Genomic DNA, 72,089 nt, shown 5'->3' with positions numbered 1-72,089 from the left:
GGAGAAGAGATCAATACAACCTCATATAGTAATATTTGACACCACACACACACACACGCATATACTGTACACACACATATACTGTATAATACATATGGGCATATGAGTTTTTTTCATTACCAGCCAAAATGGCTAGTAGGTGCTGATCTTACCAGTCAAAAATACACTGACTAATGGTTTAATGTGGCTTTTAAATTGGTCTTTTTTTAACCAGCCAAACTAAAAATGTACCACCATTTGGCCTGTTGGCTGGTGATAATTTAGAGCCCTGACTATACAAAAAATGGCAATGGCACTAAGCACACTCAGCTGAAAAATGAATACAATGGTAACCGATAATAACAAAGGTATTTTATGTTTTATATAAATATATAAATTATAGCTACTGTACAGTATATGCCACACAGCACTCTCAGCAGGGCCTAGAGCTGATACTCTGGCCGGGTGACCCATGAACAGATAGGTCTTAGAGTTCTGTATTATTACAATAATTATTATACAATAACAACCACTTGTAGCCTACTCTATAACAAGTGAGAATAGCACGCTCCACTGGGCCTAGATATGGCACTCTGAGAACACATTCAAATTCAGTTCGTTCTCTTTCGACGCAGTATGTAAGGGTGTTAATTACAATAAAAATAAATCGTGGTAATACATTATGTAATAAATGAATAATCTTAATCATATTTTTTGGGGGTCTTTTACGACTTTATTGATGATAGGACAGTTTGAGAGGTGGACAGGAAGCAAAGGACCCGGGCCGGGAATCAAACCCAGGTCGGCCGCATGGCAGACGAGCACCCTACTGGTTGGCCACAGCAGGGCGCACAATCATAGTTCAAATAAAACACCTACAAACAAAACACCTACCTGTTGGTCCACGCTGGATAGCTGAATGAAAACAAAAAAGAGAGAAAGCATTGCTTTAGAGAATTGCCTTTTGTTTATCCATCAAACACACTATTACACACACAATCAAATCTGGTCCCCAAAGAACAAAGTGTGATGTGTGAACATTCGGTCACATTCGGCCAGGTCAACACACAATATCCAATATCAGGAGAGGTCTACCTGCATTGTTTCAATACTTAAAGAGTGTAGAGTAGAGTAGAGTCGAGACACTTGATTGAGGACAAATGCAAGGTGTCCAGCAGCATACGCACTAGAGCTATTACTACTGTGTAGCAATATTACTGTATGTAGTAGAACAGCACGATTATGGAAAAAATTATAATCACGATTATTTGAGTCAAAATCACGATTATTAATCATGATTATTGATTTTTGCAGATTAAAAAATATATGTATATAACAAAGTGAAATATATAATGCTATGAGACATACCTATGTCCTCAGTAAGCCATGTGTGTAGGCGAGGGTAGTGACATACTTGTGTCCTGTGTAAGCCATGTGTGGAGGCGAGTGTAGTGACATACCTATGGCCTCAGTAAGCTGTGTGCGTAGTGGTATGAGACATACCTATGTCCTGAGTAAGCCATAGTATATGAGACATACCTATGTCCTCGAGCATAGGTGAGTGCATAGGTGAGGATAGTGGAATGAGACATACCTATGTCCTCTGTAAGCCATGTGCGTAGGCGAGGGTAGTGACATACCTATGTCCTCAATAATCCAGGTGCGTAGGCGAGGGTAGTGCTATGAGACATACCTATGTCCTAGAGCCAAGTGTGTAGGCGAGGGTAGTGACATACCTATGTCCTCAGTAAGCCATGTGCGTAGGCGAGGGTAGAGACATACCTATGTCCTCAGTAAGCCATGTGCGTAGGCGAGGGTAGTGACATACCTATGTCCTCAGCAAGCCATGTGCGTAGGCGAGGGTAGTGCTGCTTGCACCTCTTCAGACACTCCAGGAAGCAGCAGGCTCCGCCCTCGTCCATCTGGCCGTGCAGAACCTCCAATAGCCTGCGAGCTCTGTTGGGGGGCGTGGTCTCTGCCCGGACCTCCACATCACATCACATCACATTTGAGAGACGTTTTTACATTATATCTCATTACGTTACTCACTTCACATTACATTACATGGGCAGTCATGGGTGAGTGGTTAGGGCGTCAGACTTGCATCCCAGAGGTTGCCGGTTCGACTCCCGACCCGCCAGGTTGGTGGGAGGAGTAATCAACCAGTGCTCTCCCCCATCCTCCTCCATGACTGAGGTACCCTGAGCATGGTACCGTCCCACCGCACTGCTCCCCATGGGGCGCCACTGAGGGCTGCCCCTTTGCACGGGTGAGGCATAAATGCAATTTCGTTGTGTGCAGTGTGCAGTGTTCACTTGTGTGCTGTGGAGTGCTGTGTCACAATGACAATGGGAGTTAGAGTTTCCCAATGGGCTTTCACTTTTCACTTTCACTTTCATTACATTACATCACATTTAGTAGATGCTTTAGATCATATTTAGTACAATAATAATAATATGAATAACTTGGTCTTATAAAGCGCCTTTCATGGAACCCAAGTTCACTTTACAAGGGAAATGTGGGAGCTGGGGGGAAGGGGGGAAGGGGGAAGGGGTGGTTGGAGGCAATATGCCTCACTCAGTCTATAGGCTTCTTGAACGTAACCAGCGTGGGGGCTTGGCGTGAGTTGGGAGGTAGACAATTTCAGAGAGGATGGACGGAGCAACACAGAAACCTCTCTCACCAACAGTACCAAGTTTGCTGCGGGGATGACAAGTTGGTCCTTTGCAGAGATGCTTTATATTGCATCACATAACATTTACGGGTCAGTCATGGTTAAGTGGTTAGGGCATCAGACTTGTAGCTCAAAGGTTGCTGGTTCAACTCACGACTCGCCAGGTTGATGGGGGTAGAGTAATTAACCACTGCTCTCCCCCATCCTCTTCTATGACTGAGGTACCCTGAGCTTGGTACTGTCCCGACGCACTGCTCCCTTGGGGCGCTGCCTTGCACGGATGAGGCATAAATGCATTTTTTGTATGTGCAGTGTGTGAAGTGCTGTGCCACAATGACAATGGAGTGTTAAGAGTTTCCCAGGTGGGCATTCAATTTCCCTTTCATTTACGTAGTAGATGGTTTGATCCCAATTGACTAACAAAAGGAGGCATCGTCAGCATCCTACAATGTGTGGAGGAAAATACAGAGCACACAGGTGTAACTGAGGTATTCCTGCACGGTCCGCCTCGTGGGGCTGGAACCCGCCACCTCCCAGTCAATGCATCAGTTCAGGCATGGGAGCCGAGGCACAGCACGATAAAGAAGGTAGAGAATGTGTGCACATCAGTGGCACAGGTGCTGGACAAAATAAAGTAACTGAAATAAATGATAGAAGTCCGCAACACTGTTAATGCTCCCAGTGATTTATTTGCACAAATAGTGCAAACAGTGCCAATAAATCACTGGGAGCATTAACAGTGTTGCGGAATTCTATCATTTATTTCAGGCACAGCACGATACCAGAGAGACTGACATAATACTCCTGGAATCTCTGACGATACTGCTGAGCTAAAGGACCAGTCCTATAGCTCAACGCTTCTACCGATACTGTATGAAGCTTCGGGAGGGAGGTTTGCTAACGTGTCATGCCACACTCTGCTAGTTGGCCTTCGTTACATAGTACAGTAGGCATAATAACCATGTAAAAGCAGATGATGGGTAGGGTTGGCTTTGGTTTCTCCATTGTTGTACCCAAGTGGTGGAACGGTCTCCCAGAGGCAGCAAGACTAAGCACATCTCTTGCAGCCTTCAAGAAACAAGTAAAGAGTTTAGTTTAGTCTAGTTCAGTTTAGTTTGTGTGTTTGTGTGTGTGCTCTTAATTAATTAAAAAAAAAAACCTAACCCCTCTTTGCAACTGCACTTGTTGTTCTGTATATTTCCTGTGCACTTTGTATTAGCTTGTGATGTTGGCTTGATTATGTCCTCTTTTGAAAGTCTCTTTGATTATAAAGCGTCTGCCAAATGCAATGTAATGTAATGTAATGGTTTTTGAAGGCGGAAACACTGACCTCATAGTAGTTGTCATGGGACAGGATACGGCTGGCCAGTAGGCGGTCCAGGAGCGGAGACAAGTTATACAGGGACTCCACCAACAGCTCCTGCGACGCAAGCAGATGGGCCTTCACAGACCGCCTCATGCCTGAGGAGAGGAGATGAGAGGAGAGGGGAGGAGAGAAGAGGAGAGGAGAGGAGAGGGGAGGGGAGGGGAGGGGAGGGGAGGATAGGAGAGGCGAGGAGAGGAGAGGAGACAAGACAAGAGAAGAGGAGAGGAAAGGAGAGATGTGGAGTGGAGTGGAGAAAAGATGAGAGGGGATGTGAGGAGCAGAGAGGAGAGGAGAGGAGAGGAGAGGAGAGGAGAGGAGAGGAGAGGAGAGGAGAGGAGAGGAGAGGAGAGGAGAGGAAGGTTACACAGGGCCTCCACAAAGGAGGCAAACAAAAAACAATTCTAGTGAAAGTTTAAGTGTGATTCCCATTTGTCATTGTGGTGGCCTCACACTTGATAATGCAAGCAAAAAATGTATGGCTCAGCTGCGTCTTACTTCTGCCAGCATCAACAAGGAGTACCCAATTACCAACCTGAATTGCCATCCCTCCTAGAAGAATCCATCTGGGTCCATTTGCCAACATCAGCAGGCTTCACATCTTTGTTGCATAACAAGAAACATTCTATACAGCAGGTAAGCCCATATGATGAGGTGGGTGTGAAGACTGTAGAACTCAATTGGGGCAGAGAGCTGAAAGAAAATAAACGTCCAATTCAATTTATTATCTAACTTTAATTCCACCTCATCTTGTGTTGGTGACCTGACTATGTGCTTCGCTGATGCCGCGCCTCCATGCCCGTGAAGTTTCCCCGCTGTGTCGGCATAGACACAACAACTTTAGGGGGACTTTCACCCACTCCACACTCCGCTTGTAAAATAAAAAAATGACATGTGAATTCTGCTTTTACGAGATAGGCTGTGGATTAAAACGTTTGTCAATGTCGTCTTTCTTTCATCTCGAGACCACAAGCACAGTGCGCCAAAGGAGGTTTAATGAGAGACGCGCTCAAAGACGTAGCCTAGGCTATAATAATAGCAAAGACGCGAGTCGTAGCATTTTACGTTATTTAATTTGCCTACCACCAGGCTAAGCCTACTCATTCAGCTTGTTGATTGACAGCTTACTTTACAATGTTGCTACCTTTAGTTGCTGACTTAGGTCCACTCGAAAGAGGAAAAAGCGCAGAACAATTTAATTCCCGGAACAAACACCATAATGTGCGGACAGACCTACCGTTCACTTTAAATCTAGTTCGTGTTCCTGATGGACAACCACTCCACCACGAAATAGTAACTTTTAGCTGCATCGAAGTATTTCCGTGTAGGGGAGCTGTATCTGACTGTGCCGTGTGTCGGTAGGCTAGTGTACATTCCCAGGTTGCCGCTAAACTACAAGATCCAGCATGCAGTGCGCGAGCAGCCAAGCCAAAAAGCATCACATCCCCCTAATGTCAAGGATCGGTGATAGAAATGTCAATGATATTATTAACGAGTACAAAATTGTATAGTATGCCTACACTATTGCATCATTACAGTATATGGTATTCTAGATTTCTAGGCGATGTCTATAGGCCTAGCGTAGGCTACTTAAAGTTGACTGTAAAACTATGGTAGGCCAGATCTTTTTATGCGGCTTAATTGGACATACCCTTATTTTATGGACCTTTTACCTCTTCATAGGCCTATACCCTACTGTGGAAAATGTGTGCACCTACCTTTGTGTGAGTGTGTGTGTGTGTGTGTGTGTGTGTGTGTGTGTGTGTGTGTGTGTGTGTGTGTGTGTGTGTGTGTGTGTGTGTGTGTGTGTGTGTGTGTGTGTGCAGAACCAATGTGCAAAGGTTTTTGGCCACCCTCCATCACATGGCATGCCAGACAGATGAGAGAATTTCCCTCCTCCTCCTCCTCCTCCTCCTCTTCCTCCTCCTCGGCAGTACAGGACTTGGCACCTCTCCACACCAAACCTCTCCTCCTCTCCCTACTCCTCCTCTTACTCCTCCACAGGAGCATGCACCTCTCCGCTCCAACCCTCTCCCTCCTCCTCCTCTCCCTACTCCTCCTCTCCCTCTTCCTCCTACTCCTCCTCAGGAGCCTGCTCCTCTCTTTCCCTACTCCTCCTCTCCCTATTCCTTCTCTTGGCAGTGCAGGACCCTGCACCTCTCCGCTCCAACCCTCTCCCTCCTCCTCCTCCTCCTCCTCCTCCTCTCCCTCCTCCTCCTATTCCTCCTCCTCCTCCTCAGTACAGGACCCTGCTCCTCTCCGCTCCAACCCTCCTCCTCCTCCTCTCCCTCCTCCTCCTCCTCCTCCTCCTCAGTAGCCTATGGACTCTGCTCCGACCCTCTCCTATACTCCTCCTCCTCCTCCTCAGTAGCCTATGGACTCTGCTCCTCTCTTCTCCGACCCTCTCCTATACTCCTCCGCAGTAGCCTACAGCCAAAAATACTGGATAAGAGGAAGATAACGCAAAACACGCCCACTCAATGCAAAAGCGTGTGCTCAAGTTGGGTCTACTAAGGGGGCGTTGTCCCCTCCTTCTTCTTCTCTTTTTGAGGTGTTTGCACAAGACGTGCGCTACCGCCATCTACAGCGCTAAGGAGACTTCATTTATTCTCAACCTCAGGAGTCCGAAGGTCTCCTAACCGAAGGTCTCCTAAAGGGGCGTTCACCCGACATAAAGTGGATACCGGAAAAGAAACAAAATGACGCTTCTTGTTAGATCCACCTTCTTTGCTACAGCAGTGGTTCCCAACCTATGGGTCGCCAAAGATCCACAGTAGGTCGCGAAGCCCTCTTGATTTTAAGCGGCTTCATTTTAATACCATATATAGCCCATGTTGAATAAATGACAAAGCATTTAAACTTGTCTTAGAAGCAACAAAATGTGATACATTAAACATTTATTCTATATTTTACTGAAGATGAATTGAGGAATAAAATGATTTTTGCAGGAAACAGAGTATCATGTGGCCTCTCGTGCAGACGCTCGCGCGGTTGGGTCACCTAAGCTTACAGTGGTAAAAATATGGGTCCCTGAAGAAAAAGTTTGGGAACCACTGGCCTACAGGACTCTGTTCCTCTCTGCTCCAGCCCTCTCCCTCCTCCTGCTCCTCCTCCTCCTCCTCCTCAGTACAGGACCCTGCTCCTCTCCACTCCGTCCCTCTCCCTACTTCTCCTCCTCCTCCGCAGTAGCCTATGGACTCTGCTCCTCTCTGGTCCAAACCTCTCCCTACTCCTCCTCCTCCTCAGTAGGCCTACAGGAGCCTGCTCCTCTCTGCTCCGACGATCTCCCTACTCCTCCTACTCCTCCTCAGTACAGGAGCCTGCTCCTCTCTGCTCCGACCCTCTCATTACATTACATTAAATTACATTGCATTTGGCAGACGCTTTATAACCAAAGCGACTTTATAACCTCTCCCTCCTCCTCCTCCTCCTCCTCCGCCTCCTCCTCCGCAGTAGCCTACAGGACGCTGCTCCTCTCCGCTCCGAGCCTCTCCTATACTCCTCCTCTCCCTCCTCCTCCTTGGCAGTACAGGACCCTGCTCCTCTCCCTCCTCCTCTCCCTCCTCCTCCTCCTCCTCCTCCTCCGCAGTAGCCTTTGGACTCTGCTCCGACCCTCTCCCTCCTCCTCCTCCTCCTCCTCCTCCTCCTCCGCAGTAGCCTACAGGACGCTGCTCCTCTCCGCTCCGAGCCCCTCCTATACTCCTCCTCTCCCTCCTCCTCCTTGGCAGTACAGGACCCTGCTCCTCTCCCTCCTCCTCCTCCTCCTCCTCCGCAGTAGCCTTTGGACTCTGCTCCGACCCTCTCCCTCCTCCTCCTCCTCCTCCTCCTCCTCCTCCTCCTCCTCCTCCTCCGCAGTTGCCTACAGGACTCTGCTCCTCTCTTCTCCAACCCTCTCCTATACTAGTAACCTACAGGAGCCTGCTCCTCTCCGCTCCGACCCTCTCCCTACTCCTCCTCCTCCTCCTCCTCCTCGGCAGTACTGGAGCCTGCACCTCTCCCTCCTCCTCCTCTCCCTCCTCCTCAGTGTAGGAGCCTGCACCTCCAAGTTCCGACCCTCTCCCTACTCCTCCTATCAAATTTGATACAAATATGTTGTGTTTCTGGCTGCTTTTAATCCATTTATTCATTTCTTGGTCAGTTTCCTTTGAAATAATTTGCACAACATTTCAATGTCATTTAACCAAGTTAAGCTCTGTAATTTTCACCAAGTCTCTGCATTTGACTGTCGATGTTCAGACAGGTATGTCTATTACAGTGCATGCTCACTGTAGCTGGTGAATCAGGCACTTTCTTTTTTCTCTTCCTGAAAAAATGATTAGTTTTCTTCACTTGGATCTTTTTTTAAGGACGTGCGCAAGAGTTAGGCATACAATGTTACCATGTCCACCAAATGTATGGGAAACACTGATCTTTTTTCTATCCATGTGCCCTACGTGTGAACCTGACAGTGCTCATTGTGTGTGTGTGTGTGTGTGTGTGTGTGTGTGTGTGTGTGTGTGTGTGTGTGTGTGTGTGTGTGTGTGTGTGTGTGTGTGTGTGTGTGTGTGTGTGTGTGTGTGTGTGTGTGTGTGTGTGTGTGTGTGTTGCAGTGATCTGAAATATTCAGACAAAAAATAAGGTTAAGTCCTCTGTGTATTGCACAGATGTCCTTTTTTTTAAGCACATCAAGATGGTTATCGTGCATGGTAGCTTTTGTTTAAGATGTGAGGTTTAGTTTCCAGAGTGGGAGGCTATACAGCCGTGCAAAACAAGAACGCAGTAATTCAAAATGGTCGGAAAAATATATATATATATATCGGAAATGGCTTTAAACTACCTCATTTGTCTTGTGTCAAAAATGGTGGTCCAACACCGTCCCGTTTTAGAGAAAAATCATTTTGAAAGTGCAAAAATGACCAAAAAAAAGTTACTACGGTGTTACGTCGTGCAAAACAAAAACGCAGTAGAGCCTAATAGACAGGTCATCAGCTGGGAAAATTAGGCCTTTCGTCCTACCGCACTTTTCTCTGTGGAATACTGACCAGAAGGCCTATTGGCAGAAATTAAAACATGGGGCCACGTCAATTTTTGCTCAGAATTCAATATGGCCACCATTTTCCAAAATGACTTGTTTTCATGCATTATTACATTGTACTATAAGGTGATATTCATGAACGATTAACTACTTCCAGCACTATTCTGTCCTATTTCCTTACATACATGTTTACAGAGGTTAAATGAAAATAAAGTTGGCCACCTTGCAATATCCAAAGGAAAGTGCTTAAAATTATGAAATGTATAATTGAAATGCACATACAGAGTTTATGGCTGGGAAAATTAGGCCTATTGTCCTGTCAGGGTTTTCACAGTGGATTGCAGACCAGAAGGCCTATTGAAAAAGATTAAAACTTGGGGCCATTCAGAATGGCAGACTTTCATACTTTTTTCTCAATACTGTAAGACCATAATTTTCACGTATTTTTCAGTTAAATTGTCCTATCTTCTTACAGACGTGAGTATAAAGGTTGCCTAGAAAAAGGCATAAATATATATATCTTGAGTCGGATTGAATTAGGGTGTGGGTGGGCAGAATAGTTTGTGGGGGGATGAGTGAGGTGGTGGGGGGGATAGTGTGGGGGGTTCAGGGGGGCAGAATAGTGTGTGTGTTTGTGTGGGGGGATAAGTTCAGTTGGGGGGGTCGACCTGCCAAACTTTTCACATAGGATGGGGGGTGGGCGAGCATTTTGTGGGGGGGGGTGGGGGGAGAATGAGTCAGGGGGGGTGAGCGTGGGGGGCAGAATAGTGGGGGGTGAGTGAGGGATGGGGGGGGGCAGAGTAGCATGGGGGGGATGAGTGAGGGGGTTGAGGGGCAGAAACGTGGGTGGGGGGGCAGAATAGTGTGTGTGTGTGGGGGGGGGGGGGGGGGGGTGAGTGAGGGGGTGGGGGAGGCAGAATAGTGTGTGGGGGAAAGACACTGTAGAGCAGGGGAAGGATGAGCGGGGGATACGCGCGGGTGCACACACGCACGCACACTCATTCTTGCGTTATGCAAATAAATGTAGGCCTGAAAAACTTTTGGTCAGTAATCTAATGTGAAAAGTTTGCCAGGTCAATAGCCTTTTTTCAGGAGTCAACTGTGTATGTGTAATTCAAACAATCCTTAGGATATTTCAAAGGGGCAAGATATATATTTACATCATTCTGTTGCCAACCATTGTACTCATGTCTGTAGATAGGAGATAGGACAGCATTTCACTGAAAATAGGTTGTCTTTATTGATAATTATGGTCTTACAGTATTGAGAAAAATGTATGAAAGTCTGCCATTCTGAAAAACAGAGAACATTTTGAATTTTGGAGCACATTTGAGATGGCAACCAGCTGGGGAATGTTTTTCAATAGGCCTTATGGTCTGTAATCCACTGTGAAAACCCTGACAGGACAATAGGCCTAATTTTCCCAGCCATAGACTCTGTATGTGCATTTCAATCATAATTGTAAGCACTTTCCTTTGGATATTTCATTTGTTTTAGTTTAGTCAACCTTTGTAAACATGTATGTAAGGAAATAGGACAGAATAGTGCTGAAAGTAGTTAATGGTTCATGAATATCACCTTATAGTACAATGTAATAATGCATGAAAACAAGTCATTTTGGAAAATGGTGGCCATATTGAATTCTGAGCAAAATATTATGTGGCCCCATGTTTTAATTTCTTCCAATAGGCCTTCTGGTCAGTAATCCACAGAGAAAAGTGCGGTAGGAAGAAAGGCCTAATTTTCCCAGCTGATGACCTGTCTTTAAGTCGGTGAGTTACTGCTGCACTTTCCAATGGGAATGGTTTGGGAGTAGACAGTAGGCCTAATACTAGCCAAGAACGCAGTAACTCCTGCAGTAACTCCATTTTGTGGCAGTAGCCTAATACCAGCCAAGAACGCAGTAACTCTGTCTTTTTGTGGCAAAAAGACACATGAATGTTGTTTTTTTTTCCTGTTTTTTTGGTGTGCATTTAATTTCTATCCTAAAAAAGCATTACCAGGAAGTGTCACCACCACTTTACCGACAACACAGTTGTCGCGCCATATAGGAAACTTTGAAGCCTTTTTTCTCAGTTTGCAGTTTTCAGAGTTAGGGGGAGACCGGGGTAAGATGAGCCACGAGGTAAGATGAGCCACCCCCTTTTTCTCGAAAAGGGTGAATAAATTTGAACATGTCACCACATTCTAAGGTGGTGTAAATCTTTTTCTAACACATGTGAAAAAGTGAAGCATGTGCCAAATTTGGCAAGAGAGATATTTGTGAAAATGTGTTTTTTTGCTCTTAAAGTGAATTCCATGTATATTCAAAACATGGATGATTTAGAGAGAACAAAAATAGAACAATTTCTGGTCTCATCATGTCTGAAATGTTACTTAATAGGCTACTATATGAGTGATATTTTAAGTCTTATTGCACTTTTATGATAATTTTATGAGCATTTACATAATTTTGGCATCGGGGTAAGATGAGCCTTTCGAGACGGGGTAAGATGAGCCGCTTATCCTAATGGGATGCATAATGGTTGAACACCATGTTATGATATTTCAGCATAACCAGATAATTTATTTTATATCATACCCAGGTGACTTGAGATGAAAGACTTTATGCATGTTTCAGCCAGTTCAAACAATAATATTAACTTTTTTTCTCCATTGCACTCTGCATTGTTCGCCATTATATTCAAACAAAGCTGTAAGGGCCCACAATATGTTTTTTTTTTGGCATAGTTCTGTTACTTTAGTTGTTTTATTTCATAGATTCATTAGTTACATTTGTTATAATAAATAAAAGTTGTTTAGCTGAGATTTTTGCCTGGGCTCATTTTACCCCAAGCAGTGACTCATCTTACCGAGCCACCTGAAAAAAATATTTTTAAAAGGCAATATCATTTTAACCATGGCAGCTTATCAATTAGTTTTTGCTCTAACAGTAACAGGACACAGGACACTGAAATTTGGTATGATGTGAACATTTTAACCAAATACGCCTTCATCGCTTAGCTGTGACGAAAAATGTAAAAAGTGGCTCTTACCCCGGTCTCCCCACTGCGTTCTTGTTTTGTAGGGCCTAAAGTAGAAGTAGCCTAGTCTAGGCTATAGTCTACTCTGACAAATGTTATTACAACGTTACTGATATGATATTACGTGGTTACATCTTTGTAATATACTACTAGTGTTGTAATTACATCTGTAGCAGTACTTCTACTTCTACTTTATACAACTCTGGGGTGCGTTTCCGCAATGTTAGCTTTGAACTACAGATGTACTTTGTAGTTAACTACTTACTTCAAGGCGAAATCCGTGCATTTCTCGAAACCTTACTATTCCCACAGTAAGCCAAAAGTAGTGCGGCTACTTTCCTGAGTCCACACCGCTACTTACTTTCTTGGCATTGCAGTGCGTGACCAAAGAAGCAACAAGAGATAAGCATGATTGCTGAGTCATGATTCAGCTGTTTCCTCCTAAATTCAGTGCGTGAAGTAGAAAGCAATAGTGTACAACCACCACCAGCACATTTGATTGGATGTCACGACACTGTGACTCCGCTGTTTCCTCCACAACATATCTTGTAATTTCTTTGCGAAAAAACACGGCCGTGGCATTACAATCTGACACCGTCCGCACCAATAATGCAGTATTATCTGCATGCCGATTGGATTTCGTTTCATTCCGAGGTGTAATTTGTAAAATATTTGAACAATAAAGTTGTGGTTACTCCCAGGAAATCGTCTGTTGAAGTGTCATATGCCTAAGAAATTTTCGCGCAGATTTCATTCCATAGCCTAGTGGTATTCACGCTTGCATCCCAATGGGAAAACAGAAGCCACACCGGTTCGAATCCACAAGGTTGCAGTGCCACAATTTTGGAAATATCTGGCAGAAATAGATAATATATGTTGTGCATTACCAACACACACGTGCAGCCAAGGGAAAATGTGTTACACTGTAGGGTCCAAAACACGATTTCACGAGTTGTTGTCAACATGCTGCACACTGGTTTCGAACCCGCGTGGCTCGCGTCTTCCCATTGATATGCAAGCGTAAATACCCCTAGGCTATGAAATGAAATTCGCGCCAAAAAAATGTAAGTACTTGACACGTAAGCCAGTGCATTTCCGGGAGTAACCAATACTTTCTTATCTAAATATTTCACAAATTACACATCGAAATGAGACGCAATTAAATCGGTATACAGCTAAAAGTATATTATAAGTGTGGGATTCATCAGATTCCAAGGATATGACTTTTTTTTCCCACGAACAAATGACATGACGTGAATTTGTGTTCTGAACACTCTCGCAGCTGTATCATCACTTTGTGTGCATGTCGATTGATTTTCATCACTTTTGCACCACAGGATTAAAAGATATTGACATATTTGTGGACAAATATGTACTACAAGTTTAGCTAATGGGTGGAGTCACACTCTGAAGTAGACTAGCGCTGTGTGTTACTTGGGGTGGCTGAGGTGATGTCTGGACTCAATGGATCTACTCATAGTCCATGTAGTAGAGCGGCTACAGGAAAAATCGTGCAAATTATGATACAAGCGTGAAATTCGGCAAGTATGTGCTCAAGACCCATACGATCAAATCTACCCGATTGGCCACTTGAAATGGCGGCCATTTTCCAAGATGGCCGCCAAAAAAGACCCCAGAAATGGATTTATTGCATAGAATTGACCTAGAAAATTATGATACAAGCATGAAATTCAACATGTATGTGCTCAAGAACAATATGATCAGATCTACCTGATTGGCCACTTGAAATGGCGGCCATTTTCCAAGATGGCCGCCAAAAAAGACACCAGAAATTGATTTATTGCATGTAATTGACCTTGTAAATTACAGTATGATACAAGTATGAAATTCAACATATATGTGCTCAAGACCAATACAATCAAATCTACCTGATTGGCCACTTCAAATGACGGCCATTTTCCAAGATGGCTGCCAAAAAAGACCCCAGAAAGTGATTTATTGCATAAAATTGACCTACAAAAGTATGATACAAGCATGAAATTCAACATGTATGTGCTTAAGACCAATACGATCAAATCTATCTGATTTGCCATTTGCAATGGTGGCAATTTTCCAAAATGGCCACCATGAAAGAATCTAAAAATGGATTTGTTGCACAGAATTGAGAAAGGAAATTATGATACAAGCACAACCAAGAAATTTGGCAGTTATGTGCTTAAGACCAACTCAATACATTCCAAGTAATTTTCCAGTTTAAATGACGGCGATTTTCCAAGATGGCCACCAAAAAATACCATAGAAATGGATTTGTTGCACAGGATTGATCAAGCAAGTTATTATACAAGCATCAATTTTGGCATGAATGTGCAAAAAAAAAACCAATACAATCAAATCTTCCTGACTCGCCACTTAAAATGGAAGCCATTTTATAATATGGCCCCAAAAAGGCTGAATTTAGCCCAAAGGTGAGCAAAAAAATGATGATACAAGTATGTAATGTTGTGTGTTTGTGCTTAAGAGCAATAGGCCTATAATCAAATCCACTCATTTGCATTTTAAAGATGGCCATCAAAGAAGACACTAGAACTTCATTAATTGCAATTAATCTAGCAGATGTGGCCCAAATCAATGTTAACATTCACTGTTTGAATTTCCAATGATTTCATCATAGAAGGAAATACAATCAAGCAAAAAGGCACATAACTATAGGCTACCAAGGGTAACCCCGGCTCTCTGAGGCATATGAACCAGACATCTCACTATGGGTAACGCCCGCGACCATTTGCCAAAACTTGATTTCAATCTTGCCGTCATGCCAATGAGCTGCACAGCTGGGGATCCCGCCCCCTCGGGGACAAATCCGAGAACCTAGTAGCAACCACCACCACAGCAAGCTGGCCAAGCCAGCCCAGATAGATACCCGTTTGAGGGCACACACTATGGTTCCTGAAGTCCAAGGGGGACATCAAAGATACACTTCCCCTCGATCATGCATCCTGGTCGAGCAGGGGCCTGAGATACTTCATTGGAGAAGTATGGTCTAGCTAACCACGGTCGCCCTACCCAGGGACAGCAATCCAGGCAACACAATTGACACTCATGCTCCTGCTGAGCGAATGAGACACACACAGTAAGGGGTGACCGACCCAAGGGAGACACGTGTAATGCGTCCTATTAGGAGAGGCGAGGATCCAGGTGGTCTTGACACGATCAGCCTTCTCACCCTCGGGTAGAGGGCGCAACTGACTAGAGAAGTTGCGTTCCACAGAATGTTCCACAGCCTCTGGGAGGAGGCTCTTATCTTTGAATGTTCCAGGCTGACAAGCCAAAGCCATTATGTGATAGCTAAATCAAACATGTTAATGTCAAAATAAACTAAATTAATGCAAATAAACTAAATTCATGATAATGCTTGTTTTTGGTGTACCTTTTGTTTAACAGCAATATCGAGAGAACCACGAATTGCCGTTATTGACATATTATTACCGCAGTGTCATCGTATTATTAGCATCTCATAACCTTCGGGGTGTGGGGGGGGGGCACTGCCTCCATTGATATTGAATTAAGAACTGGCATTAGCATGTCATCACCATGCTATTTGTGTGTCATACTGTGAGTGGCTTATGTGTCATTGCAGAATATGTTTAATATCTGTATCAGTTCATCATCCATGCTAACATATTATGTTAGCAATTATTTCCACCAAATTTGCAATATGCACATATGACATTTGCAAATTTCTAGGGTCTTTTTGGCTGCCATCTTGGAAAATGGCCAGCATTTTAAGTAGCAAATAACGTAGACTTGATTGTAGGCCTATTGGTCTTAATCGCATACAAACCGAGTTTCATCATAAATTGCTTGGACAATTCTGTGCAATAAATTATTTTCTAGGGTCTTTTAGTTTTTTGGCAGCCATCTTAGAAAATGGCCGCCATTTCAAGTGAGTAATTGGGTAAATTTGATTGCACTGGTCTTAAGCACATACATGTTGAATTTCATGCTTGTATCATAATTTGCTAGGTCAATTCTATGCAATAAATCAATGTCTGGGGTCCTTTTGGCGGCCATCTTGGAAAATGGCCACCACTTCAAGTGGCCAATCTAGTAGATTTGATCGTATTGATCTTAAGCACATACATGCTGAATTTCATGCTTGTATCATCATTTTCTAGGTCAATTCTATGCAATAAATCAATTTCTGGTGTCTTTTTGGCAGCCATCTTGGAAAATGGCCGCCATTTCAAGCGGCCAATCAGGTAGATTTGATCATATTGGTCTTGAGCACATACATGTTGAATTTCATGCTTGTATCATAATTTTCTAGGTCAATTCTATGCAATAAATACATTTCTGGGGTCTTTTTTGGCAGCCATCTTGGAAAATGGCCGCCATTTCAAGTGGCCAATCAGGTAGATTTGATCGTATATGTCTTAAACACATACATGTTGATTTTCATGCTTTCATCATAAATTTCTAGGTCAATTCTATGCAATAAATCCATTTCTGGAGCCCTTTTTGGCGGCCATCTTGGAAAATGGCCGCCATTTCAAGTGGCCAATCAGGTAGATTTGATTGTATTGGTCTTAAGCACATACCTGCCAAGTTTCATGCTTGTATCATAATTTGCACGATTCAAGCCAAATTGGCCTTGTAGCCGCTCTACTAATGAGCCAGACCGCCGATCGCAATCGAAAGGGTGGGCAAAGTCTTGTTGGTATTTTAATATTGATATATATGTCTAGTTTATGAATTGGTATGATAACCTTTGCAGAACAGTAGCTTTATCATATTTATCATGCATTTCTTATTTGAACCATTTTACACTAAAAACGCCTAGGCTAATTTGCTAATATCTTGATAAATTGAAAGTAAAAATGACTGTGAGGTAAATATATTTATAGGAAAAGTTGTTCTACAAAATTCTTAGATAGTTTAAAGGGCACGTTACACAGATTTCCCACTTAATTTAGTTCAGGCCCCCATTTTCACTGACTTTTCATTAAAAAATTAGTGTTTATTACCCAAGCGAGAAAATACTGGTAGATTGGGTACAAAAATACAACAATTTTCCTAGTTTATCATCTACATTACAATACAGGTGGGTTTTGTATTACAAGTTTTCTTGAAAGTTGTGTTTCATTATCCACACAAAGTGTAATGTACTTAAATGTGAGCTATTTTACATACACACCCAAATTTGATATGTAGACAAAGACCTATTGGATGAAGCAGAGACTGCACTCTTTACATAGACTAAGGATAAAGTCACTTTTTTACCATGCTGTTGTTGAGAGTGTACTACACTATACAATCCAGTGGCATGCAAAGACATTTTGGGGGGCAGGTGCTCAAGGTGGGGCGGGGGGCATGTGGAACTTCCAGTTGCCTTGCCAGAGCAGGAGTGGGGAGCCGTTTTCATTCGAGGGCCACTTCAATTTTTATAAAGGGCTGTACTATGAACACAAACCAGGATTTCCCCCTGCAGTTAGGCCTATATTGAAGGTGGACACCTTCACAACAGACCTCACCTTCACTAGGTCCCCTGAAAACATAACTTAATTGTATTGCAAATTAAATTTCTAACAGTTCTTTACAAAACATGTCATATTCCATGTGAAACTGCATAAGATTAAAATTACATCAGGGGCCGTAAACGGCCCTTGAGACATAAGTTAGAGTCCCCACCCTTCTATTATGCTATGTTAGATCAAGGTGAATTGTCACATGCTTTTGATCTCAAGAATCGTTACCATAGATGATCATGCCAATATGGACCACATTGTGACAAAAAAAGAAAAAAAGGAACTTAAAAAAAGGCCTTTTTTCGTCCAGTACGGCAAAGGGGCTGTTGCTTTAGAACCACCAAGTCCGTTCCTAGATCTGTGCATGCCAATGATGCAATCACTTGTGTTTGGAAATAGTAAAAATAAAGTCCCAAATCAACAGACTGACCCGCTCTGCACTTAAAGTAGGAGGGGTGAGGGATCACCTCACCTTCAAAGCCTTCCGAGTCCAGAGAGCAGGCCAGTAATGGGGAATAACAGATTACATGTTTCACGATGACATTATTAAGAATAAATAAATGAAGAGTTGCATTCCCTTACAGTTGCTGCTTCAGTGTCTGGTAATGAAAGTAGGCCTACATTTACTATGTGAAAATAAGTGATGGTTTCTAGATTCACATGTTATGCTATTCTAAATTTTTTTATCATTCCACACATTACCTAGCCTGGGAGTACCCATGCTGCCTTGCACGTTCTTTTCGAACTGCTAGACGATATAGTCTGGCGTTTGCCGCCAGACAACACATTACCAGAAACCCAGAGAAAACACATAATGTGCATGTGTGTTGGTGTGGCATTGGCTGTGTGTCTGTGCCTGACAGATGCAGTGGACAGCATGAGTCTGCTTGCATTTGTCTCCTTCTGCTCAGTTATCTACCTTCATCTGGCTGTCCCTGCTGGTAACTCTTATAATATTGTCTTCGGCTGAGTTTCCCAAAAACACTTAAGTAGTAATAAGTAGTACTTACAGTATACTGACAAGGCGCCACCTCATACAAAAGTTCCATAGCCTCCAGGGATGGAAAGTAACTAATTACATTTACTCAAATTATTGTAATTGAGTACTTTGATGAGTAACTGAGTCCAAAGTAGTTATTAAAATAGGTGATATTACTTCTACCCAAATTACAGTTTGGCCAAAGTATTTTACTTACATTTGAATCTACCTTGAGGTCTGAGTAAATTCTGAGGTAGGCAAAATTGAAATAAAGGGGAAAATCTGTCAGACATGAAGGGAAATTGTGTGTTTTTACCATTTAACATAAATTATATATTTTGGACTAATCTATTGGATGACTATCTAGGGCCCGCCGGCCCCATACCATTAGTCCGACAGCCCACAGACGGTACACAATAGAGTTGCAAGTAACTGGCTGGGAATAGTAGAGCACACACCAAGGACTCAAGCTGAGGGAGTACCAGCGCAGCCTGAAAACAGTTGTTTTAAAATATATACAAGAATTATTGTTTATTAACAAAATTATTCATGAATTTAATCTCACAACTGGCAATTAAATGAAATCCACAAGACTATTTCCTTTGGTAGGCTTCCCAGTCTTTGCAATTTAAGGCCCACGACCCAAACGCAATGAAATCCAGACCCTTAAGTTCAGAGTAATGGGCTGTTGTATGAATGGGCTGACCCTAGCCCTGCAACTTTGCCACACCAGCACACACAGAATTTTGTTGTCACGATCGCCAGGTTATTGGAAGATGACTTGTGCAGAGATAGCTAGAGGTCACGAAGGGTGCTATTGAAGGAAAGCGATATAAAAGCAAACTGAAGGTAACTTTTACTCAAATCACATTTTTATTAAGTATTTTTTTTTTACTTTTACTTAAGTAGATTTTTAAAGATGTAATTTTACTTTTACTTAATTACATGTTTTAGTATTCTTTCCACCCCTGATAGCCTCTTACTGGAAATGGGCCTGGCGACAGGCCAATTCACTCTTGGCTGAAAACGCTGAACTACATTATAAGAACATTGCTAACATTGCCCAGCGCATGTAATGACTGAGATTGGAAGATAATTACTCTCTACCATGTTGTTAGATGGTCAGCTTAGGTCCCGTGAAATGCGGAACTAAGGGGCGGGACTTACCAAGCTCTATTACCATTTTGGTGACAATAATGACACCAAATAATGACAATATCTGTTATAATAGAGGGACTACGTTATGGCGCTTAAGGCGGCCGGGGTACACCACATGACAGTCGGAGTACACCACATGATGGTTTTCTTGAACTACTTTGTACCCAGTGTGAGTACCACCAAGCCATGAGGTTATGTGATAGGGTATACAGTATCTTTACTTGAAATACTAATTTCCTAATGTAAGGGGGAAGAGGCTAGGGCTACAATAGAAAAGTAAATACAAAAATAATCATAAAAACACAAAAGGATGTGCAGGTCGTGGAAAGCTCAGCCTTAAAGCTCACGATGAGTTCAGAGCTCTTTCAAACAGTTTTTTCATGAGCTGGGACGGGACTGGGAACTGTCCATGGACCTATTCGTGAAGCATTTAGGTGCCAACTCTACATAGCATCGACAAATACGTAGAACATAAATACAGCCCGCTACCAGCTTTTCTGAACACAGCATAGAGTGTGTGAATAAAGCCAACTTTCACCATGTGAGGACTAGTAGTAGTAGTAGTAGTAGTAGTGTGAGGACTACCTCCTCATGCAAACTATGTGTGCCAACTATCAGTCTGGCATCTGGAAAGCAAGTCTTCAGCAGCATCCACAAATCCCAAGCCCACTTGACCATGTCTGGGCCAACGATGAAAATGTCCATCTCACTATACAGTGGATGTGGGGATATTCAGCCCCTGAGGCAGTGTTACAACTGATGTCTTGCAAGTACAGCCATCAATGTAAACTGCTGGATTGCCAATGTCTGAGAAGTAGCTGGAAATGCTGCACAACCCTCTGAAAACTTCAAACATGTGTATATCAGCATGAAGAGGATAATCATGGTGACATATTTACAGATATTTACTAGACTGAGTCAGATCCTGAGGACTGAAATAATGCTCTTTATTTATTCTTGCTGTTGCAGGAAAAGTTAAGAAAAAAAAGATTTCATATGTTGTCATTTTTATCACATTTTGTCAATCACATATTGCTTTGGTGATTATATTAGGTCAATTGGTATGGTCTAACAACCTCTTTAGGGTCTTGATTGAATGGAAAGCATCCCTGAGGAAATGTAGGCACCCTGTGTGGTCAACAAACTGCATAATAACAAAAAACAATACAGTTTTCACATTTCCGTTTTACTGGTCCACCATTTCAATGCATGATCATTCACTAACTACCTGTTTGCAATGGTTATCATGCCATGTTAATGTACAGTATGGTTATCACATGTTAGTATGTGTTTGTTCATTATGTTTTTTGTTTTTGTTTTACTGTTGGGGGAAATGTAATAATAATAAGCTTAATAAAAACAAAAACGGATTTCATATTTTATCACATTTTGTCATTCACATATTGCTGAGGTGATTCTATTAGCCTATTAGTGTGGTCTAACAACTCCTGTAGGGTCCTGATAGAAGGGAAAGCATCCCTGGGGTCATTTAAGCACCCTGTGTGGTCAACAAACTACATAATAACAAAGAACCACAATACCGATTTTTCACATTTCCATTTTACTGGTCCACCATTTCAACACATGATAACTACCAAAAAGCTACCTGTTTGCAATGGTTATCATGCCAAACTGTTAACTTGAGATGTCCAAGAAGTCAAAAAAACAGATTAGAACTTGCCCACCCGTTCGATTGCGAGAGGTCAATTTTTGGCTTCTGGCTCAAGGCCTATCAAGCTGTACTTCAACTTCACTGTCGAGATACGGATAGGAGGCGCCTCACTTTCAAAGTCACCACTACTTCAGAGTGCACATTACTCCAAGCAGTAGTTACTTCGTGTGCTAACGTTCGAGACACAGGAGTTAGCAACTTTTATAGTATTTACTATGCAACATTGCTAACAGACTAGCTACTTCGCACTTTGAGAATCGCACCCCTGGTTTCTAGAATTAGGCTAGGTCTGTTCCAATGACGCGACTTTTATTTTGAAAAGTCGCCGCTATCTGTACATTCGCAGTTGTCGTCGTCTGCTTCACACCCGCCCAGTGGCTGTGTTTGTTTGTAAGCGTGGGCTGGCTGTCATAGCCTACTGTAGACAACTCACTTTTAAAACAACCCACGGTTAAAATTAACTTTAAAAGAAGACGTCTCTTATTTACCAACCATGGAGGACACGCTACGGATCATTAAAGTGGAGGAGGACTGTGACAATTGTCTGCTCTGTGAGGACGGGGTAGTTGTGTTTTCTGCAGGTGCTTTGGATTGCAAGGTTGAGACCGACTCAATCGGTTGGTCATCATCATTTGCCTCCTCTAATGGGACATTGTCAACAACAGAAGCAAAGGTCTTCAAAGAAGAGAACTGTGAATCGTTACTTTTCCCGATGCCCATCAAATGCGACATTGAAGAGACAACCTTGAAGGCCGAAGACTACCTGGAAGAAAGTGGTGATGGTGCTCTGAAAAGTAAGAGATGTGTTCTGATTAGGCTATTGGGGATTCGGGCGTTAAAACGACAATTTTAACGGTGGGCTTTTGAGCCCGACACACCATTACCCACCATTGCAGAGGGGTTTGTGATGAACGACACCTTTCAAATGTTGACTCATTTTCACTACCCTGCTGTACTTGTTTTTACCAGTAGATGGAGCTGACCCCCTTTGCACAGAGCAGACCTCCTCATCTGCAGGCATCAAAGCTGAACTGCAGCAGGTAGGCTACAGTGGCGCTTCATTCATTCAGGGTTGCCCTTCTCCTATTACCACCATGGCTCTGATTACCACACACACACGTACACACAGCCAATTCCCTCATTATCAGGCTAAAAAACCTGAACCCAGTCAAATTTCACGCACACCCACTTTCTTAAAGCCGGGTGAAAACAAAGTTCAATTTAAGGAATTAAATTAAATTACAAGGAAGAGCTGCACACAGATGAGCTCCCTTTTAATCCATTTTTATTGACGTTATCTTCATGACGTTTTGGGCCACCACAGTCCTTTACGAAACTGACATCAAAACATCACAACTGACTTGAAAACTGCCATACCAGTTCAATATTTTAAACCTCAATTAGCTGCTGTGGTGCGTATGATGGAATCATATGGTGATGGCCTACCATAGGGAACTTATGGTGGTAGGCTACCACAAGCGAATTGAGAACGTTTGCAGATAGGCCCTACAAAGTTGACAGGAAATATACAATTAGCGCAGATGCCAAACTATGTCCTTTGGTTGTAACCATTTGTGGGTTTTAGGGTCAAGATGGATCAGCCGTGGCTCCTGTCCTGAGCTCTGAGATGAATTATCCTCATCCAGATCTAGTGTCACGGTACCAGCTAAAGAGGTTATCAGTGCGACTGGTAGACTGCTGTACAAAACGAGGTCAAGAAGGAACAAATGGCAAGAAAAACGAAGATGGGGAGAAACTTGAACCTGGTAAGTTATCTTACGCACATACACGCCTCCCCAGAGGCAATCCTCAATTTCCCAAACCCTACAGAAGATCACAACAATCACACAGTATGAGAGACACAATCTCAATTATTCCTGTTATTTAAGTGCCTCTGTGGCTTTGTCCTGAGAAGTTGCATTGTTGAGTTATATCATCATACCAAAACATTCCTGGCAGCTGAATTTCTATACTGTTGAATTCTATTCTGCTAAAAAAAAAAAAAAAACAACGAAATTTTAATTTGAATTTATTTTGCAACCATATGAAAATAGGGCAGTGCTCAGATGCTGCATTAAAGGACAAGACGTTTTTTTCCCCCTTCAATCTGCCCAATATGTGTTGTGTCATCATCCAGGCTTTTTGGGGTAAATTATCTTTTTGCGAGGCTAAGCCAGTGAGCTGAATGAATTAATGATGGCAGCATTGTCTCACAAAGACAATTCTCCACATAGTCTGGATGTTTCAAACCAAAAAAACATTCACTACACTTTATTAGCAAAAGCTTTATCATAATATCATATCATACCATATCATAATAATACATTGAAATTAAAATGTAGTTAAGTGCCTGCATTTACTTGCCCGTACAAATGGTGCTCATGGATTGTCCAATATCACCAGACCCAATGTCTTTGGGAGTGCTCCAAATGACACAATACTTGTGAGTAGAGCATGTTGTTTAACACTAAAATCAAGGTCCCAATTGCAAAAAATAAAACTTGCTTTTTAATGCTTCAATAATAATGATTATGATTTCATTTTTTTGAAAATAAGAATACTGAGAACATTTTCTTTGGTCATACTCCAAACACCAAACATTATGTCCATTCATTTTGCAAACTTTTTATTTAAAATTCACTGCTGGAAATGTATAAATTCATGTATATAAGTCAATATTTTCACAGGGTTATCATAGACATGTGTTTATGTGTACAGTTGTGTTCAAAATTAGTCAACCATCATTGTAATTATGTCTTGTAGCAAGTTTGACTTTCATCTGCAAACAATATTTCTGCTGACATATCATCAAAAGTTCTTTCTGTGTTTACATTATTTTCAACATACATTACACACACATAGAGTGACGTCTCTAGCCGACAGCAAAAGCCAGGGAAGTCCATCTTCCCAGTCACGATTCAATTCCACAAAGTAGGCGCGTAACAAGGACTTCAAACTGGAATGGAACCGCTCTAACTGCTGCTGGATATTGAGTGCTTTGACACATAACCGCATCATCCGCATCATTTTCTGGACACAATACAGACACCCATCAGGTCCTCTATTCCAGTCTGCAAATATCCTAAAGCTTGAGGACCTTAATATATTTCTCAATGCCTGCACCATTTTCAAGTCGTCAAACCATCAAAAACCTGATACCTATCTGCAATCCCCACCACAGACATAACACAAGAGACAGAAATCTTTTCTGGGGTAAAAAAAAAAGAAAACTAAAAAGTACTAGCCTTAGCATATCATGTAGGGGCTTCCAAATATGGAACCAGCTCGATCAAGAGCTTAAAAAATGAAAGTTTTTAAAAAGACATTCAAACGGAAATTATTGCTCACATATGTCCAATAGATTCATTATAGATATTTAAAATGCCACAATGATTCCACAAAACACCGTGTACATGATTTCTCGTGCGGTCTCATGGATTGGGGTTGGGTGGGGGTTGGAAGGGATTTCTTGTTTTATGTGTATTGTCTTGTTTTATTTTGTGGTTATACCTGTGTTTTCCTTTTCTTTGGGTTTCCCTGCGGTTAAGTCATTTCATTTATTTAAACTCGAAGAATCATTGAGGGCCTAGCCCTCATTTACAATGATGTCGAGTAAAACAAACAATTACACATATAAAATCATATATAAACAACATACACAATACACCATAAATCATATAAGAGGTAAGAATTAAGACAAACTATGAATTAAAAACTTATGAGTTAAAACAAGTACAAGTATGTGATAAAAAACTTCCCAGTGTAACTTTAAAATGTTCTAATGGCACAAAGGCTTGAAGACCCATCCTTTGTTGCAAGGTATTCCAAACTGAAGGTCCACAGACACTAAAAGCCGTTTTACCCAGTTCAGTGCGGGCATAAGGGACCTCCAGTAAAAAATTGCTGCTGCGGGTTTGGTATGGGTTGGAGTGCCAAGCTAAAAGAGATGAAATATAAAATGGGAGTTTGCCAGTGAGGGCCTTATAAATAAAAATAAAATAATGCATGTTCCTTCTGTGAGAAAGTGGAGCCCACCCAACTTTATCATATAACAGGCAATGATGAGTACTATATGGATCCCCAGTAATAAAACGAAGAGCTGAATGATAGACAGTGTCAAGTGCCTTCAGATTAGAGAGTGGTGCATGTCTGTAAATAACATCACCATAGTCAAGGGAAGACAGAAAAGTAGCTTCAATTAACCTTTTTCTGCAGAAAACAGGAAAGTGATATTTATTTCTGTGCAGGAAAGATAGCTTTTGTCTGAGCGAAGTGACAAGACAGTCAGTATGTTTCTTGAATGTGAACTTGTCAATTAGCCAGATTCCCAGGTACTTATAATGTGATACTCTCTCAATAACAGACCCATCTAAAGTAGATATATTAAAATCATTTTTCATGCCATGCTTAGATCGAGTAAAGACCATACATTTAGTCTTGCTTACATTAAGTAGAAGCTTAAGACCAATGAAGGCATTTTGTAGGATATTAAAAGACTGCTGCAATTTCTCCAAGGCTAGCTGTACAGAATCTGCAACACAATACAAAATTGTATCATCTGCATATAGATGAATAGAGCAGTATATAAGTAGCTTCGTTCAGCTTCCTCCCTTTCAATATCAATATCAATGTCAATCAATCAATCGCTGTATGTCTCTTTCACCTGCGAAGATATTGAATAAAAACGTACTGTATCATCTCATCTCATCATCTCATAACCGTTTAGCGATGCGCTGCACCACTTTTCGATGGGGGTTAATGGGCCAACGCAATCCACTATTAAGTTACATGATCAAACGGACGGCCCACCGCGGGGATCGGATGGAGAGGGGCTGACTTAATGCTCTGATTTGGTTTACCAGTGATTTGACACACATGGCAAGTCTTCATGAACGCGGCAACATCTTTCTTCATGCAGTGCCAGTAGAACTGCTGCAACAAGCGTTTATAAGAATGCGTACCCCAAAATGCCCAGCTATAGTCATAGGAAAAAGTTTGTACGTCACCTCTTTGAAATTTCTTACATTTCTGTCAAAATTGGTCATAAAACATGGTCTGATCTTCCCGGAAATCACATGAAAGAACAATCAGTCTTTTTTAACTAATTCCACCCTAACATTTACATGTTTAAAAATGTTATTACACAGACGCGTTTCTGCGTTCTGCCTTCCTCAGTGTGCAATATATACAAGTGACAACAGGTCTTAAAAACTCACACCCATCCCATTCCATTTCCCCACCACCCAATGGGGGCTCAATGAAATTTACATCAATTATTTCATTACATCAAGGACATAGGAGATCAGTGAATCACAGTCACAGTTTTCTCATTTTTCAGTTTTAGAATATTTTGGTCAGCACCTTTAAAAGAAGAGAAAATTGTTGGGTGAAGCCTGCTCCAACCTTTATGAACTTAAAAATGTTATTGGCCATAAGATGTACAAATTCACAGGACAGCAAGGCATAAGTAAGTACACCCTTATATTCAAAAGGTTTTAACTCTCAGTTAGTCGCAATAATCTTAAACAGACGTGTACTGTAGTTGCAGATCAGATTGTAATGTAAGAAATTCCAAAGGTGCGTAGAAACTTTTTCTGACTGTATTTCCCTGTGCACCGTTTTAACACTACAGTTTTGAGACTGTCGGGTATCACAAACCGTTAGCCCCGTCTGCGTGTGGGATCGTTTTAGGTTTCACCTTCTGAGCCAGGGGTAGTAACATAATTGGGATCTCGTCCAGGGATTTGGTGAGTCTTTGTAAGATTTAATTATGAACATAGTTACAAATGTACAATGAATTCCCCGAAACTGTGGGGTTGAAAGAATTTGAGCACAACTGTATATGAAGGTTTTATGCAAGCATCCCCTGCTGTCTGTTACCCCTCTACAGTACCGCCTCGACCGGCCTAGGGGTCCTGACCCCCACTTTGGGAACCACTGGTCTAAATCATGAACTCAATACTAAGGTTTAGTCTTTAAATGGGTTCATTAAAGGCTCACTGGACAATCACACGTTGTCTTATGATGTAATAATTCATTAGTAAGGATATTTCGTCTTATTTTTTTTTTGTCTTGTGTGGTGGGCCAGAAACGGAATCAATTTCATTTGTTATCCCCAAATCCATGACTGTCCCAGCAATAATGACACATCCACTAACAAAGGAACACTGCCATTCTCTTTTAGGTCAGTACGTCAATGCCAGAAGCAGTTTGACAGCATACCAGCTCATCCACAGAGGAGAGAGGCCCCATGTCTGCGAACACTGTGGCAAAAGCTTTTCACTGCCAGGAAAGCTCAAACGACACCAACGCATTCACACGGGAGAGAGGCCTTATGCCTGCGAGATTTGTGGTAAACATTTTTCACAGTCAGGGAATCTCATAGCACACCAGCTCATCCACAGAGGAGAGAGACCCTATGTCTGTCAACAATGTGGCAAAAGCTTTTCACTGGCAGGAAGGCTCATACGACACCAACGCATTCACACAGGAGAGAAGCCCTATGCCTGCCAGCATTGTGACAAAAGTTTTTTAGAGGCATCAAAACTCAAATTACACAACCGCATTCACACTGGAGAGAGGCCCTATGTCTGCCAGCATTGTGATAAAAGTTTTTCAGTGGCGGGAAATCTCAAAACACACCAAGGCATTCACACAGGAGAGAAGTCCTATGTCTGCCACCAGTGTAGTAAACGGTTTTCACGGGCAGACCATGTCAGGCGACACCAACTCATTCACACGGGAGAGAGGCCCTATGTCTGCCAGCACTGTGGCAAAAGTTTTTCAGACGCAAGAAATCTCAAAGTGCACAACCGCATTCACACAGGAGAGAGGCCCTATGTCTGCCAACATTGTGGCAAAAGTTTTTCAGAAGCAACAAAGCTCACAGTGCACAGCCACATTCACACGGTACAGAGGCCCTATGCCTGTCAGCATTGTGATAAAAGTTTTTCACGGGCACGGACTCTCAAACGACACCAAAGCATTCACACAGGAGAGAAGTCCCATGTTTGCCAGCATTGTGGTAAATGTTTTACACGGGCAGAAAATCTCAAATCACACCAGCTCATCCACAGGGGACAGAGGCCCTATGCCTGCCAGTAGAGTAGAGGAGAGTAGAGGAGAGTAGAGTAACTTTATTGATCCCCGAGGGGAAATTCAGGTGTCAAGTAGCTTACATAAATACACATAATGCCCACATAATGTGAGGTAATCAGTGATCCAGGTTACCAGGCCAGGCTCCACTCCCAGTATTGTGGCAAAAGTTTCGGTCGTGTCGAAATGAAATATGATATATTCATAACATCAATTCTGTTGTGAAATCTGATGTCCTGTGGGAAAAAATAAAATCCTAAAAAAAAGAAAATGGAGGAGTGTTTGATTACCGCTGTCGAGGGCTACCCAATACTTAACGACATGTCCCTGACCTCATGCAGGAAGAGCACGCTAGAAAATGAGCCCTGGAAGAAAGTGTTAGAGATTATTGATGTCCCTTGAGGGTGTCTTTTATCTGTGTTAACTGTACAGTATGATCATACATATCTTGGTAGTTTAGCCCCTGATACTTTCAGGTGTAGCCTATTTGTAGCCTAAGTATGGAAAGCAAGACACTATAAATGCAGTAATAAATACAGCAATAAAAGTTCTGTAAATACAATAAACAGTTCCACCAAGAATTTAAAAGTTGCTGAGTTGTTACAGTGTTGTTGAGATTTTGTTGCATCAGGAAGTGAAAAGTTAGATTTTTGTTGCGATTTTTACTTTACTCTTAACTGTATTAAGAGTTTTTTTAAATGTCGCTTAGGATTGAACAAAAGTTTGTTGGTGATTGAAAAAAAAAAAAAACAGTAAGAGTGGTAATCTTTGAGAGGGTGAATAATTGTCAATGAAGAAATTCTGAAGAAGTCTTTGTAAGATTTCATTATGAACACAGTTACAAATGTACAATGAATTCCCTTAAACAGGGGTTGAATTAATTTTTACACAACTGTATATAAAGGTTTAATGCAAGCATTCCCTTCTGACTGTTACCCCTCTACAGTACCGCCGCGACCGGCCTAGGGCCGTCCTGACCCCCAGTTTGGGAACCACTGGTCTAAATCATGTACTCAATGCTAAGGTTTAGTCTTTAAGTGGGTTCATTAAAGGCTTACTGGACAATCAGAAATTGTTTCATTATCATATCATAATTAATAAGCAATGATATTTGTCTTATTTTCTAGTCTTGTGTGGTGAGCGCTTCCATGCCAGGACAAGTCTGACAGCACACCAGCTCACCTGCAGAGGAAAGAAGTCCTACATCTGCCAACACTGTGACAAAAGCTTTTCAGACGCAACAAAGCTCAGAGTGCACAACCGCATCCATACAGGAGAGAGGCCCTATGCCTGCCAGCAATGTGGTAAATGTTTTTCAGATGCAACAAAACTCAAATTACCCAACCACATCAACACTGGACAGAAGCCCCATGCCTGCCAACATTGTGACAAAAGTTTTTCACAGGCAGCGGAACTCAAACAACACAAATGCGTTCACACAGGAAAGAGGCCCTATGTCTGCGAGCATTGTGGCAAAAAAATTTCACGGGCAGAACATCTCAAAATACACCAACACATTCACACAGGACAGAGGCCCTATGCCTGCCAACACTGTGGTAACCGTTTTTTACAGACAGCGGATCTCAAACGACACCAACGCATTCACACAGGAGAGAGGCCCTATTCCTGCCAACAGTGTGACAAAAGTTTTTTACAGACAGCGGATCTCAAACGACACCAACACATCCACACAGGAGAGAGACCCTATGCCTGCCAGCATTGTGATAAACGTTTTTCATGTGCAATGAATCTCAAACGACACCAACGTATTCACACTGGAGAGAGGCCCTATGCCTGCCAGCATTGTGGTAAAAGTTTTTCACAGGCAGGACATCTCAAAGTACACCAGTTAACCCACTCAGGAGAGAGGCCCTATGCTTGCCCACAGTGTGAGAAAAGTTTTACAAGGGCAGCGAACCTCAAACGACACCAACATATTCACACAGGAGAGAGGCCCTATGTCTGCCAGCATTGTGACAAAAGTTTTTCACAGGCAATTTATCTCCAAGTACATAACCGCATTCACACGGGAGAGAAGCCCTATGCCTGCCCACAGTGTGACAAAAGTTTTAGAAAGGCAGAACATCTCAAACGACACCAACGTATTCACACAGGAGAGAGGCCCTATGTCTGCCAGAATTGTGGTAAACGTTTTTCAGATGTATGGAATTTCCAACGGCACCAACTCATTCACACAGGGGACAAGCCTTAGGGCCTGTTGTCATCTTTCTGGCGACTGCGTTGACGTGCTCATTCAATTCATTTTCAATGGGATGTGACAACGTCCTCGCAAAGGCTCCTGGGATTGTGGCACGGTAACTTTGACAGTTGACGCACGTCAAAAAGTAGAGCTGCCTCGAAGTTTATGCGAAGTGCTCACGCCAGACGCAGTGTGTCGTCCAATGAATGTACAGAAGGTCGGTCATCATGATGAAATAAAATATGATATGAAAATATAATATGAATTCTGTAATGAAATCTGATACGCTGTGGGAAAAAATTAAATCCTTCAAAAAGGAAAATTGAGGAGCGTTTGATTGTCGGGGGGTACCCAATACTTTTCCTCGACCTCTAGGAAGACCACGCTAGAAAACGAGGCCTGGAAGAAAGTGGTAGAGATTGTTGATGTCCCTGGAGGGTGTCTCTTATCTGTGTTAACTGTACAGTATGATCGTACATATCTTGGTAGTTTAGCCCCTGATACTTCCAGGTGTAGCTTATGTGTAGCCTAAGTATGTGAAACAAAATGTAATAAATACAGTAATAACTGGAAGCACTCATAGAGCGCAGACCTCCGCAATGGAAGCTGCTTGATAAAACATTTGACTATGTTACACCCTGTCTGTCTGTCTTGCTTTTGTAGAGTTAGAAACTGGAATGTTGCAATTCAATTTGCGGTCACTAGGGGCGTCTAGATGTATAGGCCGGTAATGGTGAAGAATCTTAAAAAAACGTCCTGGTTCCGGTTTGTGTTCCCGATCACCACCAGAATTTAATCACTTGTTCCTTGGGTCATTACCAACACCCCCACAAAGTTCCGTCCACATCCGTTCAATAGTTTTTGAGTTATGCTACTGACAAACAAACAAACAGACAGACGGACAAACAGACAAACCAACGTGACCGAAAACATTACCTCCTTGGCGCAGGAAAAAATACAGTAAATACAATAAGGGTCAGAATGTATAACTAGTAATCAGGAGCGCCACCAGAAATTTTGGGCCACCTACCCCCCACCCTTAGCACACCTGATTTCTTGTTGCCTATGGAACATATGAGTTTGTGTGGCTTAAATTATGTTTGTATTTATACATTTATTTAATTTAATGAAATAATGTAGGAAGACATCCACTGAGGCTGTGTGCTTTCTAGCAGCAGTCATTCACAGGTTTTTCAAAAGTGGTTTATACATAATTTGAATGAACTCTTATGCTCAAATCTGCACGCATCTTTCTATGCAACACACAAATACCTTGAAATACTATGGATTTGCGTGTGTTGGGTAGAAAGTGGATGAGTGTGTTTGGATTTTATAGCCATGGCGGAATCCAGGTGGCCAAGCTAAATGCTGTGTGTTATGATGCAGTAATAAGTATGACAGTCTTCCCTTTGGTTTTTGACGGTCGTCTCCGGTGGTGGACAACATGTACGATTCCTGCAGAATCCAGAAGAGAACAGAGTTATGCTTGCTGGTTAAAAAAAGATAAAAAATTAGCACCTCTGTGCTAGCTAATGTTATTTACACACTAGACTCAGTGCTAAATACACATAGTGGGCATTCCACTCAAAACATTTTGATTGGCTGAAAAGAATTAAGAGGTTAAAAAGGTGCTCCGTATCATCTGCTACAGTATGGCGAGAAACGACGCATGAGCCACATTTGGTGCATATGAACATTTCTTGCGATTTTCCATACTGTCAACATTATTGGCTTCAAACAGACATGATATATTTGTTAATTCTCATTTAAATTTTTTTTCAATGGCTAACGAGCGCTTACCCATACTTAAGATACCTTTTCTAAACTCATAACACAGAGTGCCACCTACTTAAGACAATTTGCCAAATGGTTAATTTTCTTTTTCAAAAACACATATGGTTAAATATACACTAAGTATACTACATCTCAAAATAGAGCACATATTTCTCTGTACACACTTACTTTACCAAAACACCAGAAATATGGCTCAAAATGAAGAAATTCTGAAGAGGTCTTTGTATGATTGATGTACAATGAATTCCCTAAAACCGTGGGGTTTAATGAATTTGAACACAACTGTAATGTAGAGGTTTTATGCAAGCATTCCCTTCTGTCTGTTACCCCTCTACAGTCCTGCCTCGACCGGCCTAGTTTGGGAACCGTTGGTCTAAATCATGAGGCTAGGGTTTAGTCTTGAAGTGGGTTCAATAAAGGCTTACTGAACAATCAGATGTTGTTCTATGATAATATAACAAGTAATTAGTAATGATATTTTGTCTCCATTTTTAGGTGCTGTTTCCACGTAGCAGGATATTTTTTTCTCCTGTTTAGGTGTAAAAGCAACATGTGGATAAAAATATTGTAATGAATGCGTTTCAGCCCCCTAAACAGGATATTTTTTTCTCCTGCTTTTTATACCTAGATTTTGAATATCAGCTATGTGTAAACGGAAGGCGAAAACCAATGCAAAACCATTGCAACCATTGCTACGTGGAAACGGCACCTTAGTCTTGTGTGGTGGGCCAGAAACGGAATCAATTTCATCTGTAATTCCCCAATCCACGGCTGTCCCAGAAATAACGACGCATGCACTGACAAAGAAACACTGCCGTTCTCTTTTAGGCGACTGCTTCAATGCCGGGACAAGTCTGACAGCGCACCAGCTCATCCACACAGGAAAGAAGTCCTACGTCTGCCAACACTGTGGCAAAAACCTTTCAAGTGCAACAAAGCTCAGAGCGCACCAACGCGTTCACACAGGAGAGAGGGCCTATGCTTGCCAACATTGTGACAAAAGCTTTTCAAGCGCAACAAAACTCAAAGTGCACAACCGCGTTCACACAGGAGAGAGACCCTATGCCTGCTACCAGTGTGGGAAATGTTTTACAGAGGCAGGAACTCTCAAAAAACACCAACACATCCACACAGGAGAGAGGCCCTATGCCTGCCAGCATTGTGACAAATGTTTTTCATGGGCAATGAATCTCAAACGACACCAACGTATTCACACTGGAGATAAGTCCTTTGTTTGCCATCAGTGTAGCAAGCGTTTTTCACGGGCAGAACATCTCAAAGTACACCAACACGTTCACACAGGAGAGAGGCCCCATGTCTGCCAGCATTGTGGTAAACGTTTTTCACAGACAGGGGATCTCAAAAAACATCAACGCATTCACACTAGAGAGAGGCCCTATGTCTGCCACCAGTGTGGTAAAAGTTTTTCAGACGTGGGTAGGCTCAAAGTTCACAACCGCATTCACACAGGCGAGAGGCCCTATGTCTGCCAGCAGTGTGACAAAAGTTTTTCACAGGCAGCGGACCTCAAACGACACCAACGCATTCACACAGGAGAGAGGCCCTATGTCTGCCACCAGTGTGGTAAGCGTTGTTCACAGGCGGGGGATCTCAAAAAGCACCAACGCATTCACACTGGAGAGAGGCCCTATGTCTGAAAGAGATCTGAAAGTACCCCCGACACATTCACACAGGAGAGGGAAACTACGTTTGCCAACAGTTTGGCAAATGTTTTTCACAGCCACCAAGTCTCAGACAACACCAATGCGTTCACACCGGAGAACAGCCCTACCACTGCCAACAGTTAACGTTCTTCAGTGCCAGGAGACCTCAAATTACACCAATGCATGTATGTAAACATGTTTGATACCCTTGATACTGGGTTGGCTTTACAGGCAAAGTGATCAACTGGTTAAAATCATACTTCCAACAAATAAGTTTTTTTGTCGCCATTGGAAGACATACCTCATCACTGATGTCTCTGAATTGTGGGGTCCCCCAGGGCTCCATTCTGGGACCACTACTGTTCAGTCTGTATATGTTGCCACTGGGTCCAGTCTTTCCTAATCCAACAAGGCCAGTGGTTTATAGCTTTTGATGAGCCGGTATGGTGAGAGCTTTGCGACCCCATAGCCTGTCAGTGTGTAGGCGCTTTGTGGGCGCGGAATATGTATATCTTGAAAAATGGCCGCCCTATTGAATTTTTGCGTGGCCAGCGCTTTTTTTCTAAAAAGTGACCCTTAGAGAGTATCTGTTCCAAATTTCATGCTTTTATACCAAAGGGAACGATTATGTTACTAATCTGCTCTACTAATTAGTATATATTACTGTTACTGTAGGCCTACTGTTTTCTATATTACTAGTGTTTTGCTTATTTTATATGCAGCACCCAATCCCATCTTATGTTTCTAAAACCTACTTAGTGGTGTGCAGGGGTGGATTAATGCACGGGCCTACCGGGCAAAGGCCCAGGGGGCCAGAGGCCCCAAGGGGCCAGGCCAACTTGGCCCTTTGGCCACGACCCAAACCAGCCTTCAAAACCACCTTTGTAATAATAATCTTTCCAAGGTGCTTCATGTGCCAGACAATATTCAATGAACTGGTATAGTCCCATATGCCAAGCCAGGTCCGGGGCCCAAGGGGGCCAGAGGCTCCAAGGGGCCAGGCCAACTTGGCCCCGCAGCCACGACCCAAACCGCCCTTCAAAACCACCTTCGCAATTATAATCTTTGCAAGTTGTGTCTTCCAGTACGCCGTCCCTGTCGTCTTTATTTGGTGAGATGAATATATCCCTGCTGTCAACGTTATGGACAGCAACGGTTTAAACGGTTAAAATGAGCCAGTCATATTTCAAGAGCAAGAGAAAACGCTTGCACTGCTCAGGTTGTTTGAGACAGCAGACTATTTTATTCCGGGTGTAACATATGCAGTCTTGTCTTTGTGGACACTCAAAAACATTCTTGTGCTAATTATAAATGTACGGTACATTATACAAATATTAAGGCATATATTACTATAAATAATTTAAATATTTGCATCTACTTCTCTCTTCTTTTCCTCAAGACCTCCTCTCTCTTTACAGGATCAATTTCTCCCTGTATTTCCTTTCCTTTCTTTACTTGTCACCTCTATCCACCTGCTACAATTTTAATAAAGTTGAAAAGTAAACAAATAAACAAATAAAAGAAAGCTGAAGCATTTAAATTATAAAAAGAAGCATGTTATCGTGGATTCATATTCATGTATGGATATTGTGGATATATTGGTGTCTGAATAATACATATAGACCACTAACATGTTTTAAAACATGAATACTGGTATACCAAACAAATCTGAATATTAGCCATGAAAAATGAAATGTATGTGGTATTTATGTATTAAAATGAAGCTCATCTCATGGTGTGACAAAATTGTAATATGGTGTGACAAGAAAACCATCACACCTTATGATATCTTGTCACACCATATGATGTTTCAGTGCCTTATGTCACGAGATTAAGCAATGTGTATTCATGTTAGCCATGTAAAACCATGCTAAATGCCAAGATAGTTTTCAAGGTTATATTGACTAAAACATAATCTATTGTCTTTATTTTTGTGTAAAATGTGTCACACCAAAAGACATGCAACATGGAACTGGAGCAGCGGTGTCGGATAACATTAGGACATTATGAAGAGCTAAAATTCATCTTATAGCTGTCAATGTCATTCTGAGGTGAAAGAATGAGGAACCCCCACTTGGCAAAGGTGTCCAGACAATTAACCGTTCAAAATTTGAAATCAATTTTGGAACCAACATGTTCCAGTTAAAGGTGCCTTCAAATTTATAATGCCTGAAATCGTCTCTAAATAGGCTCAACAATGTATGTCTTGGGTATGATTTCATAACTGAATTTAGAGAAAAGGAGTACATTTTCCAGTTTTTATTCAAAATCAAACTTTGGGACATGCATTGGAACCGTCACACCATAAGAGCTTTTTCTACTTTGGCTCTAAATTATGAATAAATTGAAGATTAATGTTGAAAGTGATTTATATGAGCTTATACAACTGCACCTTCTGAACAACATAAATACAGTCTTTTGCACCTTTATATAAAAATTGCATAACTTTGACATAGGGGACCAAAAAAAGGCCACGTCATGTCAACCACCCTGTTGCATTGTTGTTTCATTATTATTATAATCTGCCTATGTTTTTGTAAGGAATGCTTGAATTGCTAGCTATTGTTTTATTTTCATTGTTTTTCATCTCAACTTTGAAAAAGTATGGCCACTAGGGCCTAAAATATGCATACTGGTAGGTAGTGTGTGTGTCACTGATCCACCTGCAGAGGGCAGTGTTGTATAAAAGTATATTACACCCAATCCCATCTTTCATTGACACGGGTTAGCACTTGCATAAGCTTTCATATCCCAGGACATAGGTAATGGGGTCCTATTTTTGAAGACATACTGCTCCTCATATCCCCATCCCCATAGGGCAGTCTTGGGTAAGTGGTTAGGGCGTCAGACTTGTTGCCCAAAAGTTTCGACTCCTGACCTGCAAGGTTGGCGCTCTCCCCCATCCTCCTCCATGACAGGTACCCTGAGCACTGCACTGCCCACTGCACTGCTCCCTTAGGGCGCCATTGAGGGCTGCCCCCTTGCACGGGTGGGGCATAAATGCGAATTTGTTGTGTCTGGAGTGCTTTCGCCTTTCACTAAAAAAAAAAAACTAAAACAAAACATCCTTAATCCAAGAAATCCTTCCTGCCTGCCTGCCTGCAAAGTATCTTTACATTCACCTAATGTTTTCACAAAGCCTGTTGTGTTCATTTACATGTTGATGTAGATCAGTGTTTCTCAAAGTGGGTCGCAAGCCCCCCTGGGGGGGCACGGAGGCATCTCAGGGGGGGCGTGTGACATCTGATTTTGGGGGTTTTCCCCCCAAGGAAATTATTTCCTGTCTCGCCAAAAAGTCAATAAGTTTAAAGCCCTCACCAACATTATATTGTTAATTGTCATGACAACAGTCACCTTTCCTTTGATTCTGCACAGCGATCGCAAAATCAGTCTGCACGAGTACGGGGGGGGGGCTTGGAAGCATTCAGACCCTCTGAAGGGGGGAATGATGGAAAAAGTTTGAGAACCACTGATGTAGATTGTGTTTCGCATCCCATATTGCAAGTTGCAACCTGTTATGCACTTTGTAAACAATGAAAACAAGTGAGTAGGCCTACATTCACAAATGCACACTAATATGTAGGCGGACTCGCATGCATTCATGCAAGTACTCTCCCACACGCACACACAGACGCAGGCATGCATGCGCACACACACACACACACACACACACACACACACACACACACACACACACACACACACACACACACACACACACACACACACACACACACACACACACACACACACACACACACACACTGCAGCAAGTCCGTCCAAGAAAGAGCAGTGCTTTCCCACAGTCAGGAGACGTGAGCATGACTGTGTTACTAAAGACACAGCCGGAGTATGTACGGATATGAGGAGGGCAGGACTGGCCATCTGGCATCGGGGGCATTTCCCGTTGGGCCCTGCACCCTCGTGTGCCCTTATTTTATATTTGTTTCCTTTTTTTTACATTTCTGAAAATAGGGGCCCACGAGGGTGCGGGGCCCACCGGTGAGTCGATTCTACGCCACTAATTATGAGGGGCCCCTTTAAAGTGACACTGTCCCATTTTTGGAAAAAAAAGCTGAATTTACACCTCTCCTTGAGTTAAATGATTGTGTTTTCACCTTTCTCCTGTACTTTCAACCGTTCTCTGGGTATGGCAGTACAAATTTTACCTCCATGCTAGCAGTTAACATGGAGTCCTATGAGACCAGCTGGCGGCTAACTGGTCTCATTGCGCTCAATGTTAACTTTTAGCTTGGAGATAAACTTTGTACTACCGCACTCAGAGAACGGTTAAAAGTACAGGACAGAGGTAAAACCCAGTCATTTAACCCAAGGAGAGGTGTAAAATAAGCTTATTTCCAAAAATGGGACAGTATCACTTTAAGCCCCGGGCCCAATTTCTCCCCCAGTTCAGCCCTGCGGATATGGTGCCAGGATGCCAGGGGTGCCAGCCAGCTGACCTTCCAACAACATCCCCACAAAGAGCAGCCATGAGTAAGCAGTCAGGGTGTCAGGCTTGCTTGCAGTTAGGGCAGGGGTTTCAAACTCCCACCTAAGCAGGTCATTCCAAATGTGTATTGCAGTTGGCCCACATACACCATTAATATGAGTGAACCCTGGTCAGTAACATCACACACAGTCCTATACAACAGAATATTTGCAGGGCAGGCACTTTTGATATACCTTTCATTATCCCTCTGCTCTGGTTGTGTTATGGTCAAAAATGACCGTTTTAAAACTTCATTCTTAAATAAGTTCTCTATTTTTCATCATACACAAATGACAGTTCATGATATCCTCCAGCTAACCTATTTAAATGGTCAAAATGAAACATAATGAAATTCCTAAAGAATTGTGGAAGATGCACCAGCTTGTTACATTCATGGTGTTTCGGTCAAAAATGACCGGACCATTACTTTACATCTCCCAAAGTTACGTATATACAGTTGTATTACATTCACTTTACTCTCATATTTTTTCTTGTTAGGCTTTTCAGAATACAGCCATATATGCCACATTAGTATAGATGTTTACAGTTAGTTGAAATACTTGAAAAAAGTAAAGGTGTTCCAAACTGCCTCTGAGAGACCCTAGACTCCAGAGGGTTAGTAAAACGAATTGGTGCAAGATAAGAAAAAAAGCCTACAAATCACTAAAACAAAGCAGAATAACATTTAAATCACCTTGGAAATGTTTCAAAAGGATGTCGAAATTGTATTAATCACAAAATATGCAAATCAGATTTTTAATCAATGCATAAGTACCTTTTTTGTGCAGGCCAGGCGGTCAATTTTGACCGTTAACATCATGAACGTAACCATGTTTCTAACACAACCAGAGGGATAAGGGAATGAGACTTGTGAATTTGCCCTTGAGTATTATGCTCATGAATACACAATTTTAGTCATTTTTTTAAAATTGAGGAAATTGAGGTCAACCCCGCGACTTTGTTCCAGATTTTGATTTTGGCCCTCAGTCAATTTGAGTTTGACACCCCTGAGTTAGGGTGTCAGGCTTGCTTGTAGTTGTAGCCAGAGGGTTGTAGGGTCGATTCCCGACCTGGGGTCCGTATCTCGAAAGCGTCTTTGCTAACGACGGTAGCAACGTCCTTCGTAAGAGCGACTCAACTCTCTCTCGACAGCGACGCTCACCACTAAATCCAAGGGAATGGTGAGACGGTCTTAAGACTGTCTTAAGACGGTTAGCAACGACAAGAATCGAGAAACGGACCCCTGGCAGGTTGGTGGGGGTGAGTAATTAAGCAGCGCTGACCGAGGTACTCGAAGCACGGTACCGCCCTGACTCACTGCTCCCTCTGGGTGTCATTTGGGCTTCAACTTGCATGGGTGAGACATAAAACCAATCTGTACCTGGCCTTTCACACCCGCAGTGCAGATCAGAAGTAGCCTATCCCAGTGTTTCTCAACCTTTTTTTAGGCGAGGCACCCTTTCAACTCATGAAAAATTTCAAGGCACCCCAAACCAACAAGCCGTAACATGACATTGCATCCGATACCACAAAAGCTTAGAAAAGTAACACATTTGGAGACGTCACACGACCTACGTTCGAAGTTACAGCTGACTGGGGCAACCTATATTTACTTTATTGTGCGTAAATGACAGATGAAAGATTCCACTGACTAGCATTAACTTATCAATTTAAACGAATATGTATTATATTACATAATTTATTTATCAGCCACGTTTCCGCGGCACCCCTGAGGGGGGCCCGCGGCACCCCTGAGGGGGGCCCGCGGCACCCCTGTTGAGAAACACTGGCCTATCCAACCATTGACAGTAAATAGAATGGACGCCAAATCAACGCTATTTGCCATTCAACGCTTTGAAGCCAGATTTGGGAACATTCCAACTTACATTCCACCTTAGCAACGCCAAACGCAGGTGCTGATTGGACAACAACAAGACTTCTAACGGTCAATCAAACCATGTTCTGATGCTCATTGGTCAATTTAACTTTTAATATCTCTCTAAAATAAAACATCACCACAAAAAATAACCACCCTGGTAAGTTGGAGAGCAAGGGGACCTACTAGTTGAGCGAAAAATGATCCCCCTGGAGTGGCATTTAAGGGAGATACAGGGTTTTATGTCTCTCATAGGAATGAATGGGATTTGGCCATTTTTTGGTCTTTTTGGGTCCAACCTTGGCTCCAACTTGGCTTCAACAATGAAATAGAATTTTGGCCTCCATTCTATTTACTCTCAATGTATCCAACACATATTTCGGCTGACTTTTGTACTGTGTACATTGTGCTGAGAATATGTGAAGAATGCAGAATGGCAAATATCTTCTTCAGGCAGCAGCAGAAGTTTGTGAATGTTCCAGCAGGAAAAAGTATGTAAGTATGATAATGAAATAAATTCACTTTTTATTCACAGAGTGAATACATTTGATAGCCTATATAGCGTAGGCCTATACCATCATGTGAGTGTGTTATTTGATGAAACAATCACATTCTGGCATAGCAGTAGTATTTCTGGTCACAAACACTGCATTTGTGCATCTGACTCAGTAAATCGTTCGAAAGAGACACACAAATGTCCTCACAATTATACACAAATACAAATTTTAATCAATATTTGAACGCATAGCCACTCCAGTTTGAACCTTATCCTACATTGTACTTTATCACTGACAACTTTACCCCATTTGAAGTAACACTGTAACATGCTTTGCATTATTTGAGACATAGTTCACCAACAATTAAAAAATAAAATTGGGACCATCACCAAATTTGTAAGCCAATCATAACCATAAGTAGTCATGTGATAGGTCCATTGACATATGAAGAGCTTCGCTACACATTCCATTGTATTGCACTGCAAAATGCATTTGATACAGGTTTAAAGGGACACTGTGCAGGAAATGGTCAAAAAAGGTACTGCAACTATGCTGCTCATTGAAACTGGCAAACATGTATGAAAAGTGCAATTTTTCCAGTCATAGTGAATACTTAGATTTTGATGGTGGTGGTAAGTATTCATGAAAAAGGTAACATTAGTGAATGGGAAGCATGACTTCTGGAAATAAACAGCTACAAATCTCACACAGTGTCCCTTTAAAATATTTGAATGGCAAAAAATGTTGAGGGCCCCATGTTTATGTTTCGCCTAGGGCCCCAAAATGGCTAGAACCGCTCCTGTGAGGAACACTGGATCCTAAACGAGAAGACCAAGCTGAACAACTCTTTTCAACATGGCCTGCAATCAAGCCCACATGATCATCTTCCGTTGTCCACAAAACACTTGAAATTCTTTGGAAAGTTTTCCCTCTTTGGTGTAAAAAATGTGTGGACCAACGGCTAATCCCTCCATAGAGTTGCTTTATAAGGAAATGCGTGCCAATCCACATCAACCCTCTTCTGTCCTGTCTGAATGGAATGGGGAGTTAGCTTAATCATAGGCATTAGAAAAAGAAAGAAAAAAACAGCACAATCCAGCAAAACCACAGGGACAGTTTCAATTCTCCCACAAAAACACATTTCATTTTTGCCAACAGACACTCCATCCGGCATTAGACATTCATTGCCCAAAATAAATATCTATTTCATTGCTACAACAGTTAAAAATGCAAACAGGGCAGTTTAAGGCAGGCATGTATGTTAATTCATAATAGGTCACTTGTGTTGTTAGTCCATAACTGTTCATAAAAGACCAAACAAATCCAGCCCTTGGATATCTGAGATTGATTAAAGAATACAATAAAGAAGGATACCCAATAATCTCTCATCATAGCAGCTACTGTATGAGTTGAGATGTTCTTTTGTTTTTTGGGGTTTTTTTTGTGATCGATCACAAAATGTCCTCTTCCCTCCATACTTGAGAATGTTGACTTGATCAGTGCCTCTTCTCCCATTTAACCCTTAAAGTGATCCAGTCCCATTTTTGGAAATAAGCTCATTTTTCACCTTCTTTTGAGTTAAATGATTGGGTTTTACCTTTCTCCTGTACTTTCAACCGTTCTCTGGGTATGGCAGCCCAAATTTTACCTCCAAGCTAGCAGTTAACATTGAGTCCTATGAGACCAGCTAGCCGCCAGCTGGTCTCCAAGAACTCAATGTTAACTGGAGGTAAACTTTGTACTGCCGTACTCAGAGAACGGCAGGAAGTACAGGAGAAAGGTAAAACCCAGTCATTTAACTCAGGGAGAGGTATAAAATAAGCTTATGTCCAAAAATGGGACATGATCACTTTAAACACCACTCCACAGCAACAAGGATAACTCAACTGAGGTTCGAGATGTTCTTATGACCTTTCCTTTGCTCAATTGCATCATGCCAAAGGGAAGACGAGAAGCACCCAGGGTTTGCCTTGTCAATCCAACCTTCCAGGTGAAGATGGAAAAGTCAGATTCAACTAGGTCTGAAGAAGGGGGATCACCCAAAATGTTCCGCAAAGATTTAAAAAAAAAAGTGGGAGCAAAAAGATCCTTTATTATCTTGATCTAGTCATTTGGTTGTCCTTCTCCAAGGTCAGACGTTTTATGAATATGTGGGCTTTGAACTACTCCTAATCCATACCTTCCAGTCCAACTCAAAATCAGAAATTCCAGCTATCAGAGGGGGGTGCTTGCTTTACTTTGCTTTGCTTTGCTACAAACATCTGGCCCATTTCTTCCAGTCTAAGTTTATGCAGTGGTGACCATCCAACTCCAGGCTGGAGAGGACAGGTGGGTCAGTCCATTATATCTCTCCCAAAAGGCACCAATGGTCACTCCAGTGTGTCTCTCTCAAAAGGGACCAATTGTCACTTTAGAATGCCAGTCTCGAATACCTCTTTTCCACTAAGGCAGTTCCAGTGCTAGTTCTGGGTCTCAGGACCAGTTGACAGCTGGTCCAGAAACAAGAACCGATGACGTTTCATAAAAGGGGCGGGGTTACCAGGCGGTACTACTGTAGTTGCTCAATCCAATATGACGGTCTCAAAAGGAAACAATAGCCCGATTCGCACGGGATAAATATTACCTATGGAGACCCCTGGTAATTCGGAATTACCCCCGGACCTCCGTGATTTTTCGGGGCGCATTCGGACGGGATAAATAAACATCTGTTATTTACTCAATTCACAGACATTACAAGGGGGTGCAGACGCCGCGCCTATGTGAAATTACCCCAGGACGTCTGTAAGTAATTCGTGGCGGAATTATTACCTCACCAGTCGCGGAAATGGCACATTCGCGGAGGACTAAGAACTCAGACATTCTCCGTAATTATTCCGAATTACCGGGGGTCCATAGGTCCGAATCGGGCTAATGTGGTGTAGGACAGTTTGGTCACCCCAGAATGTCTGTCTCAAAGACCACCAGGTGATTTTAGTTGGTCAGTCCAGAATGTCTCTCTCAAAAGGCACCATTCAGTCACTCCAGAATGTCGGTCTCGAAGGGCAGCAGGTGGGTCAAAGACGTCTTTGTCATTCAGTGTTACAGACACCTTCCACCGACTGTAACTGCAAAAAAACATGATCTTTAAATTGTTTCAAGTGAATGGATGACAGCCGAGGCTTTTATGAATTCCCTGTAACAATAAATAAATAAAAAGAGTCATGTTTTTTACAGTTACAGTCAGCAGAAGGCATCCGTTACACTGAATGACAATGCCATTTTGCACGTCTTTGACCCAGGTGATTTTAGTTGGTCACACAGAATGTCTGTCTCGAAGGGCACCAGGTGATAGTAGTTGTTGGTCACTCCAGAATGTCTCTCTCAAAAGGCACCATTGGTCACTCCAGAATGTCTGTCTCAAAAGGCACCATTGGTCACTCCAGAATGTCTGTCTCAAAAGGCACCATTGGTCACCCCAGAATGTCGGTCTCGAGGGGCACCATTTGGTCACTCCAGAATGTCTGTCTCGAAAGGCACCATTTGGTCACTCCAGAATGTCGGTCTCGAAGGGCACCAGGTGATAGTAGGACAGGTTGGTGACGTACACCTCGGGGTCGTCATCGCTGAGCAGCTCCTCCGGCTCCTCTGCAGGAAGACTCTCCACCTCCCTCATGTCCTCATCACACCTGCACACACAGCAGAGGAGAGGACATAAATTACATTACATTACATTACATTACATTGCATTTGGCAGACGCTTTATAACCAAAGCGACTTTCAAAAGAGGACATAATCAAGCCAACATCACAAGCAAATACAAAGTGCACAGGAAATATACAGAACAACAAGTGCAGTTGCAAAGAGGGGTTATTTTTATTATTATTATTATTTTTTTAAATGAATAAAGAGTACACACACAGCACACACACACACACACACACACACACACACACACACACACACACACACACACACACACACACACACACACACACACACACACACACACACACACACACACTAAACTAAACTTAACTTAACTAAACATCATGTAAACAACATACACACTGTCACAGAGCTGCTATACACTGGGGATGTACACACTGTCACATACAGGAGAGACATACACACAGTCATACCAGAGATTCTTTAAGTATATAGAGATATGCCAACATGATAGGTTTCTATGGGCACCTAACGTGACCAGGTTCCGGTCTGCCTAAAGGGGCGTGTTATAATGCTCCTAGAATGAATAGAACAGTCCTTAGGTCTGCCTAAAGGGGGATTCCCCCCCCCTCCCCCTTGCGACAATAGAACCCGGAAAAAATGGGCCAATGGAACCTCTCTCTTATCTACTCTCTCTGGTCATACAGACGCAGGATATGGTTTAAAAAAAAGCTAAATAGACTGCATTTGTATAGTGCTTTTCCATTCACAGATAATGGGTATTAGGTTATAGTGTATATCTGTATTTGTGTATTTATGTAAGCCAGACACCTTAATTTCCCGCAGGACTAATAAAAATAGTCTACTCTACTGTACTCTACTCAAAAGATAGCAGATGAGCATTCTTCACTGTTACACAACCGCTGTCAGGTCAAAAAATTAGCTCACATGGTTGGCTGCCAGTGTCTGGCCCCTCCTCACAACACTGTGTTTACAAAAAAAAAACACATGTATAGTACATGGAGGGGGATTCCTGATAATGGCCACGTTTACACAGTGTTTTTAGTTCCGAATTAATAATTCAGAGTTAAATAGTTCCCTTGAGTGCACATTGCACTTTCATTTAATTTCAAATTGTGAGGCGTTTACATGATGTTTTCAAAATGGAATAGAGTTTCATTCAAAATTAAATTCAGTTCTCAATTAATTCAATTCTGAATTAAATATCTCATGTGAACAAGGCCAACGAGTCCATTCCTTACTATAACTATGTACTATGTAGGTAAACTCACAGCAGGGGATGTAGCACACACTGTCACCTCCTGATAAATTATTTGTGTCCACTGTTACCGAGATCTAACTCCTTAGGTATGTGTACGCTAAAACGCAATCGACACTGGACTATCATACAGCATTTTAGTGTTCCTACTAATTTCCATAGGTTCATTGAGTTCAAGACACCCGTGGTATTTGATGTGATCTAGGGGGATACACTACAATATTTATAGCCAATAGGTGGATCTAACGATGTCTCAAACTGAGAAATATTAACAAGGAAAATGGGGCAAAAAATGTCCAACCTTTGGACCTCACAATCTCGTGTTCTATAAAATCAACAGCAAGCAGACTAAAGATGACCTTTGGTGTTTGCTTGAAGGTGTTGGCCAGGCCAAGACAAAAACATGCGCTTTCATAAAAAACATTTGGAGCTAAAGTGGGGTAACGGTCATGGGTCCAGGCAGGGTACTTATGAATATGGCAGGCTCTGGGCTGACTTCCCTCACTTCCTACTCACACCCAGGACAGGAAATGCCTCTGAGGTTCTTCCTGCCCTGAAGGAAAACCATTCACATTCAAGGAACAGAACTGTACAGAAGCATGTACACAAGTATTGTACACACGCATTGTACACACGTATGGTGACGCAATCCTTTGACATTATCACTTACATTGTAAAAACTGAAAACTATAGAGCCAACTTAAGCATTAGTGGCTTACAATATATATTGATACTCAGTTGAACAGTTGGAACAGCAATGATTTCAATACAATAATACCATACACCTGTACGGAAAATATACAACTTAAAAAAAATGGTTAAAATACGTACCATGCAATTCTTATATGGCATACTATATTCCCAATTCTGATTCTAATTCTAATTCCCAATTCTAATATTCCATGCTTCATCCCTAATATTCCTCATGTACAAGTAAGGCATGCACACAAGTTCCATAAACTGCAACATATAAACATTTTACATGGAATGTGTGCTTACTTACGTTACGGTATATGGCCCATACTATTAACGTGGCCCATCTCCTCTATTAAGATTTTATAAAACTTTTCTGTTTCTGTAAGGTCTTATTTTCATGTGGGCATATAGCCTGAAATACGGAGAATACTCACGAATGCTCAGCTGAGTCTGTGGAGGACGGCCTCTCCTTCTCCTGTGCGACGCGTTCGTCAAACACAATGGTCTCTGTATTGGCCAGACAGAAGCCGTTGGATCTCATGATCTCTGTGGGAAAGGAAGTGGAGTTTGAAGTCAAGTCAATGGATGGCTGACACTGCAAGGTATGACCAGAGGTGTATTAAAGGAAAAGTAGACGGGCAGTGCTCTTACAGTGTACAGCAGGGGTGGGGGACCTATGTCTCGAGGGCCATTTGCGGCCCTTGAGGCCATTTTATCCGGCCCCCGATATAATTTCAATGTTATGCATCTGAGATGCATAACATTGAAGCATCTCATGCAGCATGCAGCATCTCACATCATGCAGCATCTCACATGAAATATGACATATTTTGTAAAGGAATCTTAGAAATTACATTTACATTACAATTATGTTATATTCAGGGGACATACACAAGTTTGTGCAAATAAATCACTGGGAGCATTAACAGTGTTGCAGAATTCTATCATTTATTTCAGTTACTTTATTTTGTGCAGCACCTGTACCACTGATGTGCGCGTGTTGGAACTGTATTTTATTCCATATGAGAGCAAACATGTTGCCTTGGCACAAATGTGCCCTTTCGCATTCAAGAATTCATGTTCAAGGCTAAGCAGAAGATAACTGGACTGTGCGAGGACTTTATCTGTACCAGAACAATGGAATGCCCAAACACAACAGAGTTGCATCTCCACATGGCAGGCCAAGGCCTATGTGTTCGTTGCCTGATTATCATAGACTTGCAATCGAGATTCGATCTGCAGCGCCGCCGAAGGTGTTGCGTCACTAGGAGGGCGCAGCCTGGCTAGTGTGTTCGTGTGTCTGTGTGTGTGTGTGTGTGTGTGAATGAATTAATCTCTATCCGGGTACGCCCCCTTTTCCCTTTAGCGGATAGAGATAATTGTTATCAGGGACAATCCTACAATAAATATGGCTTGGAGATATTACAGCGGTTAGGACGAGTGGGGAAAATGGTGACTGACGGTTCTCCCCATCCGCTCTCCAAGCCGGCTTGAAACTTAATTAAGGATTCTCTGTGTCTTTCATTTCAGGTGTTTCATATTTACAAATGTTAAGGGTTTGAACCTAACAGCGCGCATTCTCTACCTTCTTATTTTTTAACTCACCAGAGATCTTGACTTGGCTTTGACAGCAGGGCTGGATCCTGTGTACGTTGTCGTTCCTCAGTATTTGGTCGAGTGGGGAGCGCTCGAAAAACGTTAGCATCACCTCTGATCTGGAATACTGAACAACAAGGACAGCAGGGCAGGATTAACACATACAGTAGGCTAGATATGGCTGAAGCCTAGGGGCCCCCACCTGCCAGGGGCCCCCTGATTGACCAAAAGTGAAAAAGTTTCTGAATTTTGACAAGTTGAAAATGTATCTATTGTATTCAATACATTTGGTAGACATTTTATCCTTACTTCCTAGCTCGTAATTATGACACTGTCTATGTGAATTTGTCACAATATTTGCCTTATTATTTAATCAGTGTTTGAATGATTGTAAGTCTGTGAGGGGCCAAATAAACTTTGTCTTTGTTCTCTGGCCTCAGGTTTTGACTTGACTGTGCCCTTGCTATTGGGTCATTCAATATGACCTCACTTCCTGTAAACTCTCTGTAAATTCACATGCTGGCCTTTGTTTGGGCTCTTCTCGCTTGTACCTGTACCTGATACTGTAACACCTCCTCAGGGAAAGGGGGTGAGGAGGCCTGTGGATAGGCCTTTGGGCCTAATGGCCTCCTCTCCCCCTCTCTCAAGTTAATAAACCTTGCATTTCTGAATTTCAACTATTGCACTGAATCTGGTGTTAAATATTAATTAGTAGTAAAACCTAGATAATATCAGCCATTGCCTGTTATAGCCACAATTTATCGCACAAAATAGTTCATCATTATAAGTGATTTGCAAAAGAAGTGAGTGCTTCACATGCTTTTCAATTTGAAATACCACAAGTATTCATTTTGATTTATAATAACTATGTAAAAAAATCAAGGAAAGGTTAGAAAAAGATGGTGATTGACAGTTTATGAGTGATACAATAGAAATGGTAGGCCTTATATTACAGTGAGAAGAGAAACTATGAAGGCAAGAAACGTCTGGTGATTCACACTAGGTTAGTGAATATTAAACTGTAGGAAGGCCTGTAGATGAACAAAATAAAATATTTAAAAAGTATATTTTATCATTATTATTTTTCCTGTGAGGATTGCTTCTTTGGGCCAGTTCAAATGGTGAGGTGTAGAGATGTGGAGGGCCGGTCAAAGGGGCATGGCGGGCCGCATCCGGCCCCCGGGCCTTAGTTTGGGGACCCCTGCATTAGGCCATGATGACCTAAGTATGTTCAAATCTAGCCTGCAACATTCCCCAACCCTTTCCCATGTATGTCAAGTACTCACTGCTGACTGCTCAATTAAAAGACATATATATATAGATTATAAATACATATACTGTTGTATATATGGGATTTACTGGTAGCTGTTATTAATATTTGCAGGGCATTGCTGCCTGTCGCACCTCCTCCGGTGACCATGGGTCAGCGGGATAAATAAAGTCTACCAACACAAACATTCAACTTTATATATACAGTATATACTGTATAAAACTAAGATATATTATTATTATTATTATTATTATTACTGTTTAATCATCTGTCCCACATAGCAAGTAAAAGAGCCATGCTCTTACCTTCCAAGGCAAGTTGATTGCATTTTTCAATAACTTCTCCACTTCGTTCAGCTTATCTTCAATATCACTTGTTTTCTTGATTTTGACAAGCCCTGGATGACAAAAAAAGAGAAGAGCATTATAAACACAGAGGGACATGCTTCAACCTCATACTGGAGCACAAGCCAGCTATGGTGACATTTCCAATCTCACATACAACAGTGACTTCTCAGAGCCTCCATAAAAAAGTGAAAGTGAAAAGTGAAAGCCCATTGGGAAACTCCAACTCCCATTGTCATTGTGACACAGCACTCCACAGCACACAAGTGAACACTGCACACAATGAAATTGCATTTATGCCTCACCCGTGCAAGGGGGCAGCCCTCAGTGGCGCCCCATGGGGAGCAGTGCTGTGGGACGGTACCATGCTCAGGGTACCTCAGTCATGGAGGAGGATGGGGGAGAGCACTGGTTGATTACTCCCCCCACCAACCTGGCGGGTCGGGAGACAAACTGGCAACCTCTGGGATGCAAGTCTGACGCCCTAACCGCTCACCCATGACTGCCCATAAGGAGACAGCAAATGGAAATGAAACAATTTGAGCTACAGTAACTTTTCAACTCATAATAATTTGGCCTAACCTTTCAATTCAGAATACCTATACATTTAGCCATTTTCAATTGACAAAAAAAACTTTTTACAGGATTAGGTTACACAAAATCTTTTTTTTGTCTTTTTTTTTTTTTTAACAAACCAAAGCTGGCACTGGACATGTCACAGGACCCCATAACCTATAATCTGCAATGATGATGCCAATTTTCAGTGTAATTTTAGTATATTACAACAGACCTTGTTTATTCTCAGTGGACTGTGGTTTATGTGTTTTAAAAAACAGCTACGGCATTATTATCCAATCACTAATCTAGACCAAAGAGTCTGCTCTGAGTGGCCAGACTGATGCCTGTGGCCATGCTAATGATGACGAAAACAATGACGACGATACAAGTCTGGTGCTGGAGCATGGCTTTTGATGTGCGACATCTATGTTCATGTTCTCAGAAATATGGCCCACATACAGTACTAATGAATACAGGCTTACATAATGAATATAACTAATGTATATATGTATATAATAATAAGGTATGATTGATGACAATAAAAACGAATGGTTATCATCATATGTATTAAGTTTATTATGTCTAACTGTTTAACTTAAACACTTTGGAGTTTCTTTTGCCTTAAGACATGTAAAAGTTTTTATCTTTTACCTGACAGGGAGGACATTCAACATAAGGAAAAACGAGCATAAAAAAGAGTGTGAAAGGGAAACAGAACAAAGACATACAAGAGCAGTAAAGGAGAAAGCCACACAGGAGAACCTCAAATCAGCAATAACTGACCACTGTAGGAGGGAAAATCACATCATGGACTGGGACAAGGCAAAAGTCATACAGCAAGAGAACAACAGATACCACCGCTGGATTAAGGAGTCTATGGAGATCAGAAAGCGTAGCCCAAGTACCATGAACAGGGATGAGGGGGCATACATGCTCTCACACACCTGGACCACCATCCTAAGAGGACAACTCTAACAGCAGGAGGTGTGACCAACCTGTCATTTTTGACAGGGAGGTCACACCTCCACAACAACATCAGCTGTTTTTAAAGCACGTCACTCATCAACATCACAGTGACCCTCTGATGAAGACGGAAGTACACCGTCGAAACATGTCAGGTAAAAGATAAAAACTTTTACATGTCTTAAGGCAAAAGAAACTCCAAAGTGTTTAAGAATGGTTATCATTCTTATATCATTTTAATATAATATAATGATATTATATAATATATTATATATGAATATATATTTAATATCACATCACTATGCATACTATTTTACAATGTCACAGCTGACCTTATTTGGTCTCGGTCAGTTAAGTTACTAGACCGTAGTTTTTCATTTAACCATTATAGATTGTCCCATAGAGACTGAACGTCTCCTCTGCCTTCTGTCAGTTACCAAGTGTTACTGTAGTGTTCATCCTCCTGACTAACAGCCACAGCTGTCCAGACTATGGCGATGAGTTCACCGATGCCTGTGGTCACACACTCGTCGTGACGATGACGATGACAATGACGGCAATACAGGGCCCATCACATCCAGGCAATGCGTATACTGTAGCCCTCGCTCTCAGCCACACAAAGGAACCTCAGACACGCCACTGGGACATGGAGCCGAGGAGGTAATTGGTTGTGGTGTTGACTCAATACCTCTCCTGTACTACATGCTGCCTAGCCTCGCGCGCCGTCCTACGTACTTCCGCCAAGACACTTGGCTCCGCACTACATCTGGTACCTGTCCTCTGTGGAGCGATGTTGACCGGTAGGATTTTTGTCGGTGTTCTGACAAACGGTCCTACATTGTAATTTTATCCTACGGTAGGATATTCTGTCAGACATGTCTGTTAAACGGTCCTACAACACCATTGATAAACGTCAGACATGTTTGTTCAACAACTTATAAGTTAAATCCTGATTTTTCCGAAAATGCCCTTCCTACTTCCTGCAATCGCGTCAGATCAAACAAAGTCCAGACCATGAATACGAAATGGAAATGGTAGTATTATGGGATGGTCAGGACCAGGCTATATGCTGCCATGATGCTGACATCATATTGCTGCTGGAAGGATATGGAATCATTCAGCCATTTGTTTTCAAAAGTTCTTTTCTTAAAGGGACACTGTGCAGGAAATGGTCAAAAAAGGTACTGCAACTATGCTGCTCATTGAAACTCGGCTGCCTATTGCCAAATGTGATCTTTACATGAAAGTTTACTGAGTAATAAACAAATATTTTCTAGTATGGTCCAAGTAGAGTCATTTTTGCAGCTAAAAATGGCTATTTTTGGAAATTCAAAATGGCGGACCATGGAGAAGATCCCCTTTTCATGTATGAAAAGTGCAATTTTTCCAGTCATAATGAATACTTAGAATTTGATGGTGGTGGTAAATATTCATGAAAAAGGTAACATTAGTGAATGGGCAGCATGAATTCTGGAAATAAACAACTAAAAATCTCACACAGTGTCCCTTTAAAGATTTTGGGCTTTTTGGGCTTTGTTTATGTGACAGAGGACAGTGACAGAGGAACAGGAAAGGAGTGGGGATAGAGAGAAGGGGAAGGACTGGCAAATAACACAGACCGAAATCGAAACCCGGGTCGCCGGCGTAGTAACCTAGTGCCCTACCGCTAAGCCACGGCAGAGCCTGTAGCCCCTTAATGCACGCCGTACCTCCTGTGGCACACTGTAATAGACATTGAAAGTTAACTACTATAGTACTACACTACCATGACAGTGCACAGGGTATTTACTAATACATTACAACTTGGTCATTGCCATTCTGGTAACAGCTAATTTATAATGTTGTGTCTTAAGGGGTTAAAAGACTTTTTAATATGATTTTGGGGGCTTTTATGCTTTTACTAGTTTTACTAGGACAGTGAAGATAGTGGAGATAGGATGAGATACGGTAAGATAAGATAAAAACGTGTTGTACACATTGTACACATGAAACAGAAAAGTGTCTTTTGCCGTTTTGACTCCAGTCATTCTCACAGACACTAAACAAGATATAGGCTAACAAGACAAAACACCTACAGTACTATGTTGAGGCTGGATAGGTAGCAATAATAGCGACAGGAAAGTAGCGGGACGGGAGGGCGAGATGAGATGGTGGAGGAATTGGGAAACAGCTGAGGTCCATTCAGCCATTACTGACTGATCTGCCAATCCTCTTCACCACTGCACTCTAACCTTCGCTGGTTTTACTCCAGGGGGTACTAAGAAACGGAAGAAAATGAGGACTCCAGGCTCTTCTATTAGATGATTTACCTCTTAACTGAAGAAGCTGGTTCCTGGTACTCACCAGGTTAAGTAAGGTTAAGCTGTAAATCATCTAATAGGAGAGCCATAAGAAAATGAGGACTCCAGGCTCTTCTATTAGATGCTTTACCTCTTAACCTAACCTGGTTTGCTCCTGAACCAGCTTCTTAGCATACCCCTTGTGTCTAGCTGCTTTCATGCTGCCTCAAACAGACACCAACATTCCAGAGCTGGCAGGAAGCAGCACTGGAGCCAACTTTAGAACGCTGGTGTTTGTTGGGGCGGCTGACTAACTGTCCGTCAGTATTTGTGTTGGAGTATGCATGTATGAGTGTGTCTGAGTGTGTGTGTATGTGTGAGTGTGCGCTTATGTTGCCCGACAGTATTTGTGTGTGAGTATGCATGTATGACGCTTGATGTCCTGTATTGGGTTGCATACTTTATGTCTTCATGTTGACTGTGAATGAAATGAAAATGAATTTCCATTTGGAGATAATAAAGGCTATCTATCTATCTATCTATCTATCTATCTATCTATCTATCTATCTATCTATCTATCTATCTATCTATCTATCTATCTATCTATCTATCTATCTATCTATCTATCTATCTATCTATCTTCCTAGCGTTTCTCAACAAGAGCTCTATAGCCCCCCAGGGGCGTTAGGGAGGCCTAGGGGTGTTGAGAAGGATACAGCTGAGAGGAGGGCTGCTCAGTTTCCATTGGGGGATGCATTAGCCTATTTTATTTTTTACCGTACAGTAATACTAAGGAGGGAGTTGGTAGGCTTATGATGAGGTCAAGGTGGGCGTTTGTTCAAAAAAGGCTGAGAACTAAACAAACACAGAATATAAACAAACAAAGAATCTAAACAAACACAGACCAATAGTATAGCATTGGACTTGATGCCATTACGCAAAAGATAAACGGAAGATATCCTCTGATAGCAACAGACGACAAATACTCTACTATCATTCTAATTAGTTAAAAAATGATCTCTAACTACATACCAGGGTAATCAGGCATGTATTTTAGTAACAACATCATTCCATCTTAACAAAAACACAGCTGCTCGCTCAGCGGAGATCAGATGTGAATCATATCGGTTCAAGTCATGTTGGTGTGTACAGTACACATCAGTGGACAGGATGTCTGCTCATGGTCAGACAATAACACAAGAACAAGAAGCGGTAGTTAAGACACAAACACAAGCCTCAGCCATTACATAACAGCACAGAGAGACCACTGGCACCTTTGTATACTGTAATGGTTGGAATGGGGTCTATGACAAAGCTAGTTCAGGAGCAAACCAGGTTAAGTTAAGAGGTAAATCATCTAGCCTAATAGAAGAGCCTGAGGTCCTCATTTTCTTGAAAATCATCAAATAGAAGAGCCTGGGGTCCTCATTTTCTTGAAAATGAGGACCCCAGGCTATTGTACTAGATGATTTAAGACACAAACACCAGCCTCGGTCATTACATAACGACCACTGGCACCTTTGTATACTGTAGTGCTTGGCCTGGATTTATGGGTTTAGGATTTGTGATTTATTCATTAGGGCAACTTTTTGTCTGAGTGAAACCAGTGACAGCTGCATCATTATAGGAACTTCCTGTAGGAAGAGAGGAAACCATTCATCTCTCTCTCTCTCTCTCTCTCTCTCTCTCTCTCAAACACACACACACACACACACACACACACGTACACACACGTACACACGTACACGTACACACACACACACACACACACACACACACACACACACACACACACACACACACACACACACACACACACACACACACACACACACACACACACACACACACACACACCACCTACTCTCATTAATCCAATTGTATTTATAGTCAGACACAAGGGCTGCACAGTACTGTATGAACACTTGACACCCACTCTGAGTATCCATCTCAAAGCCCCCCTAGGGCTTTCCAACGACCCGCTGAGGGTCTGGACTCACTAATTCGACGCCCTTTCGGTACTTACCGCTTACGTCATATGACCCTAACCCTAAACCTAACCCTAACCTTAACCCTAAACCTAACCCTAACCCTAACCCTAACCCTAACCTTAACCCTAAACCTAACCCTAACCTTAAATCGCTTGTTTGAAATGTTTGATTACCATGTGACGTACCACGTAAGTACCGAGAGGGCGTCAAACTAGTGGGTCCCCTGAGCCCTGAGGGTCAGCACCAGTGTTGTTGTTTGCAGAACAGCCTTGATATTGACCTAGGTGGACACAGTGCATGTCGACACGGGTCGAAAATCGGTGACCGTCAAAGGGCTACCGTCCTATCACCACAGGATGGACTGTGTTTGGGAATTGTCTTCAAAAACGTTGGCCGTTATCAAAGGACAAGCCTAGACAACAACCCAAGAGTGATACAGGATCCCCATGAGATGCAATAAGGAGCAGTGAGCAGTGGACAAACCAATATGAGAAAGTAAAAGGCCTGAAAAAGGGAAACTCTTTCCATCTGTGATCTTAATCAAATGTCATCTGATTGAATATTATTGACAGATTTGGTCCAGGTAGACAGATGCTGAGGCACTCAAGGTTGCATTTTTTGTTTGTTTTTTATTTGGCTACAAAAAAAAAAAGTAAAAAAAATTGCAACCTTGAGTGCCTCAGCATCTGTCTACCTGGACCAAGTTTGAGAGCCCCTACACTGATGAGCACCAAGGAAAAAAGGTGAAGACCCAGAAGCACTCCAATTACCTGCTTGTGTTTGATTATTGACAGATTATTTACTGATTTTCTTGTTAACTTTTAAGACTGTACCGTCACACAGGTGTGACGGGAATGTTCAGGCAGTGAAAGTTCTATAGAATTCTGGGCGTCATTCAATAAAATATGAAGAGCTCTTTTCCAAAACGCTATATACACCATTTTTGACTTTTTGCATTTTAATATTGGAATTGACTGTTAAGAGGTCCTATCATCTATGTGTGAATTCTTGCCATTCAAATGTTTTGAGAACATACTTTAAAACCTCTATAAAAATGCATTTTGCAATGCATTTCAATGGAATGCCCAATACAAAAATGTCAATTTGCCAACATTCTATAAAATGGATATATCTCATTTTGGAAAAGAGCTCTTCATATGGAATTGTAGGATCTTGCATTGTATGCTCAAAAACCCACACTCTTACATGTAAATAGAACAAATACCTACGTATGTGGCGAATGAGTATTTTCTTTTGCACTGCATAAGGCACAGAGGCAAAGCTACTGTATAATACTGCCGTGCAAAACAAGAACGCAGTAACTCAAAATGGTCGGAAAAAAATGTATATCGGAACATTTGTCTTGTATAAAAAAATGGTGGTCCAACACCGTCCCGTTTTAGAGAAAAATCATTTTGAAAGTGCAAAAATGACCAAAAAAAATTGGTGTTGGATTAAAGGTTACGTCGTGCAAAACAAAAACGCAGTAAGTCGGTGAGTTACTGCTGCACTTTCCAATGGGAATGGTTTGGGAGTAGACAGTAATACTAGCCAAGAACGCAGTAACTCCTGCAGTAACTCCATTTTGTGGCAGTAATACCAGCCAAGAACGCAGTAACTCTGTTTTTTTGTGGCAAAAAGACACATAAATGTTGTTTTTGCGTTATTTTGTGTGCATTTAATTTCTATCCTAAAAAAGCATTACCAGGAAGTGTCACCACCACTTTACCGACAACACAGTTGTCGCGCCATATAGGAAACTTTGAAGCCTTTTTTCTCAGTTTGCAGTTTTCAGAGTTACTGCGTTCTTGTTTTGTAGGGCAGAATACCCAAGCAGTTATACCCATCCTGTTTAGATGCATCATCACACATGTCTGATGTTCAGGTTGATGGCACACAAGACCAAAAATGAACAGTCATCCCTGCAAAGGCACGGGGCGAGAAATAGGCCCCGGGCACTTTTGGATTAAAGGGGCCACCCCCTCAAAATGAATGGCGCAGAACTGACTACGTACTGGTGGGCCCCGCAGCCTCGTGAGCCCCTATTTTCAGAATTATTATGTATATATTATTTTACATTTCTGAAAATCAGGGCCCACGAGGGTGCAGGGCCAACCGGGACAAGCCCGCTATGCCCGATGGCCAGTCCAGCCCTGGTCATCCCTGCAAAGTCACGGAGGGTTGAGCAATTGTCAGGTGGATTGAGCAATTGCAGATTGCAAGATAAAGGCCATGCGGTTTGCAATATACAGACAAACTAACATGACAAACAGTCAACGAGGTCTTAATGCATCTCACATAATTTGAAGATAACAGGGACATAATAATAGGCAACAGGTGGCTGCCCGCTGCCACAACAGGTAGTTGGTTTGGTGATTGAGGTCAGCTTGTTGTTGTGTGGCTTGGCATTGTAATGCAAACATTACTTGCAGAGTTACTATCATGTCAACAACCAGCAGCCAAATGCAGTTGCAGCCAACTGCAAAACAACATTTGGGACCAGTAACAGAGTGCTGATTAACAATAATTATGCCGAATAACATAACCAAGAAATGTAGGCCTACAAGTCAGACATGAACATAAATAAAGTTAACCCTAATCAAATGGGATGGAGAGCTCCACAAGTTCCGCAAGGCACAGCATGCCATTGCCAAGCCCCTCACATACTGTATGGGCTTACATGGCGACCCGGGTTCGAGTCTGGGCTGGGTCTTTTGCCAACCCTGTCCCATTTCTCTCTCTCTCCCAGTCTGTTCCTGTCATACCACGACTGTCTTATAAGCACTAGACACAAAAGCCCTGTAAATAGGCCTATATAAATAAGTTCCACAAGGCACGAAGTAGATAGGTAATGGGTTATAATGGCAGATCTCATCTCAGTCATTTGACTTCACAACCCAAGCATATCCATAATCTGTTCCCTCGTCATTTCATGTGTGACCTTCATGTATGTGGTGGTGTGTGGATATAAACACGCTCCTTTAAAGGACTTAAAACCATCAACATGATCAGGACAGGCGCTACAAAAGAGGGAACTTGAAATGCTTTGTCATGGACCCTGTTGCTGCAGTCATCGGGCACTAACGGTAGCCAGGGCTGGACTGGCCATCTGGCATACAGGGCATTTCCCGGTGGGCCCTGTAGCCTTGTGGGCCCCTATTTTCAGAAACGTTTAAAAGAAATGTTTTAATTTTTTTTTACATATCTGAAAATAGGGGCTCATGAGGGTGCGGGGCCCACCGGTGAGTCAGTTTTACGCCACTAATTAAGAGGGGGCCCTTTAAGCCAAAAGTGCCCGGGCCCTTTCTCTCCCCCAGTCCAGTCTTCACGATGAGGGAGCACATGAGCTGTGACAGGGGAGTTTCATCTTAAGAGTCAAAGACGTGCAAAATGGGATTGTCATTCAGTGTAACGGACACCTTCTGCTGACTGTAACGGTAAAAAAACACAATTTTTAAATTGTTTCAAATGACTGGATGACAGACAAGGATTTCATGAATTCGCTGGACAAAAAATAAAATAAAACGAGTCATGTTTTTTACAGTCAGCAGAAGGTATCCGTTACACTGAATGACTATTTCATTTTGCACGTCTTTGACCCTTAAACATGCGGCAGTGCCAAAAACACAGAAAAACTTCATGGAGCGACCATTATACTCAGGCCTGCAGATGGGTGACAAAGGGATATGCTGTCCCGGGCCCAGGGAGCTAGGGGGCCCAGCGCAGCACTATGGCTCTCTGTAATGTCATGGCAATGTTGTTATGATGTAGTTAAGCATTTTCAGCAAGTGAATAGGGTCGCCGGCGACCCCTGCTGCAGTAAGAGGCTACACAAAACTCTCTTATAATCAGGTCCATTCCGTATGCCGACTTTTTTCTTTGTTGTAGCCTACTGTACTTAACGATAGGCTACTACTGCCACTCACTGACAAGTTTTAGCAGCCCTTACCAGAGCTTCCCTATATGGACACCAAAACGCTAACCATCACACTTCATCCCAAGCAAAGCAGGGACAGCTCGCCCACAGCTCTGAGTTAGTATGTCATCGACAAATGTGAGCTCACTACATCATAAGTCTTTGTCACTACTTCATAAGTATGTGTGTATATGGTAGAGACAAAATGTCCCTTTGGGATTAAAATAGTGTGCACTCACTTGCACTTGTTGCAATATCAACAAGGGCTAATTGTTGGAGTGCATGTCTCACCCACTTGTCATCAGGAATTTCATTCATAGAAGTGACGTGAGTGAGAAACGCATGACTCAAAGGTTTGGCCAGTGCCATTATAAGTTCTAGAACCCTGATGAAGAACACTGTCCTAGAATTCCCATCAGGGCACATTAGACACTCAGGAAAAGGAAACTGGAAGGCGTTCTGTACGGTGTAACAATTTATGCCCTACAAAGGCAAAGTGTAGTAACTACATATTTTATTTGTCAAAATTGAGTTCAGACTGAAAATGGTCTCCATGACACTATCTTTATCTTTTGACAAAGCCTTATGGTCCTATTGTGTCTCATTTTAGAGATAATGTTGTGTCAAACTTCAATATCTAACTAATGTGAATACTTTGAAGGCCTTTTTTCTCAGTTTCAATGTTGGCATAGTTATTGGACTTTGCCTTTGTAGGGCAGATTTCTCTAAGCTGTTGTACAGTCACATCTTGAGAATTTCACATTCCACTTCTGTGAATGACAGGGCTGTCGTGCTAAGATAATAAGTCCTCCGTTGTCTGTGTGGAGATTCTCCTTCGTCCCGGGAGGACATCTGAGTCAAAACAGTCACTCAGTCCTCAATTCGCACTCTGATGACAAACAAAGTAGCCAGTGAGTCCAAATGAGTCTTTCATACGTCTTGCGAACTTCACGTCTGTCTGAGGTAGGCCTACTGGGCTGCAGAGGATCAGTGTGACGTGAGAGAGGATAAATATAGGACTTGTCCTCACTCTCACTCTGGTGTTCTATCCAGATGGGCTGCTTGCTCAAGATGAGCAACCTACAGGAGTGGAGCAGAGGGGGGGGCATAGGGGCCAGGAACCCCCGGCCTCACCACTTTGGGGGGCCCCCTGTCAGTGACTTTCGATTGCCAAACATCTTGTAGGGGCCCCATTCTATGATACTTTGTGGGCCCAACGCCTCTGACACATCTCTCGCCCCCCCCTGTCCCAATACCAGTGTTCCGCCCCTGGCAACCTAACAACAGTCTGTTAACTTAACAAGTAAATCAGAGAATCTGTATATGCTTGTATTGTAGAAAAAGTAAAGCAGAAACTCTAATAGGGTTGGCCTCTGTCAAAAGTAAAGCAGAGAAGCAGAGAGTGCACTTGTACTGAATAGAGAAGAATAAAACATAGAAAAGAACCAATGTCATGAAGGCAATGTGTTGCATGGATCTTTTTTCTTGGTCTAACTGGTGGCTTTTCAAATCATGCCATAGTAGGCTGATAGCAAGTTTATGCTTTACGTTTCACAGCAATGTTGCTGAGGAAATCGAACGATGGATGCAAAAGGGTTGCCAGATTAAGCCTGTTCCATGCTCCAACCGTATCTCACTCATTTCGTAAAGTCTTCACGAAAATAATATATTAATTTTCGTGGTGCATTCACGTTATTGCCCGCCTTTCGTAAAGTCTCCACGAAAATAATAGATTAATTTTCACACTGCCTATTCACTTGAATTGCCCGACTGTTGCCTAGCGACCCACTAGTTTGATGCCCTTTCGGTAGCCTACTGTCACATGGTAATCAAACATTTCAAACAAGCAATTTAGGGTTAGGTTTAGGGTCAAGGTTAGGGTTAAGGTTAGGGTTAAGGTTAGGGTTAGGGTTAAGTAGGGTTAAGGTTAGGTTTAGGTTTATGTTTAGGTTTAGGGGACATAAGGCGTAAATACCGAAAGGGCGTCGAATTAGTGAGTCCCGAGTGTATCAGCAGTGTTCTGTCAGCACCCCCTCCCAGCCCCTGCAGACGTTTGGATAACCATAGCAGCAGTGAGGCAATTCAAGTGAATAGGCAGCGTGAAAATTAATCTATTATTTTCGTGAAGACTTTACGAAAGGCGGGCAATAACGTGAATGCACCACGAAAATTAATATATTATTTTCGTGAAGACTTTACGAAAGGCGTGAGATAGGGCTCCCATGCTTCATTTTCCACAGCACAGCAGATAGATGAACAGGCGCATGGTTATCGGATACCAGTCAACACAGCTCGGCATCACTGGTACAGTAAATCTCCTTCCAAAACAACAACTGAGCTACTCAGTAACACATCTGTCTTCAATACAGGAGTTGTTGTGAGGTTGTGGGTTCAATACTGGGTCTCGGCAAGCCTGGGAACTCCCATACTGCCTTTAGTTCTACACAATCGTTTCGATCTGAAAGACAGTCTGGCGAGGATGACTCATAACGGCCAAGATCATGGTCCCTGTGTCATAATGGCCAAGCATTCCGACCTTTACAGTTTCTCTGTCCAATCAGAGATCAGGGCAGTGTGTCATAATAGGCAAGTATTCTGCCCCCTACGGAATTTACAATAGGCAACTCCCCAGACCTAATCTCACTTGTGATTAGGTCTGGTGTTAACCAGGCAAGGTCTCGGCTGTGCAAGACCTCAGAACATTCGATCACTGATGAGTGTGCCAATCATAGGAAAGTGGACAAGTAACTTAATAAAGACCATATAGCAAACAGACTAAAACATGCTTCCACTTCCACTTCACACGCACGCATGTGTGTGCACACACACACACAAACACACACATGTATGCACACACAAACACACGTGCACACACACACACAAACACACACACGTATGCACACACAAACACATGTGCACACACACACACACCCATGCATACGCACACACACACGCGTGCACAAACACACACCCACACCCACGCATGCACACCCACACCCACACATGCACACACACACGTGCACACACATACACACACACGTGCACACACATACACACACGCGCGCACACACACACACACACACACACGCGCGCGGACATACGTACACACGCACACTCACACACACACACACATGCGTGCACACATACACCCACGCATGTGCACACACAGCCACGCGCGTGCGTGCGTGCGTGCGTGCACATAGGCTACACACACACACAAACACACACACATACCCACGCACACACACACGCACACACACACATTCCTTTGAATGGATGATGGAAGTGGGTTTTCAAAGAATGACACTTCACCAAATAAAGGAAGGCAGTCTTGTAGACATGACATGTGACAGTGAGCCATTTCCCTTCCTGTCTTAAAATAGCAGTAGCCCTTAAAGTGTCCCGTGAAGTAGACAATGTGTAGTCACAGAGAATTGGAGCCTTAAAGCCACACTAAGCTGTTTTTGGTCCTGGAAGTGGGAATGTCTCTCATTTGAGCTTAACAGAGACGGTCTGCTCCTCATGAACAATCCTTTTAGAGCTGTCTTTCGAGGCTGTTCTCAACGGGGGCTTTACAGACCCCCAGGGGTCATTAAGTAGCCCTTGGCTTGGGGGGCATTGAGAAGGAGACTGAGTGGGGGCTGTGCTTAGTCACCATTGGGGGGGCATTAGTCCATTTCTTTCTTCAATACTAAGGGGGCCGTTGTCAGGCTTATGAGGGGGTCAAGTGGACGTTGACAGGCTTATGATGAGGCCCAGGGGGCATTTGTTCAAAAAAGATTGAGAACCAGTGCTTTAGAAACTTTTGAATAGCCTGACTTAAAATAATAGGCCTACGTATTACAAGAGCCAGAAATGTCTTACATTATATCACTGTTACTAGCCAATGTTTTAGTTGTATCCAAAGTGACGACTTTAAGTTATTTAGGTACAGAGAATTGATTACGGTGCGGATAGGTGCTTGGCTCACGTGCACTTTCACCAAGTGTGGAACATGTGCACTTTACACAAGTGATATCAGCCATAGTGTGGACCGTTCCGGGGGCCCAGATAGACAGACAGTACACATGATCCCACAGAGGTTGGGGGGTGGGGGGTGTGCACTTTCAGGGGGTCAATAAACTTCTAGCCACACCCCTGTGATGTCACAGCTTAACTCTTTTAGTGAATGACACATTCAGACAAATATTGGGGTTGTGAAATCTGAAACCCAAGTAGGCCTACCACCCATTAGTATAGCCTCACACACAGTCACAGCATCTACATTTCACATCACATGAATGAACGAACGTGTGAGTCAGTGTACACTAGCATCAGTCTGGCTAATCATCCCACTTCCTGAAAGCCATGCGGTGACATGGAACAGTCTGGCTGCCTTCAGTAACAGTGTCATGAGAAAGTACAGTAGGCTACAGATCAAAATTGACCCTGTTTTTCACAGCCTAATTATAACCCCAAGATCTTATAGGGTAACACTTTATTGTAATGGTTCACTATTACAGTGGATCTACCACATTAGGTACAATGTAATAACCAGTGTAACAATATTGTACTTACATCTAGGGTTAGTGTTGGTACATGGTGTTACACTGGTATTACATGGTATTAAGTATTGTTGCACTGGTTATTACATTGTACCTAATGCGGTAGATCAACTGTAATAGTGAACCATTAAAATAAAGGGTCAACCCAATGGATGTTTAGGTGTAGGGTCTATGCCTACACCAGAAATATTGCAAGTATCAGATTTAATTTTATGAGAGGGCCACGCTAGGGTCATTTGTTTTACAAGTGGGCCATGCTACATTCCTTGCCATTAAAAGATGGCATCAACGTGTGCTTGTGTTTCTGTAAGAAGAGTACAACGCATGAAGAGGAACACGAACACTGTCTGTCTTGTAACAGAGAATAAGGACATCCTGTGGTTGAAAGCAAAACTTTTATTAGCCTACTTAAGTGACTGATCCACATTCACTTATGTGTCAACTGAATAACCTACTCAATAAAACATACAAGACTTACAGTATGTATCTCTCACACCTGGTGTAAATACTGTTACTGCTGATGAGGACACGGCAGGGTGGAAAGGTTTACCCTGGTATATTGTTTGGAGTCATGGTGAGTGCTGTTGTTTACGCAAAAGGATATGGACAGCCGAGGTCAATGGGATATATTAGATGACAGCTACTGTAAGAAAGTACTAGCCTGCCCTGAGTGTACCATATGCTTAATTATCCTTGCAAGAACAGAGTAGAGATTTCATTGCCTATGCCGTGTGCAGGATGCGTCAAATTGGGCCTACCAGTTGATGAAATGTGAATTTAAATGCAAAAATGTAGGCCATCATTGAACTCGAAAAAGAACACCCTCCTGCTGTCAGAACAGATTAACCACGAATTCTCAATTTGGCATAAGTCATTTACATTTTGTCACACGTTCAATGCCCATTAAGCGTTCCCAGATTGCCTAGCCAAATATGTTTTACGCACAAACACCTTTTAAACACCTACCGTCTATTAGTGGTGACTTCGACAGCTTTCGTCTGTCCTCTGGAAAACATTTCAGAAGCCTTTTCAGCAGTCTCGCAAAATCTGAGTAACTTCGGTGCAAGTACAAGACGTTTCTGTCCGACCACTCAGTCCTAATTTCAAAGAATTCCTCCTCCTCGCCTTTCTGGCTTATGATAAGTCTGCGGATTCCGTTAACCCAGCAGTCTTTGACAAACATGTTGACCAAAGAGGTGCCCTCGAATATCGCCGAAGCCATTCCTGGGGCTGTCAATCTCACATTGCGCGACTGGCTGACATGCTCTTGTCAAAGTCAACGACAAATCCAACCACTGTCAGCAAGCAATGAAGGCAAGGCGCGGTCCAGTCTTCGCTGTCTATTTATGTCGATTCCAGTTGAGAGTACAAAACAGAAGTTCCACCTATGGCAAAGATTTCATCATGCGTTTAAAAGGACAAACTCCACTTTAAAATCCCCATAGTCGGGAGATACCAAACGACGTCGCTATCCGAAGAAGCAACCTTTGCCCACAACGAATATCGCTGTAAGTTCCGTTAACATCACGTTATCAATCAGATATTGCAATTTAGCCTTACTTCCAATAGCATGTGCTATGCGAACTTTGTTCTCCAGTATAAAGAAGATACTGCAAGAGTAAGGAAATGGCAGAGATTAACTTGGATAAACGATATTTGATCCGTCAGAAAGAATCACTCCATGGCATTCTTGCATCCACAGCGTGTCCTGCTGCGCGCAGTGTTGGTCAGACTGACTGAATGAGCAACCAGACAACTTTACGGCTTCCTCTGCAGGAGTCAACAGTTCCCCCTCCCTCCTTCGCTTCCCTTCTGCTTTGACTGTTGACTCTCACTGGCGCTATGCACGGAATGCTACTCCCTGCGTTACTGCGCGCATTGTCGACTCCAGTGCGAAACCTCAACTCTGTGCGAGAAGTAGTGCGCAAAGGTAGGCCTATGTGATTGGGCAGCTCCACATTTAACGGTCCATTTTCAACACAATCTTAATTAATAAAAAAAAATACTTGTCTGAACTGAACGATCATCGCCACTGGCTCATCTGGCCGTGCCATAACTGTCAGCACTGCACTGATGTGGAAGAGTTGCTGCAGCCTAGACCTGCTGAGTGCTCACTCAACGGTTAAAAGAGAGAGAGAGAGAAGAGAGAGAGAGAGAGAGAGAGAGAGAGAGAGAGAGAGAGGGGGGGGAATGTTGTGCACTGCATTGCATTTTCCTATCAGTAGGCCTATAGTAGGCAGGGCTCTAAATTAACACCAGTCAACTGCTGGTGATGATATTTCAGTTTGGCAGTGACCAGCCACTTTGACCCATTGAGTGAGTGAATGTTTGGCTAGTAAGATTAACATCGACCCGTTTTGGATGTTGATGAAAAAAGTTAATTTGGTAATTAGGTCTATTACCACGGCTTGGTAACACTTTACCTGAAAGCCCATAGTGCATTATGAACATTTATAATGGATTATAATGTGAATGAATTTGTCACATTGCATTATGGCTATACTCATAATGCTACATAATGTAGGCTGTTATATAAACAGTATAACTATACATCTATCTTATAATGCCTTAAAATATAAATAGGCCTAAATGAATAAATGTATTTATAACGCATTTTAAGCTAGATGTAGCCTTTAGTTATAACTGTTGACCTTAATACATTATGAAGCATTATGAGTGTAGCTATAATGCATTGTGACTAATTATGATGCGCATTATAATTGATTATAAATAAATTATGAATGATAAATTATGAATAATGCACTATAGAATGTGCTTTATGTAAAATGCTACCCAAGGCTTTGGCCAAACCCCCACTGTCAGAATCACAGGATCAATAGTCCAATCCAATAGGAAGACAGTCGGCGCCGTTTCATCCAAATCCATAAAGGAAGAGTTTGTAGGCTACTTGTCAAAAGTTATCTAAATTTACCCACAATCAAATGCTAATTTGCACAAATATTTACTTTACTTTACTTTACACACGGGCAAAGTTCTTAAACCCGATGATCTCAGCACTGGAGGAGCCCACAGCAGTGAACTACTGAACCTCCGTCACAGGGGTGAGTTTCTCAAAAGAGAAGTTATTAGCCTGTTAGCAACTTCGGTAGTTGCCAATGGGAAAATGCATTGAAAACAACAAAGTAGCTAATGTAGTAAGCAACTTTGGTTTTGAGAAATTCACCCCAAGAAAGAAATGTGCTGGATGTGAGTGTGGCACACACAGAGAAACAGCACAGGGTATTTTTAATACACACCCACTTCTTGATTACTTTTGAAAACATTACATAGGCCAGTGCTTCCCAACCTTTTTTGTCCTGCGTACCCCCTTAGCAACTTTTTCATATGATGAGTACCCCCTCGCCCTCATTCAGGCTCTGTTCCTCTATCCCAATGTGACTACACTCAATATATTTGTTATTATTACATTTTTCCGCGTACCCCTTGAGGTGTGCTCACGTACCCCTAGTGGTACACGTACCCCTGGTTGGGAAACACTGACATAGGCTACCAAAGACAAGATGGCTTAGTAAAACAATAAGGCCAGCTGTGGAGGGGGCTGATTGTTTTTTAATAGGCCTATAGTCACATTCCCATTATGGCAGTAGAGTGATTCCCCGCATCACTCTCCGTCGTCCCCGATGACCCATTCAGTTCCAGTAAGGACAGTAAGATACACACACACACACACACACACACACACACACACACACACACACACACACACACACACACACACACACACACACACACACACACACACACACACACACACATTTAGATAGTGCAGCCATCCGAGTAGCGGCTAATTAACCCACAAATGTTATTAATCGTCTGTAATGATCTCTTCTTTAATCACTGTACTTTTCAGACGAGGGAATGCACAGCCTATCATCTGAATAGCAATGGGGTGCTGGTTATAGGCCTACAACATGATACTACAGTGATGGGGGTAGACATAAACTTTAGAGGGTAATCTATACTCCAGTCTATAAGCATCTGTGTTGCACTAACGTTTACTGATTTTCCAATATCCTGTCTGGCACCGCACATAAATCCTATTGCACTTACAGTATGCGACCGAACAGGCAAGACTTGTAGACAGACATACACATACATAGGCTACTACTACCAGCAGTACTACTCTATGGGAAAAGGGTAGGGTGTGGAAAGGAGGAGGTGAGTCTAACAAACACAGACACAAATATACACATATACTATAGGCTCAAGAGGCATAGCAGAACATTCTAGGCCCTATATAATAGTTCAGCCAGAGATTCTTTAAGTATAGAGATATGCCAATGTAATAGGTTGCTATGGGCACCTAACATAATAATAATAATAATAATAATTGTATTTGTATAGCACTGTGTCATACAAGGCATGTAACTCAAAGTGCTTAACAAATGGGAAAAAACATTGTTAGAGATAGATTTAAAGGAGAGGTATAGAGGAGAGGCAGAAAAAGCAGGAAGGCAGAGGAAGAAGAGATAGACAGAGAATGTAGAGTCATAAGGTCAACGTAGGTTAGGACCAGGATTCTTAGATGTGTAAGGTCCATAGTGGCTGGGCCTATCATAAGTCATAGATAGTCACACAGAGATTGGGCGCTCAGGTGCGGCCCCTGGTGGCATCAGGGGTGAGGAAAAACTCCCTTTCGCTTGATTCATAGTTTGTGAGGGGGAAAAAAAGCTCAGTGAGGTCTGAGAAAAAAGACCCCCTGTAGTCAGGAAGAAACCTCAGGCAGAGACCAGCGGCCACCTAGGGGAGCCCCCTGCCAGGGCTGGATTGCGAGTAGTAAGGGCGCTGCGGCGGCTGGGACACTATGACGCCTTGGCAGCTAGGAGTTGGCAAGGATGAAGAGGTGGGTCTTCAGCTGCTTCTTAAAGGAGTCGACGGAGGTGGCTGATCGGATCTCGATGGGGAGGGCGTTCCATCTCTTGGGCGCATAGCAGGCAAACGCGGCGTCGCCGATCTTCTTCTGCGGGGGGGTGGGGGTCCTTAGCAGCTTGGCATCAGTGGACCTGAGAGCTCGAGCAGGGGCATAAAAAGAGAACATGACCAGGTTCCGGTCTGCCTAAAGGGGCGTGTCATAATACTCCTAGCATTGAATAGAACAGTCCTTAGGTCTGCCTAGGTCTGCCTAAAGGGGGGTTGTCCCCCTTCCCCCTTGCAATAGTAGAACCCGGAAACAATGGGCCAATGGAAACTCTCTCTCTCTAGTCTCTCTTGTTCAGCCCTGCAGCTCCAATGCACCCCACCAGCAACCCGCCCATACATCTACATAAAGAAGACTTATATATGCAAATCTCTTGTAAGATTCTTTCATTGGACCACCACATACATACTGTATGTACAGAATATCTATCTGCTGTACATGCATGTCTTGTAAGAAATAAAACTAAAGATTCTTTGATTCTAATCTCTGATAAAACTACATTCTTTCATATGGACTAGCCAGTATGTACAGAATATCTATCTACATGCATGTCTTGTAAGAAATAAAACTAAAGATTCTTTGATTCTAATCTCTGATAAAACTACATTCTTTCATATGGACTAGCCAGTATGTACAGAATATCTATCTCCATGCATCTCTTGTAAGAAATGAAACCAAAGATTCTTTGATTCTAATCTCTGATTAGGGCTGGGTGGTATTCCGTTAAAAACTAGAATGGGCACTCGGTAGAGCGCAAACCTTCGCCTACGCCACTTCTTTTTTTTCTGGTCATCTTCAGAGTGTGGGGCATAACATTCTCCAAATTTTGGTGTTAGTTTCATTGAAATCGGGTCGGCATATCGTAATATTACATTTTTGTCGCAGTCTTGACCTCTTATTCAATTCAGCATGCACACGTTGTTCTGGCATATAGTACTTGGCAAAGAAAAACGTTTTTGACCTTTTTGTGACCTTGACCTTGACATTTGACCCAATCACTCCTAAAAAGTAATGGATTGTTCCTTGGGTCATGACCAATCATCCCACTAAATTTCATAAAAATCGGCTCAATTTACGTTGTTGACCTTTTCGTGACCTTGACCTTGACCTTTGACCCAATCACTCCCAAAAAGTAATCGATTGTTCCTTGGGTCATGACCAATCATCCCACCAAATTTCATAAAAAATCGGCTCAATTTACGTTTTTGACCTTTTCGTGACCTTGACCTTGACCTTTGACCTTTGACCCAATCACTCCCAAAAAGTAATCGATTGTTCCTTAGGTCATGACCCACTAAATTTCATAAAAATCGGCTCAATTTACGTTTTTGACCTTTTCGTGACCTTGACCTTTGACCCAATCACTCCCAAAAACTAATCGATTGTTCCTTGGGTCATGACCAATCATCCCACTAAATGTCATAAAAATCGGCTCAGTTCTGTCTGAGTTATACGAAGTACAAACAAACATTTTGACCTTGACCTTTGACCTTTGACTCAATCACTCCCAAAAACTAATCGATTGTTCCTTGGGTCATGACCAATCATCCCACTAAATTTCATAAAAATCGGCTCAGTTCTGTCTGAGTTATACGAAGTACAAACAAACAAACAAACATATTCACAAATAAATAAATAAATAAATAAATAAATAAATACACGGCGGTCAAAACATAACCTTCGCCGACTTTGTCTTGGCGAAGGTAAAAAGCGTGATAACGGTTTTCACCCACACAAGGTTCACTTTTTGATGAGAGAAGATTTTGATGAGAGAAGATTTTTTTTAAAGTTTTTTTTTCCAAAAAGTGATTAAAATAGAAATAGAGATTAATTAAAATTCAGGATTTTATCTCATTTTAAAATCTAATTTCAGCCTTTTCTTCAGAAACATTGAGATGTGGGGGAAAATCGCCGCTTATTAAAAAATCGTGCAGAGAACCGTGATATTGATTTTCATCAAGAAAACCGTGATACACATTTTTCCCAGAACCGCCCAGCCCTATCTCTGATAAAACTACAGCCAGCATGTCTAGTGGCATCCCTGGCTCCTTCTCATTCCCCATAATAACCAAGAAGAAGTTGTGCCTCTGTGTGTGTGTGCCGGCCTGACATTGTTCTTTGAATCCCGGAGCGCCGAACACAAGAGAGCAGCCATAAAACAGAACCAGATAAAAGAGAGCAACAACAGAGTCGGAGACGACAAAGGCGTGAGGAAGGAAGGAAGAGGAGGAAGGGAGGCACATGTTGAGAGAAGAGAGAGAAACAAACAGAACATCTGCTGCCATCTTGGAGTTTCTCCTTGTAGTCCTCCAGAGGTGGGTAAGAGTACATGAAATGTAGCTTGCGGTAGTTCTGCCAGGAAAGACTGAATCGTCCAATCAGCGACCGATACCCATGTTTATAATGACGTATCTCACTCACCCTTCTTGCTGCTGCTTCAGGTGCCGACGCTCGAGATCTCCTTCTCCTCCTGCCCCACCATCACCAGTTGGGCCCAGTCTCTCGCACGGCAGGGGGTTAAAAGATCCAGTCCCTACAGCTCCATCACGGTATCGCAACTGGATCCATCAGCGCAAGACCCGGGCCGACGACTGGGCCTCCGTCAAATAACTCATCACGTGCCAACCTCATACAATAATCCTTCATTCAAATTGTCTAATTCAATTTCTCTCTGTCTGAGTCTTTTCTGGCTGAAATGTTGATTCCCACTTCTCCTTCATTACATTACATTACACTTAGATTATGCTTTTTTAAATCCAAAGCGACTCCCACTTATCTTAAGTACAGGGTATTGGTTACATACCCCCCACCCCTTCAACAACATGAAGACATGGAAACCCCTTCCAGCTCAGCTATCAATTGAGTTTTTGCACGTTGAAACATTGAAAATATAACGCTGTGGTCAGTGATGTCATCATGACATATTACTTCCTGGTACGAGGAGACAAGCACAAGTGTTGGAGGCAAGGCCGCATATTGTAACACGCTCTTGGTCTGTAAAACTGTGTAGGGCCCGGCGTTCTGGTCACCTATTCATTTTGAGCTGCACCAAAGCAACAACACCAAAACAACAACAAAACCAAAACAACAACAAAAGCGTTGGGCC

General features: G+C 42.4%; 3 protein-coding genes across 7 annotated transcripts in view; 1 reads left to right on the top strand and 2 right to left on the bottom strand.

The window, feature by feature from the left end:
- Window positions 1-5,341, bottom strand: part of LOC134456056 (uncharacterized) — a gene marked incomplete at its 3' end in the record, with an annotated part of 13,551 nt that extends 8,210 nt beyond the window's left edge. Inside the window, exons 1-5 of the mRNA XM_063207489.1 lie at window positions 5,254-5,341; window positions 4,552-4,709; window positions 3,984-4,114; window positions 1,808-1,964; window positions 874-894 (exon numbers count right to left, since the gene is read on the bottom strand). Coding sequence (XP_063063559.1) covers window positions 874-894; window positions 1,808-1,964; window positions 3,984-4,114; window positions 4,552-4,582 — 340 coding nt within the window. The remainder of the gene's footprint in view (window positions 1-873; window positions 895-1,807; window positions 1,965-3,983; window positions 4,115-4,551; window positions 4,710-5,253) is intronic.
- A 16,371-nt stretch (window positions 5,342-21,712) lies between these two features.
- Window positions 21,713-35,704, top strand: LOC134455423 (zinc finger protein OZF-like). Of its 5 annotated transcripts, XM_063206459.1 has the most exons (6): window positions 21,713-22,142; window positions 22,318-22,388; window positions 22,934-23,114; window positions 27,533-27,700; window positions 29,571-29,747; window positions 33,266-35,704. In XM_063206459.1, exons 1-6 carry the CDS (start codon window positions 21,842-21,844, stop codon window positions 34,093-34,095), a joined length of 1,728 nt encoding a protein of 575 aa, XP_063062529.1. In that variant the 5' UTR covers window positions 21,713-21,841; the 3' UTR covers window positions 34,096-35,704. The 5 variants fall into 5 exon arrangements, with proteins under 5 accessions (XP_063062529.1, XP_063062528.1, XP_063062527.1 ...); XM_063206458.1 differs by lacking the exon at window positions 33,266-35,704 and having other exon boundaries at window positions 22,321-22,388; window positions 29,571-31,182; XM_063206457.1 differs by lacking the exon at window positions 33,266-35,704 and having other exon boundaries at window positions 29,571-31,182.
- Window positions 35,705-42,564: 6,860 nt separating this feature from the next.
- Window positions 42,565-65,957, bottom strand: pxdc1b (PX domain containing 1b). Its single transcript, XM_063206468.1, has 5 exons — window positions 65,011-65,957; window positions 49,755-49,846; window positions 48,189-48,306; window positions 47,018-47,129; window positions 42,565-44,628 (listed from the first exon to the last, which is right to left on the bottom strand). Exons 1-5 carry the CDS (start codon window positions 65,264-65,266, stop codon window positions 44,487-44,489), a joined length of 720 nt encoding a protein of 239 aa, XP_063062538.1. The 5' UTR covers window positions 65,267-65,957; the 3' UTR covers window positions 42,565-44,486.
- Window positions 65,958-72,089: the final 6,132 nt, after the last annotated feature.

This window comes from Engraulis encrasicolus, chromosome 9, assembly GCF_034702125.1.
Source record: "Engraulis encrasicolus isolate BLACKSEA-1 chromosome 9, IST_EnEncr_1.0, whole genome shotgun sequence".
Lineage (NCBI taxonomy): Eukaryota > Metazoa > Chordata > Actinopteri > Clupeiformes > Engraulidae > Engraulis > Engraulis encrasicolus.
Note: the sequence above shows the minus strand (reverse complement) of the source record. Positions and strands in the feature narration are given on the sequence as shown.

What these genes read in the sequence shown, in the direction of transcription:
- LOC134455423 (XM_063206457.1), top strand. Translation starts at nt 21,842, where the DNA reads ATGGAGGACACGCTACGGATCATTAAAGTGGAGGAGGACTGTGACAAT. An exon ending in TGGTGATGGTGCTCTGAAAA is followed by an intron (nt 22,143 to 22,317) that starts GTAAGAGATGTG and finishes TGTTTTTACCAG; the next exon opens with TAGATGGAGCTGACCCCCTT. An exon ending in TTATGCCTGCGAGATTTGTG is followed by an intron (nt 27,701 to 29,570) that starts GTAAACATTTTT and finishes CTTATTTTCTAG; the next exon opens with TCTTGTGTGGTGAGCGCTTC.
- pxdc1b (XM_063206468.1), bottom strand. Translation starts at nt 65,266, where the DNA reads ATGGCTTCGGCGATATTCGAGGGCACCTCTTTGGTCAACATGTTTGTC. An exon ending in GAAGTCACCACTAATAGACG is followed by an intron (nt 49,847 to 65,010) that starts GTAGGTGTTTAA and finishes TTTGTCATCCAG; the next exon opens with GGCTTGTCAAAATCAAGAAA. An exon ending in CAATCAACTTGCCTTGGAAG is followed by an intron (nt 48,307 to 49,754) that starts GTAAGAGCATGG and finishes CTTGTTGTTCAG; the next exon opens with TATTCCAGATCAGAGGTGAT.